The sequence below is a fragment of the Watersipora subatra genome, chromosome 9 (genome assembly GCF_963576615.1).
Source record: "Watersipora subatra chromosome 9, tzWatSuba1.1, whole genome shotgun sequence".
In the NCBI taxonomy this organism is placed as follows: domain Eukaryota; kingdom Metazoa; phylum Bryozoa; class Gymnolaemata; order Cheilostomatida; family Watersiporidae; genus Watersipora; species Watersipora subatra.
Genome location: NC_088716.1, coordinates 4,415,682 through 4,487,770, shown reverse-complemented (window position 1 = coordinate 4,487,770; position 72,089 = coordinate 4,415,682). Strand labels below are relative to the sequence as shown.

The 72,089-nt window shown below is 35.2% G+C and overlaps 1 protein-coding gene and 1 long non-coding RNA gene across 2 annotated transcripts; one reads left to right on the top strand and one right to left on the bottom strand.

The window, feature by feature from the left end:
- Positions 1 to 20,637: 20,637 nt before the first annotated feature.
- Positions 20,638 to 24,070, bottom strand: LOC137404541 (uncharacterized). Its single transcript, XR_010979700.1, has 3 exons — positions 23,931 to 24,070; positions 23,325 to 23,706; positions 20,638 to 20,944 (listed from the first exon to the last, which is right to left on the bottom strand). It is a non-coding gene; the product is annotated as an uncharacterized lncRNA (long non-coding RNA).
- Positions 24,071 to 30,703: 6,633 nt separating this feature from the next.
- LOC137404715 (receptor-type tyrosine-protein phosphatase kappa-like) lies at positions 30,704 to 61,615 on the top strand. Its single transcript, XM_068090947.1, has 32 exons — positions 30,704 to 30,854; positions 32,675 to 32,784; positions 34,377 to 34,542; positions 35,642 to 35,724; positions 36,100 to 36,244; positions 36,571 to 36,680; positions 36,901 to 37,072; positions 37,410 to 37,486; positions 38,267 to 38,450; positions 39,990 to 40,093; positions 40,452 to 40,635; positions 40,937 to 41,042; positions 42,102 to 42,372; positions 42,685 to 42,736; positions 42,859 to 42,958; positions 43,172 to 43,254; positions 43,508 to 43,668; positions 44,918 to 45,005; positions 45,333 to 45,406; positions 46,485 to 46,521; positions 46,789 to 46,889; positions 48,664 to 48,789; positions 49,229 to 49,377; positions 57,949 to 58,039; positions 58,298 to 58,444; positions 58,819 to 58,915; positions 59,031 to 59,098; positions 59,460 to 59,582; positions 59,957 to 60,079; positions 60,385 to 60,527; positions 60,759 to 60,894; positions 61,541 to 61,615. The coding sequence occupies exons 1-32, from the start codon at positions 30,704 to 30,706 to the stop codon at positions 61,613 to 61,615; spliced, it is 3,837 nt and encodes a 1,278-aa protein (XP_067947048.1).
- The last annotated feature ends 10,474 nt before the right edge of the window (positions 61,616 to 72,089 follow it).

Sequence of the window (72,089 nt, the reverse complement as noted above, 5' to 3'; positions counted from 1 at the left end):
TGGGACATCTGGAACTCTTAGTAAGTTTTTTTAAAACATCTTTCTATCTATCAAGCATATTTTATCTTTTTTTTACCAAATATAGTTTTGAGTGAAATGATGAAGCGAACTAGTCTGAAGCATGTCTAAAATTTTCTAAATAAATAGCTAATAAATCGCATTACTTATAGTTTTTTGAAACACATATTTATAGAAAGTACTATTCAAAACATTTAATATTTAACACGGTAGAGAGCTCAAGTCATGTTATTTATTGACAAATTTAAATGAGCCGCACTTAGGGATTTCCTTGCTAGAACCATTAGTTTTGTTTATAACAAATAATTATTTACTTATCATTTCTGACAACTATTATTATAGTATTATACAGGATACTTGATAATAATTATAAAACTGTATTTTGTTTTGTCAGGAGTTGAAGCTTGATTGGTCATATTCTTTTCTGGCATTGCTCATTTACTAAGATAATATTTTATTTCACATTGTTACTCTATATCCTATATCATAATTGCAAAGTAGTCACTTTACAAAAGAAAACAAATTTCCTAAAGCATAGTAAAAAATAAACCACATGCCACAACTATTATTAGTTTGTTACAATATTTTAATGATTTAATAGCTCCGATTATTTATAACCAGAATCTGATAAAATATTCATTATAAACATACACATCATAAAAACACAACAATAATTTTTTCAACCAAATAACTTTCCTAATTAGTTGATCGACTATCATGAGCCTTGCCGGGAAAATTGGGCAAGTTTTTAGGTATGGCCAAACAATTTCACTGCGCATCTTGGGTAAGCCTCTTATAAACTTTTCTGATTAATGGGTAGCTAATTAATTAACTTATCATGTCTATGCATAACTAAAATACAGTCCTCCACTTGCGTTGAACTAATATAGAGCTTGTTTATCGCTCACACCCAGCTGTGTTTCACTTTGCAAAGACATTAATGTTTTGTTTGGAGTTTATATTTTATTATTAGTCATGCCAGGCATATTACAATACTGAGCCTTTTCAAGTAGGTTTTTGATCAAAAAGGATTTTTGTTGTCATCTAGGAGTAATAGTGCTAATGGTGGTAAGGCTTTTGTTTTTATCAATAGTAATAAAACCATAAAATATGATATTATTGATAAATATTCTTTTTCATAACACCATCAAAATCTTTCTTACAGTAGTCGGGAAATAGGCAGAAAAAATTAGTACAAGATTATTCTTCAAAACGTTTGCTGACTTTTTATGGCATTAGTTGAAGTTAACCTTTATGATGATTAATTTCATATTAGAATTTTTGTTCTATTCCTTGCAGTTTAAAAGTTATAATTCATTGTCAAGCATTAGGTTTTACTGAATATTTAATGATAAACTCGGAAGAAATAATAACTGATAGCAAAAGAGTTAATGGTAACAAAAACGAAGGGGAGTTCTCAAACTCTGTTGTTTTTAAGTGCTCGTAATTTTTCTGCACCTACATACAACTATAATATTACAAGAAAATAATTCTAATCAGGGCGTTTGGACTGTACCATGTATGTCTATAATGTTGTAAAGTGTACCTTTTTACAGAACCTCAATTTAAAGCTAACCAACCAACTCTAACACCAATAAACTCATCTTGTGTAAGTTTCTCCAAAGTAGAGCCTGAGTATCCTGGTGGGACCATCACTCAGTATCAGGTAGTTCAATTATGTCATTTTAAATATGGTAGTTCCATTGCATCTGTATTTTACGTGTTAAAAAGCTAATTCTCATAATGTTTGTTTAGTTAGAATATAATCATATCATTTAAAAATAATGCTCTTTGGTATGCGCAGTGATATCTCATTTTCAAAAACTAATAATAAATAAAATTTTGCTCTTTTACAGTACAGATGCGATGGGGGTAGTTGGAATAACTTTGGAAACTCAAACCCTATAAGTATATGTGGATATCTATCATATACTACTACAGAGTGTCAACTCAGAGCTAGTAATGCTGCAGGATGGGGATTTTCAAATGAGTTTACAGCTACAACTCTTTGTACAGGTACAAAATAACTACAAAAGATAAACGTTTTATTTTTTTCAAATGTTAGAAAAAAAACTGAGAATTTAGTGCTTGGTCAGATCATTTTTATGTAGATCTTAAAAATTTACATAGAGCGAAAGGAAATTTGCAAAATTATGCTCACCAAGGTAAGAAATATTGGTAGAAGAAAACTACTAAAGTTAAAAGCACCACTCTAATAGCGTCATTGTGCAAAAGCTCAAGAAAAGACTACTCTACACTCACCAAATTGATCCGCATTTATCAGCATAATCTCTTGTTCGTGTGACCTCTGAAAACTTTATAGCAGATTTAAGAGAGATAGAACATTTCAGACAATACCAAATAAACAAAATAGTGAATAAACAACAGTAATAGCCTTTTCAGCAATGGTAAATCTGATTGAATGACATAATGACAAAGAGTTATTGGTTTTCCTTTCAGAAAACAACTAGTTAAGATATTATGTATAGGCTGAGAACCTTGCAGTAACAACAAACATCAAATTTTTAAAAATAAAACAGGTTAGTATTTCAATTTCATGAATAATATTTATATAATTATTAGTGTGATTGCAGGCTTCCTTAACAAATTCCTTAAACATTTTTGTTTCTTTTTATTTCCTGGTTACCGCTCTAAAATGTTTTTTGCATAAGTTTTAAAAACTTGTTAAAATTCTTGGCTAACAAACTTTTGTGCAGCCCTTATTATAATACCCCTAGCTTCTTTCTAAAGAGTTTTATATTTTATTAGAACATTAAACTCTTTTACTACCGTAAGTTGATGTATCGGCAATTGTGGTAATAGAAGTACTGACAGTAAACTGATGAATTCGTTAATCAATAAGGTTTCACTTTTCTTTTCATTACGAAGCCTACACATTAGGTAGATTAATAAGATTTTGTCTCCAACAAAACAATCTGGTTTCCAAGCACATGCAATCAATCAATTATCTTTTTGCTAAGCCATTAAATTGTAATTATTTTTGAAAACGTGAAAACCACATCACCATCGTTATGGCAATAAGAAATTCACCGCATTTGTTTAATGTAAAGGAAGCGTCAGAAAATTTGCGAAAACAAAACTCACTAAACAGTTTTATACTTATCTTGTAGAAAATTTTGTACTAAATACAGCGCACTTTACAGTAAAATATTCTGTATTGATTCTTGAGATATTGCGTAAATACTAGTGGTATATTATTTTTTTTTGAAAATCCATTTGAATGAATTTGGTCAGACTAATGAATTTAGCGCAGTAGTAAAAGAAGCAAGCCCAATTTGATAAAGTTCCGTTCACTGCCATAATTTCTATTTGATTTATTTTAAAAGATGTAAAGCGCACAATAAAACAGTCTAAATCATGCGCTCAGAATTGTTTTTTATCATGAAGAATTTCCTAAATACTTCAAACATTTCTATAAAATCCAAAACTATACTTGTCTGTGTTTGAGTTTATTAGTTTGCCCTCATTCAAGCCCTTTAATTGATTATTCAAGTTTTTCTAACATAATGTACTATATGAGGTGTGGAACTTATCTAATGCTAGCTTTACTGTTTTTATATTTGCTTAATTAGCTCTATCTTACTACATCAAAAGGCTATTTGACAAAATTGTCACTATAACATATTATTTACAATTTTAATCTCATATCTCTGAATAATGATAAGTATATATATTTTGCAAGTTTATACACGTTTAGCATTATTTCATTTCAGATAGAATGTTTTTGTGTCTACACATGTTTGAATGAAAGATGTATTGTCACATAAAATATTGTTTTTTCATGACAGATTAGCTCTGTTTTATTTGTAATTTTTAACAACCTTGAAGAATCATTGCCATTCTCCCAAAGACTCAGAGCAGTGGTAGAGCCTATTTTTTGAGATATTTGTTGCCAGAGCGTAACAAAAAGTGATAATTGCGGCTGTTTGTTTGCACAATATAATATTATATAAAATATGCAAACATTTAAAAATCTCTTACTTTTAGCTCAGCTATCAAATGTAGCAATTTTTTAGAAAACTAAACAATCTTTGAGCATTTTATAAACTTTGCTCAGCGATGACCTAAAAACACATGAATTTTAAAAACATTGCAAAAGATAGTTCTGCCATTAATTGTTTTGCATTTATTCATGTAGCTCCTGAACTACCTGGAGCAATTACCTTCTCACCTACAAAGACTCAGAATAGTGGTAGACAAAGATGGGAGTACACTGTATCTTGGCAGGTAAAAATTAGCTACGAAACTTTAGCGGGCATAAAAATTTTAAAGTGTTGTAAGGAAGTCTAGTTAGTAACATTGTTTAAGTTACTTTTTAAATTTTTTGGGCCATTTAATTTAGATACATGCACATAAGCTAACCGGTCGACTCGGGCCTGTGACCGGTTAGCTCGGCTATTTCGCGCTGGCCCCATCATCTCTGCTTTTCTTTGATTCTTGATATACAATTGTTTGAAAATTTTATTTGTTTTCTTGTTCGTATGTATGAAATTGTATGCACTATGTATTTGATAAAATAAATCACTCACACTCACTCACACATGTTCTTCTACCGAAACAATAGAGTTTTAAAAATAAATAAATATGCATCTTTTGTCAAAATGTACATGCTAAACAAAGGTTGTAAGTTCATTTTGGAATAAGATTTCACGACCTTTAGTTAAATTAAATAAACATGTAATTATTTTCAATGACTGTGGTCGTTCAACTTATGTAGTCTCACAAATGAACTATTCCAATGGGCGCCATAGTCATAACCTAATTTTAGCAACCGTCCAAAGCCAACTGCGGGGATGAGTTGAACTATCGCTACAAACTAAATGGAGGCTCACTAACAGTTAAACAGAAAACAAGGTCTGCGGTATTCTATGTTGATGGAGTAGAGAAGTATGAGTTTGATGTCAGTGCTGAAAACAGCAAAGGTTCATCTGGGTTCAGAAGTAAAAGTGGAACATCTGGAGCCCTGAGTAAGTTTAGTAACTAGAGTATCTCTTTAGACCGAATATAAGAATACATGTAACAAGGATTTTCAGAACAGAGTTTCAATAGCCATGCGCAACATATCTACACTTTCACTGCTTTAGTGACTTAGTGTTTATTACAGTCATCTGAAACCGCTACAAAATGATGTTAACATTTTTGGGAAATTTAACATTGAAACTCTTTAGCTTATTTTGTGCAATGTGATTTTCTAAAAAAAGCAAGCCTGAAGCTCTGTGTAATATGATTACCAGACTAAAACTGTTAGCACAGCTTAAATCTCTTTTTAGTTTTGATATGCCTCACATATTAGCAATGAATAGCTAGTTGCAGTATTTGTGTAAGTGTTGGTAAACACTGATGCAGATTTGGCGTTTGCTCTCAAACTAACATCTACCTCAGGTGTCTAAACTGCAATTTTTTAAACTGCAAGTTTGTTGTTGGACTATTTTAAGAAAGTTAATTATTAACCGATTGCAATAAATACTGCCAGGGTAGGTAAATGCAAAACAGGTTTTTGAAAAGCTTTTCAACAACTGTTGATATAGAAAAATCTTCATAAAAATGTTCATTTTAGGCTCAAACACCTTTTTAAAATTCATAGTAGCTCATTGACCTTTGCATTGAAATTATAAAGTCATAATCAATAGAACTTCATACAAAAAGTTATGATTCTAAAAAACTAGTTCATTTCTAAGCTGTAAATGAGGTAGCTATAACTGAAACCAATAAAACTAAAAAAGCAATCTGCTAGTCAAAAATTGATCAAAGATGTATTTTTTTCTATAGTTATTTTTGATTAAAAGTGAAAAGATTTGTTTGAGCATAGGCTTGAGGACTTATGCACATCTTTCTCCAATGTCATCTTCGATTTTTTATATTTTATTAATTATTAATTAATATCTATCTTTAAATAATTGAGGAAATTGTAGGCTGAGTACTGCTAATATGAAATTATAAGCTGCAAAGTGAGCAAATATCATTTTCAATATACTCACAATCATTTACATTTTTAAGCTACAACTAGTAAAAACATGTTGTTGGCGCACAACGCAATCAGTTGGATCTCTACTCACTAATATCTCTACTTTATACGCTATATATTATCTACAGATCCCCAGTTTAAAGCTAATCAGCCAAATCTCACTGCAACAAGTCAATCATGTGTAAGTCTAACCAGAGTAGAGCCAGAATATCCTGGTGGCACCATTACTCAGTACCAGGTAAACTAACTACACTATTTTAACTCAAATAGATTAGTTGCAATCAAAGTTTAGATATTAAACACAAGCTCCTAACAGTCTTTTGTATGTACAAATACATTAGTTTTAAACTAAACTCATTTTTGTTACTTTTATGTTATATTTGCAGTACAAATGTGATGGTGGCAGCTGGATAAATGCTGAAGAGACAGACTCTATAAGTATATGTGGATATCAACCATATACTGTTGCAAAGTGTCAATTTAGAGCTAGGAATGATGCAGGGTGGGGGACTTCCAATAATGTTACCGCTACAACTTTATGTGCAGGCAAGTAATATAAAGTGAATTTAGGTATTTGTAATTTTTGTCAATTTTTAATAAAATTGAGAGCAGTTCTAAAAATTTTGAGTTGATGTATTCCGTAACAAAGCAATTTCTTTAAAACTGTGTGCCAAGATTCATTGTGGAGGTAAAATTTAGTAAATATTCATTCAATATTTACTAAATAATACATAAATTTAGCTCATAGTTACTGTAACAGTGTATTAAAAGGTTAATAGGTTGACTATAGTAAAGTTGTAATTTTAGTAAGTATTTTTGAGTGAGTTTGACTGACAATAAACTGATGCAGTATATAAAAAGGTGTGGTCACAGGCCTTCTTAAAACCAACAATGAACCTTGTACAACTTGAACCATAAGCTTACTGATTGTGCCTTAGCACCCTGATGGACAAACCACAGGCGTTTACTTAATGTAAATCTCTAAATAGATATATTTTCTAATAAGTTTTTGTCCTAATTTATTTATTTAAATTCCCAGTAGCACATACTGTAAAGAATGCTGCAGACTTACTCAGTTATGATCTAGAATGCAAGGAATGCTGCAAAAAATGTGAAAAAAATGTAAATAGTTACGTGTGTTTTATTTAAAAAACTTCCTTTTAGTAGCATAGCTAACATGACAACTACTTTGCTATCTTAATAAGATATATTCCCTATATCACTCCCTATATACATGTATGTATTTTCTCTCTGTACGGTATAACGGAGCTTTTAAAAAAACATATTAACAAAGATAATTAATATAATCGCTAACACATTGGCTTAGTTACAGCCAAACAAAGAAAGTATTAGCGATATAAACATACAATGAAGACAAAAAATGAACAAAAAGTAATGCAAAATATATGAGAGAGATTATATGCAGATAAATAAGAATATAATGTCAGAAAAAGTTTGAGGCCCGGCATCCACCACACACATTTCATTTAGTTCTAATAGAAATAGTTCCACAGAACATGTTTAGCGTGAGAAAAATATTTTGCAGTGTTTTGATGTGAGCAATTTACATAAAATATAGATGGTGCATTTTAAAAAGACTGTATTTATTTTCTTTTGAAATCATGAAAAACAAGTCTTTAAAAATTTTAATAGAAAATGTGCCAAGCAAATGAGCTAAAAAAATCTGCTCTTTTTTGGTAAAAACATGTCAAAGGTAATGTAGAATTTTGAAAAAAACTGTAACCAAGTTTGTTTTAACCAACCTGTAATCTGTAACAAAGATTTCAATGGTCCCGTTTTACAAATCTTTCTTTAGTAAATTGAATAGCACAGTTTTCACAATTTCAAGATGCTCAAAATATATCTCTTTTGATTCCAGCCTGGTAATAAATAAACAATCTAGGTTGGTTCAACAGTTTCAATGATTAAATAATTTAACAGGTGTAGAATTTCATCACACGCTTTTAAGAGACAGAAATTATGTATGAACAGGATAACTCACACTCATCACAAACTGTTACTATTGATGACAAAAAAGGTCTAGTTTACAATAATTTATATGTAAGTTGAATTTATCTGCTTGTTAGTCAAATAGTCTGCCAAAAGGTAAGTTGAAAAAATTAACTGACAGTCGTTCATGATATACATGTATATAATATATTTATTGAATATGCTTATCTTACATAAACATCACAGCAAAACTCCCTAAAAACTATTAATCATTTAAAAACTATTATAATACGAGTAAAACCTGGTTAACTTCCTATTACTAAGTCTGCAGAATAAATGTAACAATTATTACTTGAATTCTACGAAATGTTAGCTTTATCTAAAGACAACAAGCATCACTGTAAGACTGCAAGTGCAGATTTTAAAAAATGAAAAAAAAAATTTGCTTTACTCACGAATAACACAAAGCAATTGTGAAGGATTATAAGAAAACTATTTTTCAAATTCGTATGTACATGATGTACATGGAAGCCATAATATTAATAGGTTTCTATTTGGCAAAATCTGATGAAGCTTTATTTATGTACTCAGAGGAATTTAGTATAAAAGAAACATAGACATTTCGGAGTAGCGACACTCAGTCAGTCAGTCTAGTGATGTGGTTAGGATAATTCTGAATTGTTTAGTTTGTACACTGTCTCATTTAGAGAAGCTCTGGTCTATTCACATTAAAACTATCAGCTTATTAAAAATGCTTCAGAAGTATTCGAGAAAATTTGAGCCATGAAAGTTTGAAGTTCTCTATGTTGAATCATTAAAACACTAGGACATCAATTTTTATTTCACATTTGTTGGTCTAAGAAAACCCTAAAGTGCCATAGTTACAACCATAAAAGTATAGAAGCTTATTTACTTCCACTTCGGCAATTAGTTTTTAATCAAATCTTAGTAAACTCTCTCCCTAAACTCGTAAATGAAGAGGTTATGAGCTATTATTGTGGTGAATATGTGGTTAGGATAAATATCATTGATGCTGCAAATAAAGTTAAATTTGAATCAATATCTGAAAGTAATGAAAAATAACTTTTGCAGAAGGATCAGTGAGTATGAGTACATACAGGTGCAAAAGAACTAAAACCATCCGAATACAAATGCTGTAATAGAAGTAATTGTTGTTATTGTTACTAGTATTGTTATTAGGGATTGTAGTTTTCAGTGGTTTGACTTGATTCATAGTAATTCAGGATCTTAGCTAAAATGAATGAGTTGTCACATAATTGAGATTATCTCACTACTGGAGAATCTATTCATATACTATGTTCAGTACCTTGAAGTTTAGATATTTTACCGTTTCAAAATACATGGTAACACCTATATCAGCAAGGTATGCGGTTAGTTTGTTGCATGAGGTTTTTGAAGTATAAATGATTATTGATATCGTAAAGGTTTTGCGTGACCTTCACTTTTCTTCACTAGTACAAGACTCGGTGCATTAGTTTATACAAATACTTTCTGCTTACTTCATAAGTTGTACAATACTGCTCAAGTAACAGGCAATGAACAGGCCCAGAACTGCCCTGCCCATCTACACAAATGTTCGAGCCTATATAGCTAGTGAGCTCCGCCTCCGTTCTACTTGGCTAGTCTCGACATGGCCTGGCTCGGCTTGGCCCGGCCTGGCTCGGCCCGGCCCAGTTTTGACTCGGCACGGCTCTGGCTTGGCTTGGCTTGGCTTGGCTTTGGGCTTGGCTTGGCTTGGCTTGGCTGGGCTTTGCTAAATGTAAGGGGATGCCATCCACCACACACTCCCCTCCATTGGCGACTAAGTTGTCCAATATATGTCTTGAGGGAGCACCAGTTGTGCCAGGGCCTCATGTTGGCGGGCTCCATAGCGAAGGCGCTCCACATCCTCGAGCAGTAGGTGGTGCTCCGGCCCTCCAAGTGTCCTAGCCGTATGACCGTCTGCATCGTCTCAGCTGCCCTCATCCATTCTTGGACGTCTTTTGCCAATAACTGGACCTGGCTGTGCTGCGTCTGCAGGATGGTCTGGTTAGCTGGAGTCTGTCCCACTATCTCGGCCAGCATGTGTGACCCGGCGAGATCCAAGGCCGTCTGGCTCCTCCTGATCGAGGCTGGGCCGGCCCGAGCTGGGGGGCACAGCTGAGTCCTCGCCTGCTGGACTTCTCTTTGCAGGCTATGCCGCCTCCTTCCTCTACTAATGGGAGTCTAGGCAGCCATCGTCAGAAATCCCTGCCTGTCCTCCTGACAGAACTGCTCCCAGGAGTCTTGGTCGACCAGATACACCACCGGCTCTACTCCTCCCTGTCGGTAAGTAGCGTGGTGTAATAGCGATTGGTCTCTCAATACGCGCTGCCAGTCACAGGAGCACACAAACACGGCTTTGTGCTGTAGAACATGAAAGTGGCTCCGCCGGGTGCTGGTGGTAAACTGGCAGATCCGGCAACTATCGTTATTTACCTTTTCCTCTGCTCGTGAGACCGTTCGGGAAGACAGGTTTTTGATAGTCCTTACTATTGTCTTCTTCTGCTGCCTGGTTTCCTCTGGCTCCGGCTCTCTTACGGGCGTGCTTTCTCTAATGATAAGAAAGGCGGAGAAGAGGACAACTATGGTGAGAGAAGGCTGACTCGTCCCCTCTTAATGCGCACAGCAGCCCCCGGCACTCCGTTTCCACCTCTTCTGGCATGGCCTTGTTGATCAGTTCATCCACTCTCTCTTTGATTAGGGTTGCATCTAACAACGCCTCTGCTCATTCTTCGGTACTTTCTAATACAGCAAAGTCCATTTTTTGTGTTTTATTCAACTTTATGTCGTCCCCCTTGAAGGCCACCATGCTTGCCGGTGTTGGACTCTCCATTCCTTCTCCAGCTTCTTTCAAGCTAATTGTGACCAAAGTCAGTAAGTCCTGTAGTGATGTGTTGCCTACTCTATCCATCTTTTCCAGCGCTCTGATGTTGTCCAGAGAAAACGAGTGTTTTAAAAGGCAAGCCTTAGTTATGTCCGTGAGAATCATTTTACAACTTTCCCACACGACTTACGGACCATTTTTCGGCAATTCCATAGAATAACATACACCATCACCGTACTGATCCGGCTTCCTCGTTGTCTAGGCTGGCCTCAGATTGTGCTGGACCAGAGTTGATTGGATTGCAGGTTGATGGGATCTGGTGTTGTGGTCTCTTTGGTCTCCACCAGGTTTGCTTCAAGTTCTCCTGGTACTTTTTCTCGTGTGGCCGGATTGATTCCTTCGGAACTCGGAAGGCGTCTTTGCCTTTTTCCTTTCTCCGGTCTGGCCGGATTTTTTTCTTGAGTTATCTCCTGCCCTCGTTTTTCTGCAGATTCTAGTAGCATTTTTTTCTAGCTAGGGGTAGAATTATGGAAACAGGGTCTATTTTGACCTCTTCCTGCATCCTCTCCGGCCTTCCGGGTCAAGTTCCTTTCATGTTAGGAACCCTCCTTGGCTATAAAGTTGACGGGGCTTGCCTCAACCTTTTGGGCAAGCATGATAAGGTCTCAGCCTTCCTTTGCTTTGAATATAAGACTTGCCCTGTTGTTCCTCCAGTTATGTGTGGTTCCCCCAGGCCTTCAGGAGCTGGCATCGTCCCACAAACTTTGCCTGCAGCTTGGGATTTTCTCCCCGTCTCTGGCGTTTATTTGTGAGCCATACCCAGTCGCCTAGGATGTCCAGCAGTTGCTCCTTCCGGTCTTCCTGTTTCACCTCCATCTGACTTTGTCAGAGAGCCTTGTGCACCATCTGCGGCCTCCGCGGCATCTTAAGGCCATGCTCATAGGCAGGAAAGAACTCGGTCGATGGTAGGTGGCTCTCCAGCTGATCCGGCAACCTCAGCTTCCGTCCAAACATCAACCTGTAGGCTGTCTCTCCGGTTGTGGAGGGGAGATGCCTCGGTATGCCTTCACCAGCTGGGGAAGCTGCAGGTGCCACTCGTCCTGTCCCTGGGCCAGGTGTTGTGCCCTCAAGGAATCTCCAAGTCTACAATTGCTCCGTTCAATGATTCCGTTGGCCTGTGGGTGATAAGGAGTTGTATGGATTTTTTCAGCTTTCAAGAGTTGGCACAATTCGGCAATCAGTTGGCTCTCAAACTGCACCCCTGGTCCATGTGAATCTGCTTGGGTAACTCCAGGTAGCAGAAAACCCGCTCATCCAGTGCGTTTGCAACCACCGGGGCTGTGGCATCAAATAATGCCAGTGGCCACTTTCTGCCAGGGTTGTCCGGCGTATAGCCTTTTTTTCCGGACGTTTTTGTCCTTCCATGCTGTGCAGCCTGGCACACCTCACAACTATTCATGAGTCGTCTGAATATGGCCGTCAGTCCAAGATAGTACCAAGTCAGCTGGAGGCGGCTTATCGTTCTTCTCACTCCAGAGTAAGCCAGGGTGTGCGTTTGCCATACCGTGGTCTCACACATGGCCAGGGGGCAGATGGTGCACCATCTGGCGTGGCCCTGCGGGACCACGCGTGCTTTCAGCACATGGTCCTGTCCTATGCGCAGAGAGCCTTGCATGTGATGCAGGATACCCAGCTCTCTGCTCCCGACTTCCAGGTTTTCCGATGGCACCTATTCTTCTGTGGCAATGGCACGATACATAATGGCCACTGGTCCTTGTCTGGTGGCCTGTGTCCTTGCCAGCTCGCCCTTTGGTCTTGCTATTCCTGGTGTGACCGGTAGCCCCTTGGAGGAACCTCTGGTACCCAGGTTCAATCCCGTCACTGTTGAGGCGGGAGTCCCATGCGAGTTGCCGGCCAGCCCTCCCGGGTTTGCGACGTTGCCAAGGGTCGATCCCGCCTTGTCGAGAGCCGGAGTCCCATCCAGGCAACCGGTCAGTACCCTCGTGGCTAAAGGCCTTTGTTCCCTTGCCAACTCCTTCAGTGAGGGGCCCGCGTCCCTCTGCTCAATGACCCGCAATGATGGCAGTCCTCGCAGGATTGCTTGCTCAACCCATGTGCATTCCCATGGCGAGTCCCTGACTGATGCTCCAGGACAGAGCAGAACTCAGTCAGGATATCTAGCCACCGGGCTACCTGGTTCGAGGGTTCCCTCCTTCTGCATAGCCCTCGGAGTGACGATTGGTTCGTCCGTAGGAGGAACTTTTGGCCATACAAATACGACCGTTTGTGCTTAATTGCCTTTTCCACCACAAGCAGCTACCATCGAGTGACACAGTAATTGCGTTCCAAGGAGGTGAGGGTCTTGCTGTAGTTGGCAATGAACATCTCACAGCCTTCCTGTACTTGGGACAGTATGGCTCCCATTCCACATCCATTAGAGTTTGTGTCCAGAATGTACTGCTTCTTGGGATCTGGGTAGCCCAAGATCGGGGCGGTGCTGATACTATCCTTTAGCGCATTGAAGGCGATCTGTTTCCCTTCCGTCCATTTCCAGGTCTCCCCTTTTGCAGTCAGTCGGTACAAGGGATGCGCTATAGTGGCAAACTCCAGGATATGTTGTCGGGAGTAGCCGACCGTCCCAAGGAGTCCTTGGAGTTTTTTCACTCCACACGAGCTCGGCCATTCTGCGACTCCTTTCACTTTGTCGGGGTCTGTAAAGACTCTGTTCTGGCTCACTATGTAGCCTAGGTAGAGAACCTGAGGTTGCAATAGTTCGCACTTGGAGGGCTTTAACTTCAGTCTCGCTTTGTGGAGTCTCTGGAAGACTTTCTCCAGTTGATGCAGTTGCGTATCGAAGTCCGGGGCGATGACTATAATATCATCTAGACATAGTAGCAGCGTTCTCTAGTGGAGCCTGTGTAAAATACATTCCATGATTCAATGGAAGGTGGTGGGGCGGAAGTCAATCTGAAAAGCCACACTTTCCGTTTCTATAATCTTTACCGTGTCGAGTAAGCCGACTTCTCCTGCGACTTTGCATTCAGGAGTACCCGCCAGTACCCGCTCACCAGGTCAAGCGTGCTGAAACAGCACAGCCGGACAAGGGGTCCAGGCTGTGTTCGATCGTGGGTAGAGAGCAGGCATCCACCTAGGTGACGGCGTTTAGACGCTGGTCATCGATGCAGAAGCGTCACTTCTCATCCTTCTTCCGGACCAACACCATGGGGAAGCTCCAAGCTTATTTGGCAGACTCAATAAGCCCCTGCTTGAGCGGATCCTGGACTTTCCTTCTGGCATCGGCATCCTTTTCCGGTCTGAATCTGTTGGGAGGGAGTGTTGCCGGATCGGCTGGGTTTCCTCTTTAAGTGAAATGGAATATTCCACCTCGGTGGTCCTTCCTATGTCGTTGTCACCCGTACTGAGCACGGTGGCATATCGACTCGGCGAGAATGTGAACTTCGCCGTTTGACCCATCCCCTCTCAGTTTGGCCGGGCTGCCTGGGACAACTCGTCAAGGTGAGCCGGCACTCCATTGATTGAAATCGGATCTCCATAACACAGTAAGGGACCGTCCTCTTTGACCCGCAGGGTTTCCACTCTCGTATAAGTGCTGATAGTGGCCCTGGACCGAAAAGTCAATGATCACTCCATAACACTCATGCAGCGGGTGATGACCTCTCCCTTGGGTTCTGATTCAAGCTACTTGCTTTCACAGGTCTGTCGGGCAATCCTACGATCAGCCCCATGGGGGTGTAATTTTGCGAGGTGATGCAGCAATGCATTGCCATCTCTGTCCAGGCAGAAACGACTACCCCCCCTTATCACATGTACCTTGCTCTGTAGCAGCCGCCCGTGTTGATTCATGCAGACTAGCTGTCCACCACCCACTCGGACTACCGATTTCTCAGAATTTGTGAGAGCAGTGATGGGCCATGAAGAATGGCATTTTGAGTATGGCATCCTCGCTTAGACGGCTAACCACAAGACATCCTCTGAATTTATATCCCTCAGGCGGATGGCCAGACGGATTATCTCGTAGAAAGGGAGCCGTGTTCCATCAGCCAATAGTTCATGGCTGTCACTCTCCTCGAGTTGGTCCGGTATGGCTCCTGGCAATTGGTTGAAGACCTGCTTATTGATCAGGTTTGTGGTGCATCCTGTGTCTAAAAAATACCGGATGGACCGCCCCTCCACTCTTCCTGGGAAGAAATAGCTAATGGAGTGAGGTTGGCTGAGGGCTTGCGCTTTAGTGGGGTCTTCCAAAACTTCTTCTAGGAGGTCTGTGAGCCTTCCTTTCTGCGGTGGGGCGGGGTCAGTCTTTCGGGCCATTCCACGCCTGGGGTAGACCCATGGCTTCTGTGATTGCTATCCCCAAGGCGGAGAAGGGGTCGACTCTGCAGCCTTTAACGCAAGCTTACGACCATCCGGTCCAGTTAGGGTGGTTCTTGCTGTCTGGGGTGGAGGGGATTTGGGGATCACCCTCTTTTGTTTTAGGCTACATCCCTGCCATTTGCACAACGGGCCATAGGCCGTATTCGGGACACTGGGAATCTCCAGATTAACCTCACTCAAAGACTGGTAGACTTCACAGGTCATTCCTGTGCACGAAATTTCCTTGGCCTAGTCCTTTCTGGTTGAGACCAACCATCAGCTGACACTGGATCCTGTGTAGTCCTATGGTGTTTTCGGGGTTGTTAGGTTTGACACAGCCAGTAGTCGGAGCTACTGCTGTGGCCGTTCTTCAATTCCTGAAGCCGGTTTAGTGTAGCGAGGGTAATTCTTCTACACGTTCTCCGATTGCCACATCCCCAGCAAAGGGTAGCTGAATCGCTCCTCCTATTGGTTGGAGTGTAAACCTGTTCCTGGAGCCGTTCCACCTTGTCCAGAGTGTTTGGACCAGCCGGGCTAGTCGTCCTATAAGATCGTTTTGGCCGAGCTCACCTGGTTGGAGGTTCCTCCCATCTAGAAAACCAAAGATCCGGTGGATTTACGTTCGCCTCCTTGGATCTGGAGGTAGTCATTCTTGCCCCGTACAGTGTCAGCAAGCATGGGTGAATGTACGGCCAACACATGTCGTTGCAAGGCAGGGTCCCTTAGTGAGCTGCAGAAGGTCTACATAGCCATACTGTTTTGGTGTCGATTCGGCAGGTTTCTGTACGCAATGCGTACCAACCTCTCAACCTTCATAGCATGCTCCTAAAATTTCGTATTTTTCTCTCGCCTAAGGGCATTGAGCTGGCTTAGCGCCTGCTTAGCGGATAGCTCAAATCTTGCCCAGAGGGCATTGAAGATGGCCTCCTGGTACTCGGCCCGTTCGCAGTCCTCAGCCTTTTTGCCCAGTCTTCTCGGAGGTGCAATAGGGTTGCTCCTTGTGTCCACTGGCTGGCGTCGGCTACCTCCATGAAGCAAGCAATTAAGTACTCTACATCTCCCTTTCCAGTGTACTGGGGAGTCCTAAAATGTGGTGGCGGTTCCAGATCCTTCAACATCAGTAGTACCCTTTCTAGTGCCTCGGCTAGTTGGTTGAGTCCCGGATCAGCTCATCTTGCTCTCATATTGGTCGTGTCTGGCTTTCAGTAGGTTTCTGCTCTCTTCTCAAAGCAGTGCTTCTGCTGTGTCCGTGGCTGTCGGCTTATTTCCAGGTTTTTTCCTGTAAGAAGTTCTTCTAGTAGGAGCATTCTGCCTTCTCGGGTATTTCCTGTCAGAGCCTTTAGTAGGTTTCTGCTCCTGGAGCAGTGCATCTACTGGGTCCGATACCGCAGGGTTTTCCACAGCTCTCCCTGGGTTTCTCCCTGTTGTCAGGAAGTTCTTCCAGTAGGAGCAGTGTCTCGGTTTTTTTCAGGCAGCCTTGTTTATCCAGAGTCTAGTGATCCTCCCAGTGTCCAGTGATCTTGATGCAATTCTTGCAGTGGAGTTCTTTGGATCGTCAGCGATTCCACTGCTGCCACCAGTGTGAAGGTTTTGTGCGTCCTACACTTTCCTCCACTAGTACAAGACTAGGTGCGTGAGTTTATACATATATTTTCTGCTTAGTTCATAAGTTGTACAATAATGCTTAAGTAACAGGCAATGAACAGGCCCAAAACAGCTCTGCTCTTCTACACAAATGTTTGAGCTTGTATAGCTAGTAAGCTCCGCCTCCGCTTTACATCGCTGGACCTGGCACTGCTCAGCCCGGCTTGGTCTTGAATCAACACAGCTCTGGCCGGGCTTGGCTAAATGTAAGGGAACGCCATCCGCCACAGTACTACTTTTTAGAACACGATAGTCTTCATTTCTTGTGTATGCTCCAATGTAAAGCTAATGTTACTTTGTTATGTCATCGTTAATACTCTGCATGTGCAATTTTTGAGGATTTGTCAACCAAGATATTGATAGTTTCATCTCTTTCTTTTGCAATATGTATTCTGGGCCGCTGCTTGTTTTCTCAATTGGCGTTTCCTAAAGTTTGTATACATTGTTTCATTAGCTGCCACAAATAAATTTTCTGCCTCTCTTTTTAGTGCACCTTGCCTCATACATTTTCATTTCTTCTTTGCCACATGTCTTAAGTGTATTTTAAATGTTGTTTATGCATAGACTTGCTCACCTAGCCATCATTTCAGGTTTTTTCTTGAAATTGTGTGATTACTTTTCCAATTTTTTTGGTGTCGAAATATCCCTACTTTAATTGTTACTAAAATCACAGTTAATATTGTAATTGTCATAATTAATATCAATATTACTGTTACTGTTTTCATTGCTATCACTACGGCGAATAATGCAAATTCAGCTAAAGTAAAACTAAATATTATTCTCTTGTGGTGGACCAAAACACTTACTGCTTTGAGTATTGCAATTATAGCAGGTACTTTGTTACAAAAGCTGCTGCAAAAGAGTGGCATCAGGTGTCATCAGTTTAAGACTAGTTGCAGTACTAATTGCTATAATAATATAAATGCATTGTTCTGCATACACCGATGTTTCGCATTCACAAAAAACTAAGGAATATTTGGCGATGCATGCATGAAAATGTATATTGGGTGTATAATAAATGTCTGTACTATTTAAACTCGGTAATAGATTGTTAGAAATACTCTTTAGTAATGATTGTGACATGTTTTTCAACTTTCAAATGATTTACTCTCAATTAATTTATAGTTTCTTTTTCAAACAAGGTAGAGATAAATGGTCAAAACACAAAGTATTTGAGGTTATTCTGTGAGAACAACGTGCAGAAACCATAGTTGTTTATGAGGCATGCAAACATATAATGAGTAAGTAACAGAGTTTTACTGAACTAGCTTAGAATTAAGTCTAGTTGTGAATACTGCTAACTTCTCTCGCCCATGTTGGCCTGAGCTGACATGCCATTATTTTTGACATGCCTAACCGAGCTAAAGTTGCTAGCCACCCCAATTCAAACATCACTTCAGATTTTAAGTTATTAATACTCCTACTTTGCACAACATATTGATAAAATAGAGCAAAAGTGTAACACTAAATTATTTTGAACATTTTATTTATTTATATTAATTCTGATTTAGATAGTTATTTAACATTATTGCATGAGATGCTCATTTTGCAAGCAAGCAATTGAAGTAATTGCAAGGATTGAAGATTCATAACCATTCTGACTTTGTCTATAAAATAAAAATCTAATTAACAACATAAAATGATTTGGGTTTACAAAAGACAGCTATGGCTCATCAAAAACCCCAGTACACATTAGCATAAAATACATTTTCCAAAAAATAAATTAATTTTTTGGTTTTTGAAAAATACAGATGCAAGCCTGTCTCATTTTACTGTGTATATATTTTAAGAAGTTAAACAGTACTTTTTAGTTAGTACATTTATGACACATGCACCAAGCTTTGGTTATGTTGCTATAACTCACAATTTGGGTTTTGTATTATAGAGACACCAAGCATAAATAGATATACATATACATATATAGACCACTAGTTTTTTTTCAAATGCATGATTATACAACCGCTGTATCAAAAAAATAACTAGCTAAAACCCATGGCGGATATTTTGCTCTTTCTTGATTGTTTTGAATCCGCTTTCTAACATACTATTTTTATAGTATATCTGCTGACTACCTAATTCAATCTGACGATTCAGTAGAAGGTATGCAAAACCGAAACACTTGCACTAGCAGTGTTTCATAAAAAATGTGAACTCTTTGAAAGCAAATTGGGATATCTACGTAACAGGATATAGGCAGTATACATAGCTCAAAGCTTAAATTATTATTCTATAATTGATCTTTTTAGCAAATAATGTGTAGTGAATAAATTTTAGATTTATAAAGCTAAAAACAACATTGACCTTATTATGTGCAAGGTCAAACTTTTAGGGTAAGAATTACAATAACTATGACTGATTTAAGAGAAAAAGTCGTATATTGCTTAGTCAAGCTGGTTTTTATCTGTGGTATAAATAAGCTTTAGAGCAAACATAAAACCTATAAGTTGATCAGAAGAAATATCTTACATCATATTTCTATCAGAGATTATTATTAGTTGCAAATCTTATACTAGACGATGATGAACTACTTGTAGCAGCTCATTTACATGTTTAATAACTACTGATTTATGTTTTATGACTTTTCTGACTGATAGAATAACTGAGAATTCTTTGAACTTAGCTTTGAAGATTTGCCCTTACTTTCTTAACTTTTTAAAACCATTTCTAGAGATATCGCTGTTTTGAATTTTGCATCTGTTCATTTATGTAGCTCCTGAACTACCAGGAACAATCACATTCACACCTACAAAAACTCAGAACAGTGACAGACAGAGATGGAAGTATACTGTATCCTGGCAGGTAGGAAAAGCTTATTTGTCTCAAACATGCTTAAAAATTCGACGAGTATTATAAAGAGATAGAGTTAGCCAAGTGAGATAGGTTAATTTTTAAATATAATTCAATGATTATTCATGAATAAAAAAATAAATCTTGTTGATTTAGAAAACAAATTAACATAGAATGTGCATTTTATACACCAACCGGTGCCGTTTGCAAATATATATACGCGTGTGTATATAAATATGGCAGTTTACAAAATGTAGTTATAAAACACTGTAATATATTTGTAAAATATATCTTTTGAATATGTTCTTACAGCATTTAAATAAACTAAAAAAAGCATAATCATTTTAAATATTTTCTAATATGACTTCTATATCTTCTCAAATAAACTATTTTAATGAGTGCAATAATATTAACATACTTGTATCTCCATATTTTAGCCACCAACCAAAGCCAACTGTGGGGATAAGTTGAATTATCGCTACAAACTGAATGGAGGCCCACTAACAGTTAAACAAGAGACAACTGCAGTATTTTATGTTGATGGAGTAGAGGAATATGAGTTTGATGTCAGAGCTGAAAATAGTGTTGGTTCATCAGGGTTCAGAAGTAAAAGTGGAACATCTGGAGCTCTGAGTAAGTGTAGTAACTAGAGTATCTCTTTAGACTGAATATGAGATTATACATGTAACAATGATAGGCTGAACATAATATGTTGTATGTAGATATTGGCCTACATTACTTAGTTAGAAACTTGGTGTTCATTACAGTCAACTACAACTGCTACAAAATAATCTAAATTTATGTAAGGAAAACCACATAACTGTGAAACTATCAAGCTTTTTATTTGCAACCTGCTTCCCTAAAAAATTAGCAAACATAAAGCTATGTGTAATATAGTTGCTGGATTAAAAGTACTAATACTAAAAGTAAAATAAATAAATAAAAGTAATTATTAAAAGTACTAGGCTTTTGTAAGATAGAGGTCAAATACAATTTAATAGCACTTTATTTTCTCTATCTTACGACATTCATATCGTTCACATAAACTACATATTTGACTCATTAGACTCATTTCGAAAATCCTGTTAGTTATTACCACACAATGGATATGTTAGAAACATCTCATTAGACTGTCACCACCTAAATGTTGCAATGAAGACAATGACCAACAGGTAACGCAATGTTTATGAAATAATCGCCAGAAGTCAACAAAGGTTTTCCTCTCCATAATCTTTACGATCGAATCTGTTATATTAATATGTTAATTATAGTCTGGCATGGTCATCCTTCCAATCCGTTCAAGTGTCTTTGTATCTTGCTTCCTGTATGAACAAAGGTTTTCTAATTAATTGATATCGTAACCATTCGGTTCTGGGACTCTATTGTTATTGTGAATAGTATATAAGGCTGTGTATGAGAATCATTAGCGTGCGTAAATTAGTAAGTGAGCTGTGAGAGCAATATATAATAAAGTTTGATAATAACCCACAAGCACATATCTTATTCGATACGAAGATAGTTGGTAGTCTAACAACTACACGTCGCACCCAACTATTACACTGGTGTCAGAAGAAAAAAAACGAAGGAATAAAATACAAACATTAAACTATGTCGAGCAACCGATCAAGTGTTAACGGAGCAGGAGTAGAGCCAGATGTGGATGCAGGATATATAGAGATGTCGGAGGTAGTCCAGGCAACAAACCAAAGAATGGCTCGCCTGGAGATGATGATGGAGCGGATGATGGAGCATAATGACAGCAGAGCGAACAGGAGGGATCGCGACGACGAAAGGGTAAGTGGTGACATAATGCCTGGTAGGGACAATTTTGTGCAGAGTAGTAGAGGCTCACAAAAGGATTGGGTACGATTTGGCCTTTCTTTTGAAGGTAAATCAGGAGAAGATTTTGAATCTTTCATATCAAAATTTCAGACATGCTGTTTGCTAAATGAAGTGCCAGAGACTTCATGGGTGCTAGTGTTAGGTTTGTACCTAAAGGGGCTAGCAGCAGCATATTTAAGAGAAGCTAGGGAGACGCTTGGAAATGAGGCGTCATTTTATTCAGTCAGGCGCTTGTTACGCGAAAAATTAACAGCAGTGAAGGGAGAGGAGCAAATTGCCATGGAAATCTCCTCTATTAGGCAAAAACAGGGGGAGTCAGTAAAAGAATATTATGAGCGATTTAGGATGATTGTGGCAAATAGCAGTAGTGGGGAAGAAAACCCTTTCATCCTTTTGCACTTTAGAATGGGATTCAAACCCAAGATTAGGGAAAGCATAATGGCTTTGCAAGGAAAAACGCTTGCCGAATTATTGAAAGCAGCTGTTAGCGTAGAAACAGGCTTGCAAGCAGAGCAAGCAGTGGCGCCTGCTAAAGTAGTAGCAGCTAGTTGCGTGGGAGGTAAAAACCCACCACAAAATAAACGTTTTGAGGTTAGAGAGAAGAAATGCTTTAGGTGTGGTAGCAATTTGCATTTAATAGGCCAGTGCAATAAAAGACAATTTGAGAGTTTTAGGGGTGGATACAATAGCTCAAACAGGGGTGGATTTGGTAGTGGTCGTGAGAGCCGACCAAATCGTGATGAGTATAGCACCAATAGAAGGGATTTGAACCAGAATTACCGGCCAGTGCAAAATGAGAGTAGGTTCCAAAGAAACAATTATAGGAGAGATAATTATATGCCCAGACAGACATTTGAGGAGGAAATGCCTCAATGGTTTAAACAATTTTTGGCATCAGCACCCGTTGCTAATCCGGCCTGGGGAAATAGGATGGCCAGTAACCGCCCTGTAGCATCAAATGCTATTTCTGCGCAGCTACCCCCACCTGCGTCAAGTATGAGGGAAGGAGATAGCAATGTAATTGAAAATAGTATGCCTTTTGATATCATTGCTAGTGAAGCAGTAGATACTGAACCTAGTTTGGCAGACATAGACTTTGTTGACTTTGTTTTTGTAAATGAAGAGGAGCAGGCAACTGTAGCTAGGGAAGCAGCTGCAGTTCCTAGCGCAGCTATGCATTCCAAAGAGGAAAATGTTGTGATTAATTATGCAGTTGAGGCTGATAGGGAAGCTGTAGCCGCAGTAGAACTTGAGATGGCTAAGCCAGAAGGATTTTCTATAGGGTGTACTACAAAAGCTTGTGACAATGAGCTCATTAGCGAGCAGGACTTTATTGGTATGACAACTGACTTGGACTGTACGGATGACTGCACACTTGTAGCACGCCATGATTTACCGTTGATGGAAAATAACTATAGCAGACTGACAAAGAAATTAAACATTACCATTTGGCCTGTTTTGCTGATATTGCTTGTACTCTGCTCTACGGCTAGAGCGCAAGCACCGATGCTTTGTAAGACAGTTCATGCTATGGCACAATTTAAAATCCCAGACTTGCCACCTTGCATTTTACCTGACACTGAGACTGCGCATGAACCAATTCCTTTACTATTGACGATTTTCAAGCCAAATTTTATTCAATATCGCAGCACTGCATACCATTGCAAAATAGTGAGAACACTGACTACTACACAAGCTGGCTTCTTTGGTGAAAACAAAAAACGGACAGACGATTACATTGACCAGACAGTGACTAAAGACTCATGCTATAGTATGGTGACATGGAACACGAGTCCTCATGGTGACCTAGTGAAAGTGGGGACTATTTATCAGACTGACAATTTAGTTGAACCGACTTACCATACTGGCTTCAAGTGCTGCACTGAGTATCAATTTGAAGTGACGAATTCATACATGTACGAGACGACCATATTTAAAAGACACGGAAAATCGGAGCAGATAGAAAGTCCTGTAGGCGTAGTTAGTCATTGCGAATACTTGTCAGGTTTCTGCGCATTGCGTGATGGTTCAGCTATCCTGTGGCAGCCGGAAGGGCGAGAGGAGTGTCAGTATCTCCCTCATCGCACCTTTCCCGGTAAAGTGCAAGATAGCACTTGGTTAAGTGATAGTGGGGAGCTTGTACTAACTTTTACAAAGTCCAGGGTAGTACGGCAAGATACAATATGTGGTGGGACAGTAGAGCTTTCAGATCAGGGTATGGCATGTAGCCGCGCAAATGTTTCTACAAGTAGAGAAAAGCGAGAGTTAGATGGCAGGGTCACTGATTCAGAAGTAAATGCTAAATTGCAAGCTTTAGAACTGCGTATCCAAACAAATTACAATCATCTTTTTCAAAGCTCAGTTAAAATCAATTGTCAGGCAATGCAATCATTAGTTCAATTAGTAGTTACAGCGCTTGAACGCCAGCCCACCTTAGCAGCCCGACATTTACTAAATCACACATACCTTTATGCTAAATTGACGCATAACATAATATCTGTCTACCCTTGTGAAGAAATACGGCAATATAGTATAGCTACAAGTGAAACTTGTTCAACGCGCATTCCTTTGAAGGCAATGATAGCTGGCAACTATGAATCCGTTTGGTTAGACACACACACTAATATCATTACGCATATGCCTAGTGTAGATGAATGCTCAGTGAACCAAGAAGTCCCAGTGTCATTGAATGGCAAGTTTTACTATTATCATCATTCCAGTGGTAACATGACTCTAATTACTGGTTTGCATGACATCAATTTGATTTATTTGAACTACTCAGCTAGCATACTGACAAATGACACAGTAATTCATGAACTTTTGCTTTACGGATGGAACGAGTTTCGTGATAAATTTTCATTGAATGACATGACTGGAACTTTAAGCCACCAGACCAAGATCCTTGAGCATTTAGGAATGACATCAGGTTTCAGTTCTGATCCTTTAAAACAAGCAGGAACTTTAGCAAATAACGTGGTAGAAAAAGGAACATTTTCATTTTTGAGATCTTATGGAGCTTTTGACGTCAAACAAGTTTGGATATTTGCATGCTGTATCATGGTTACGGCTCGAGCACTTTGGGGTTGTTTTCTGGCATGCACAGGCGCTAAGAATTTTGTGAGAAACCCAAAAGAAACAGCAGGAAAATATTTCTTTGGTAAACCCGGCATGGCACAAGAATCCAAGGATACCAATATTTCTGTTGAGGTACACCAGACGACTAACTCAAATAAACTAGTTACTAATGAAATGCCTGTGGAAGAAATTGTTACCGAAAGTGCTGAAATGAGACACACTGCACAGACTGAATCCTTACTAGACCACACTTTAACTGACCAACTACCAAGGGAACCGCTACCGGTCATTCCTTATGAGCAAGTCAGTAGACCAACGACTAGACACCTGACCACGAGCAGACAGTATTCTAGAAAGATTGATCAAGCTAGGGCAAGAGGTATGCATAAGGTGCATAAGGCGCCCACATTGTCTGACTTGGTTTGCAACACAGCTAGGGCTATTCATGAATCCATGATTCGAGTGTGGTTTGGTGATAAGCAAGTAAGTGGGTTGTTAGACAGTGGTGCGCAGACAAGCACCATTTGCCAATCATTATGTGATGAACTAGGTTTAAGTGCTTGGATAACGTCAACAATGAGATCTATACGAGCAGTTAGTGGTGATATAGTAAAAGGGATAGGTGAAGTGTATGTGATATTACAGTGTGAAGGCCATGAACCAGTAAATGTGACTTTACTAGTAATCCCAGAGTGCAGATACAAACTTATTTTAGGAGTAGATTGTTTAAAACAAATGGGCACTTTATGTTTGGATTACACCACAGGTAAATTAGTCATGGTGAACCTCAAAAATGCTAAGCCTAAACTCAGAAAATCTAAGGAGAGAAAATTGCAGGATAGTTGTGTAATAAGTGAAGCGCTAAAAGGGGATTATTGCAATGTGTTCGCAAATAGGAACATCATATTCCCACCTTTGAGTGATAACATGTTGTGTTTGCCAGGCCCAAAGGTTGCGAAACAATGCATTTTTGAACCTACTATGGTTGACCCAGCTTTGATGTTTGCTAAAACTCTAAGTCCATCTGATGGCATGGTTCGTTGTAGAGTAGTAAATACTTCAGAAAATTTTATTCAAGTGTTCCCAGGAACACCTATAGGTGCATTGCAAGAGTTGCCAGTGAAAAGAATACATGACGTAAACTTGAATGACAATGTGTCAAACGATGAGTCATCTGATCTAGCCAGTAAAATAGATCTGAGTAAATCGGCTCTTTCACCAGCAGAACAACAAAAATTCAAATCTTTTCTGAAAACTAAACGCCGGGCATTCGCTGAACATGACTATGACCTTGGGAGAGTATCAGGGGTTGCAGGTAGGGTCTGTGATACAGGAGATGCACAGCCTATTCGTAGAGCGCCTTATCGAGTGCCAGTGGCACATAAGCAACCATTAGATGAAGAAATTTCAAAGATGTTGGCAGCTGAAATAATTGAACCAGCGCCAGACAGTGCATGGGCATCTCCTGTTATTCTCGTTAAAAAACGTGACACACACAAAATGCGAATAGAAAATGACTATAGGAAGGTAAACGCATGCGCTCACACCATTTCATTTCCTTTGCCTCATCAAGACAGCATCAAGGAGATGTTGTCTGGCCAAGCACTTTACACAACTTTGGATTTGCAAAAAGCGTATTGGCAAATTAGTCTTGATAAAGAAGAAGACCGACAGCGATCGGCATTTGTAACTTACAATGGCACATTTCGGTACAGGGTTTTGCCATTTGGTTGGTCAAATTCACCGCAAGTTTTTCAACGCGCAATTTCAACCATTTTGGCTGGTCTCCAATGGAATACCCTGCAAGTCTTTTTAGATGATATCTTGATTTTCAGTCCAAATGATGTAGATGCTCATATAAGACGTGTTGAAGCAGTATTGGATAGGTTTATTGCTAATGGCATCAAAATTAATCCTGAAAAATCAACTTTTGCTAGAAGCGAAGTACAATATTTGGGCACGGTTTACAACAGATCTGGCAGTAAGCCAGCACCAGGCTTAATCGAAAAGATCACAAGATTTCCTGCACCACATGACTTGACGTCACTTCGCCGGGCAATAGGCATGATGAATTTCTATAAAGCATACATTCCATCCTTCTCAGAGCTAGCAAAGCCATTACTTAATTTGTTAAAAATGGACAAAAACTTTAGCTGGACAGAGGAATGCGAAAAGAGTTTTCAAACATTAAAAACCAAACTAAGTGAATTTCCTGTTCTGCGTTATCCAGATTTTAGTAAAACCTTCTTTTTACACACTGATGCAAGTGGTTTTGCTCTAGGCGCGCAGTTGTGTCAAGAGTTTGATAGTAAACTACACCCAATCGGGTACCATAGCCGAGTATTGAACAAACCAGAAAAGAACTATAGCACATATGAAAGAGAGGGTTTGGCTATAGTGGATGCTTGCAAACATTTTAGACATTTTATACTTGGACATGAAACGGTCTGCATAACGGATCATGCACCGCTACGCTGGTTGATGTCATGTGACCATAACAGTTCTAGATTGGCTAAGTTTTCACTGAAATTGCAAGAATACAACTTGAAGGTAATTTACAGACCAGGCCGTACAAACGTTGTTCCAGATGCTTTGTCGAGGGTGGAAATTAGTGATGCATGTGTGGTGGGCGCCACCACAACTCACCTATCATCGGCAAAGGAAGATATGCTCATTTTTAAAGAAATGCAGGAAAATGACCCATTTTGGTCTCAGTTAATCAATAAAATCACCTTGAATAAAGATTTTGAGACTACCTTGTCTCCCACCCAGCGTTGTCACTGGCAAAATCAACATCAAAACTATTTTGTACAAGAGGGTGTTTTATACTATTGTCCACCTGATTCTATCCGACCATTACTTTGTGTACCAGAGAAGATGCAATTTGACTTGTTGGTGACTTACCATTCAGGTTTATTCTCATGTCATGTAGGTAGGACTAGAACATACAAACGGCTGGCACAGAAATACTTCTGGTTAGGCATGTCGAGAAGCGTTGCCGACTTCATAGCTGCCTGTGTTCCATGTAATCAGCGAAAGGGGTCATTTGTTAATCCAGTGTATCCATTGCAATCAATAGAATGCGAACGCGTGTGGGGTAGAATAGCCATGGACCTTCTTGGGCCACTACCTGTCACAGAGCAGGGAAACAAATATCTGCTTGCATTCCAGTGTAGTTTCACGAAATATGTCATAGCTAGGCCAATCAGCGACAAGACTACTAAAACAGTGGCAGAAACTTTCATTGAGCATATAATACTACCTGCTGGTGTGCCAGATTCAATTTTGTCTGATGGTGGTTCTGAATTTAGCTCGAACCTCATGGCTGAATTAGCTTCCGTTCTCAATATTAAAAAGCTGACTATAACCCCTTACCACGCAGCGAGTAATGGCATGATAGAACGTTTCTTTTCTACTTATTCAGGACTAATGTCAACGGTTATCAATAAGCAACAAACTAATTGGGACCTTATGACAAAATTTGTACTGCATGCTTACAATAACACAGAACACGCTAGCACTGGTTTCACCCCAACATATTTAGCATTCGGTAGGGAAATTGACATTCCGTATGAGATTTGTGTGCCTTTGGCAATGCCACATTCCTTTTATGCAAATGACAAGGACAGTCTACAAATCATGAGGGAATCAATGGCTACAGCATGGGCAATAGCTAGGGATAATATTGAGACAGCCCAAGCAAATTACAAGTTTTATCATGATGCACATGCCAAGGGTCATCAATATCAAGTTGGTGACACAGTTTATGTTCTGGTGCCTAGATTGTCTGGGATCGGTCAGGTTAGAAAATTCACATCTATGTACCATGGGCCTTACTGTGTCACTAAGCTGCGAGGACTTAACGCGTACATTAGAGCAATGGGAACCACAGGCCATCCAACGGGCGTAGAGTTCATTACCCATCTTGAGCGTTTGAAAAAGGCTAAGTCCCCCCTAACCTTGAACACTCCAGTGCCCAAATATGTTTCAAATAAACGAGACCGTAACACAACAACTCTAGCGGACATTTCAAAAATGTCTGGAAACCCTAAACATAGTTATAACCTGAGAAGCTTTGCAAAGAAGTAAATAACCATTTAAAACATTGAAATAAAACTTACATTAAACCTTAACTGTTATTAAAACACAAAGTAATATGATGAGACTGCAATAGTAATTAAAAAGTAACGTTAAATACATGTAAAACCTCCGATTAAAACTGTAATTAAAAAAAAAAAAAAAATGTAGGCTAACTGTTGAATAGGCTAATATTAGAAAGATAGCATACTCATAAACAATGTTAGCAACTGTTTGTTAATTATGTAGATATGTGAGTAATTGTCCGTAAGTAACTGATGACAAAATAAAATAATAATAAACAAAAGTGAAATTAAATTTCAAATTCAGAAGTAGATGATAGCTCATCGATCTGGTTCAAAGGTATTACAGTATTAATAAATGGTATAGGCCTACGATTAATAATTAAATGGCCAGTGCGCCGGCGATAATAAAATTTATATAATAACATAGATATTAGTGAAATAAAAAGTAAAGAAATCAGTGGGGCAAGCCATGTCCAATAAGAACCAGTTTTTATGTTTAGTGGAAGTTTATCTGTAGCAAGTGTAGTTTTGTTGATCAAAGTCGAATTTCTAGATGAATTGAAGTATAATGGAGTGCTGAGATTATCGATGGTCAAGTCTGGATAACTGTAGTATTCTGAAACAAATATTAAGTCAATACTTGATAGCTTACTTACATAAAACATATAATGGCTGGCGGAGCTTTAGATGCCAGTTTAAAGATGAAGATTTAAATAATTAACTAGTGTCATAGCCGCGTCTTGTCTCTCTGACCTTATTTTGGCTAGCGAGTCAAGTTGAGGTTTATGCGTTATGAAAACGGTCTAAATCGAAGTTGTGTGCTCTTGCATTAGTGGTACATAGGTAATTCAAGTGTAAGGGAACACAACTACTTACCAATTTGGACATCTGCGTCGGTGAATAACTTGAGGCCCGAAGGTGCGCGAATTTGCAATGATGGGAGAAAGCTATTCCGGATGTCAACGAATTTATAATTTGCCAAATAAACGTTTAATAAATCAAAATTAACCATAGCAGTTAGATTTCTATTAGAACAGTCAATCTTAAAAATTATTGGTAAGCACAAACAGAAGGCTATGACACAGGCCATTGTAGATGTTGTGGATATAAGCGCGACAGTTTAACCTGTGAATTATTTCTGCTAAAAGACGACTTTGGGAAGGCACCAAAATATATATTGCGAATTCATCATTTTATTTTTAAATTTTGGCATATTACAAAAAGAAAAGTAAATGAATAAATAAATCAATAACTGTTAGAAAAATTCAATTAAACTCATTTAGCTAGTTGTGAGTTGTGAGGGGCATATAGATGCAAAGACAGCCAGGTCTCGGCGTTCTCAGTTCTCTTGTAGTTCATCAGGAGTTGTCTTATATGAGCTGAACTACCTATTTTAACGTCCCCATGGCGACGGATGCTCAATATGCTGAATGCCGTGCCACACAATGCCACGAATGCCTTCTGCCTGCATCACACAACAGATCCACTGATCAAGAAGCCTACCAACCAAACATTCTATTAGTTAAGTTATCCTTCATTAATACTATACAAAAAAAAAAAAAAAGGATTGTGCCTCTTTCTTACACGAGCGCAATCGTAATTCAGTGATCCCAACAACCTTTGCAAATTTGTATAATAGTAAATTGGGCTTGTTTTAGACGCAGGGTTTTCCCAATTTTTTTTATGGGGAAAGGTATATGGCAGTAAAGCTAAAACAAAAAAAAAAAAAAAAAAAGAACTAGTTTAGGTTTTAACTTCTGTAGTTTTTCTTTTTGCTTTCTGTAATTAGTTTGAGACCTGATCAGTAGTTAGGGTCTCTGTTTTTTAGTTTTCATTTTATACTTTTTGTCTTTTATTTTATGTATTATTTCCTTGTTAGTTATATCAGATTACCAAGCATTATTATTTTGATTTCAGATAATGAAGCCTCTCAATTATCAACCTAATGCTGTTCAACAAGTCCCAGAAACGAATTGCTACACAGTACAATAAATGAAATTATGCGCGAGTTTAGACATTGTGCGAAGCAAGACACAAAGGCACGAATTATCGATACAAAACATGGCAGAACATTACTTCATCCAAGATGACCAAAGATCAAATTCACCACCGCCAGACATCTCGTTTCCTTACAGAATTAACATCACTTCAAGCATCACAAGAGATATCAGCAATCACACGATTTTACCTGGAAACCTTCTTAATCGGGGAGGTGTAAGATAGAGGTCAAATACAATTTAATAGCACTTTATTTTCTCTATCTTACGACATTCATATCGTTCACATAAACTACATATTTGACTCATTAGACTCATTTCGAAAATCCTGTTAGTTATTACCACACAATGGATATGTTAGAAACATCTCATTAGACTGTCACCACCTAAATGTTGCAATGAAGACAATGACCAACAGGTAACGCAATGTTTATGAAATAATCGCCAGAAGTCAACAAAGGTTTTCCTCTCCATAATCTTTACGATCGAATCTGTTATATTAATATGTTAATTATAGTCTGGCATGGTCATCCTTCCAATCCGTTCAAGTGTCTTTGTATCTTGCTTCCTGTATGAACAAAGGTTTTCTAATTAATTGATATCGTAACCATTCGGTTCTGGGACTCTATTGTTATTGTGAATAGTATATAAGGCTGTGTATGAGAATCATTAGCGTGCGTAAATTAGTAAGTGAGCTGTGAGAGCAATATATAATAAAGTTTGATAATAACCCACAAGCACATATCTTATTCGATACGAAGATAGTTGGTAGTCTAACAACTACACGTCGCACCCAACTATTACACTTTTAATAAACTTCATCTGACTTATCTTATAGTGAATCTTCATGGAATAAATATCATTGCACGTGTAGGAACACAGTGATTCATATTTGACTTTTACTCTCAAGCAAACAATTACACAATGCATCTACTTTGTTCACTGCAAACTAATTTTAGTTTATTTGATTTCATTGCCAAAACATTTGTTATATGGAAGTGCAGAAAATATTCTAAAGGAAAATGCACCATTTACTTGCCTTTGCAATTAGTCTAGCTATAGAAAAACAAAGCATATTATCAACCATACTTTTTACATATACACTTTTAAAAACCAGCATACATGTACAATGTAGATCCATCAATAATTATGGACTATCTAATTAGAAACATTTTTCTATTTAATTTGTTAGAACAGAGCCGCCTGCTTTTGTTCTTTCTACAATTATTTTTGTGAATAAATATTAGGCAAAGTTTGTATAAGAATTGTTTTAGCAATCAAGCTATATTTGACACTCACCTCATATGAGAATCTCTAAACCACAGACTGAGAGCAGTTGATACAAATGTCCAATCTATACCATATCGGTTATTTAAAACTGCTCAATTTTAGATAGGATTGTTTTAGCTGCTAACTTTCCAAATTAATGTTCATGTGAATATTTCAAAAACAAAATTACTTTAGTTGGACAATTTTTTTCAAAATGTTTTTGTGTGCTGCTGAAGGAAATATTTTAAAAGGCAAATTATTTGATTTAGCTTTTAAACTAACCATTGAAAAAACTGGATATTATCAACTAACGTTTAGTATATATACATTTTATAAATCAGCTTACAAAGAAAGTCCAATTTTAATCATTGATTAATACATTTGAAACACAGTATACTTAATCTGTGAGAACACACTCACCAACTAGTATTCTTTCTAAACATTATTTGGTGTATCAAACAGTTGGTAAATTTTTTATAATAAATTCTTTAGCAATCAGACTATATTTGACACTCACCTGTTTGAGTTTTGTGAAATCGCAGACTAAGAACAGTTGCTTTAGATTGAAATATACACCATGGCAGCTCCATAAAACTACGCAAGTTCCTGATAGGCTAGCTTAAGCTGCCAGGAATAATCTCTATAATAGTTGCTCAGTAATAGGAGCTAAGATATAGTTTGTAAATTTTAATCTTAACTATCCATTTTTTGTTTGTTTTGTGGTCTTTAGTTGATATCTATATGCACACATTTTTTATATTTGTAGATCCACAGTTCAAATCCGTTCAACCAATTTTAACTGCTACAAGTCCTTATTGTGTACGCTTCAACAGAGTTGAACCTGAGTTTCCTGGAGGAACCATCACTCAGTATCAGGTACTCAGCTGCTTTAAACTAGACTAAGGTAAAGTTTTTTATATTCACCAACGAAGCTTCACGTAATTAAAAGTAAATGGTCAATAACACGATGTGACTACCTTATCCAAAGATACTCATAAATATGTAACCCACCAAAATTTTAAATAGGGTTTATGGTGATAATTTCATTGCATTTTAAAATAAAAAGCAAAGTTTTATTTGAATAGATCCAGTACTTGGGCAGAGTAACTGAAAATTTACCTGAAAATCTAAAATTAGACTGAAAACGATTATTTGAAAGGATTACCAGCAATGCCAAGTTTAAATAAAGAAGAGGCAAAATAATGCCTGCTTGTTATTATCAAAGGTAAGAATACTTCCACACTTCTATGTGTAAGGTTTTAGAGGATTTATTAATCATCGCCTTCATCATTTAAAAATGTCTGATGGATATATATGCATTTAAGATTCTGAGAAAGGTTTCAACATTACATTAATATGTAACATATTTGTAACTTTTTTAAATATCTTTTAGCTGTGCTAATTGCCATTAAAAGAAGTGATGTGGCAAACTGAGTAAAAAAACAAACAAGAGGAAAATTGGGATTAGTTTGCCGGTATCTAAACTGTCGCCACTGTACAAGAACTAGTCAGCTTGTGTTATTTTCTTTACCATACTACCTTGATCAGAATTTGTCTAAATTATATTTTGATGCAATTATGCTAAAAAAGTTTCGCTTGACAAAGCACCTTATGAAAGTTCTAGTTTTGGTTCAAATATCATGATTTAATTATTTATTTAAAACATTTTGGCACAACAAAATAATTTTCTTCTGATAAAATAAATTATACAATGGCACGTATTAACATAAATGTGCAATGAACATTTAATTTAATTTTTTAAATAATGCAATATATTAGCCCAGAGTTACCTTTAAACTTCACCTTCCTAATTTTAAGCCGTTTTTGTCAACAAACCAAAACTTTTTGATGAGTTTTATTAATTTTGTAGAGTTTTTTCTACTGAATGTCGTTTTCACCTTAGAACTACTTGGTGATAGGTAAAGCACTTAAAATAACGTCTTTAGAAAGTCTCGGCTGCTGTCGAAACTGCTGATTTAAAATTAAATGTTTTTTGAGATGAGGTTTTTTTGAGCTTGTCCTAATAACTTAAAAGATGAGTGATCTTGAAAACCATTTGAAATAAAATTCTAACCGTACGAGCTCGTCAATGATTGCCAGTGTAATGATAATGACAGCTCAGCAAATGTAACTATAGTTTTCATTGGTATCCTTGTAATGTTATTGCAATGCATGAGCAATGCTACACAGTCTAAAATGTTAGTATTTTACCCAAAAATTATTTTAACTTCAGGTTTCCTATGACTCTGAAGATTTACTATTAAATATCATACAGTGTTTCTCACCTTGAAGGCATTACATACAACGATTGATACATATGGACATATTTAACATTCTGCTACAGGTGTCTAATTTTGTCTTATTCAAAACTGCTCAGCGGTTTTTAAGCACTGCTTACTATAACAAAGTATTTAAATGACTGATGATATTAGGTACCATTTTACTCGGAGTCAATTGAATACTTACAGTATAAATGTAATGACGGTGATAGTAATTGGAAGGATGCTGGCGGCTCAGTAGAAATAACCATATGTGAATATCAACCATACGGCATCGCAGAGTGTGAACTCAGAGCTAAAAATACTCTTGGTTGGGGTAATTCTCAAAAGAAGAAAACTACAACTCTATGTGCAGGTGAGCAAGTTTAGGCTTAGTGGAACACATGCTTGTTTGAATTATTGTTGAAGCAATAAACATTCATAGCTCTATGCTAGGTGCCACCTCACACTGTGGTACTGGTTGCGTGTTAATCCCTGAAGTAACATTTTTATGTCTTAGTTTCTTATTTCTTATTACACAAACAAATAAAAAGGTTACTGGAATATTTCTTCTGTAAAACAGACAATATTGAATGAATCAGCAATGATACTGATTGATGGGGTTTGGGTCCTAAAAAATCAGACAAGTACACCTCCATGGGCAAAGGAAGAAATTGAAGAGTAAAAGATGTGCAAGTTTAAAAAACAGTTTTAAACTGTTTAATAAATTGATTAAAAATAATAAAATTATACATAGACTAAGTAAAGTTACCTAACTGTAGTTCCAAAAGTAAATTAAACCTAGTAAATTACTATCACTCATTTTAGCACGGAACCTATGCATTAGTTTAATTAGATCTTTCAAGGTAAAGTAGTGACAAGGCTTTTTCACAAATAATTTATCCGGTAGTTTGTTGTGTACGTAAATGCAACAGACTTGGTTTTTTTGTTGTTGTTATATCATGAATTTGTTTTAATATAAAAGACGATATGATAAGTAATTAAAGAAATGTCCACAACTTCGGTTTATATGTATATAAATATATATATATATATATATATATATACATACATATATATGTGTATATATATATATACATATATATATGTATATATATGTATATATATGTATATATATACATATATATATATAAATACATATATATATATATAGAAATATATATATATATATTTATATGCATACCTATAATATATATTACAGTTATATATCATAATTACACATTACTTACATTATAATAACATAACAAGTAATATATGCATGATACATTATAATACATGAGTGTATATTTATATACTTAAATAAACGCTAAACATGTAGCTGTATTTTGCTGACAGTTTTAAAAATACTGAAACGATTAAAATTAATAGTGGCATGAGCTTACTTCAGTGCTGTACAATTAAATTAATTTAATAACTTCACTTAAATTGAGTATTTAACAATCACTATTTGACAGCTCCTGCTTTTACTGCTACTCCTACCGCGGATGAAGATTATGACTCTGATAGAAAGAGAAGGAGAATTACTCTTACTGTCAAGGTGAGGTAACGTGCTAACCAGATAACCATTAGATGGGAGATACACCTTATGTGAAATAAAACATCCTAAAATTTTGAATTATTTTGAACTGTTTGGTGCCATAATATTCAGCTAAATGTTATTCATAATAGGGTATACATTATTCAAGCTATGTTAGTTAATATGATGGTACATTTTATTAAACTGTTTTGTTAATAGTGTATGTTTTGTTACACCCTTTGTTTTAAACTAAAACAAAGTGTGTAACAAAACATATAATTATGTACAATGTAAAGATGTACTGTGTTTGCTTTAAATTAAATGATTTTTACTGATAACTTATTTTTACAATTTCAGAATGTTCAAGCACACTGTACCTCTTTAAATTCTCTGCAGTATAAAATTCCAGAAAGGAGCTATTCTACAAAAAATGTTATCAGCAACCTCAATGCTCTGACTGACTATAATCTTACTATCAGAGCTACTAACAACAATGGCCTCAGTAGTAAATACTACATAGTTGTGAGAACAGGAGAACTTGGTAAGTAAAAATGCAAATGTTAAGCGTAATGAAGCATTTGAGTTATGTTATATGTTTGAAATCATAAACAGAGATAATTCATAACATTGAAGGTGTAGAAGGTTTGCAAAGTACCTTCATGTTCTTATCTAACATTCTCTGTACCACTGAATATTGTAGTAGTTATTTATGGGACAAATAATATGCTGACATGAACAAATCTTCAAATGTATCAAATCTTCTCTGTATGATTTAACATTGTTGTTGCTATTATTGGTACAAATACTATGTTGACACACACAGCCTGGCCTTAATTTTGGTAAAGCTTGAAAATTATTTTATTAAAGAGCCATGGAGTGTGCCAGTCATTACAGATAAATACTCTGAGAATATGACCTGTGTCATCATTGAGTGGGAGGAGCCTCTGCAACCAAATGGAGTCATTACCGAATATGAGGTGAGTCTCAAATTTTTATCAATAGTGGTTATTGAATTTTTATTAAAATGAACAAAAGCAAAATGATGCAATCAATTATTTGGCAATGGTTACTTAAACCGTTTGAAAATCTTCTTCATAAAATTCATTATTATTAATACTAAGATTTCATATAGATTCTGTTGCAATAAGTAAAAGTGTGTCATCAGTTATGATAAATGCTCAGAATATGCACTTGCAGCATAAATGTGCAAAAACTGGTGAATCACATCCAGACTGGAAAGCTACCACAAAGAACTCTTTAACAGAATGCAGATATGAATCAGGAGATCGTGTAAACTGCAGTCTACGAGCAGCCACCAAAATCGGTCCTGGTCCAACAGAAGAGATTATTGTTCATGTCACATGTGATAGTAAGAAGTTTTGTTTATCATCATGAACGTTGTTATACACAGAGGTTTTTTTTATAAAATATATGAGTATTTGATTAATGTCTTATTTTTTGATCATGGCACTCAATAGCTTCATTTGATTGTGGAACAAACTGTTTGCTAAACAAATTGTTAGTAACTCCATTTATACACTAGAGACTAGTGAGTTGATTGCCCGCTACACTAATCGTTACTTACTAAGACGGGCTTTCAAGTTAAAGTTAGGTTTACTTATTATTTTATATGTACTTGTACTGCTAAACTATGGGTTTTTTTTCAAACACTTGATTATGCCAAAATACTATTTACTTTTTACCAGAGCCGTCTTCTCCAGTCTTTGCTTTAAGTTCTAATGAAACTTCAGAGGACACAGTCACAATCAACATCTACCTGGAAGTAAGCGGTTTTAAGTATACACTGTCAGTATTTCTATCACAACAGCGATAATAGAAATCTATAGCGATTAATCAGATATAAATTATAATTGATAGTTTTTTACCTGAAGGCTAAGGTTTCTGTTTGTTATGTTTTTTTTGTGAGTTTTTTTTGAAGTCTTAATGCAAATTCATGACAAAAAATTTACAAAATAAACGATCATGTGATGTATTTAGTCAGCTATTTTTTGTTATAGCAGGCCAATGCAACATAAGATATGCTCTATTTTAGTGGAAGCTGTAACTAAGTTGTCTGTTATTGTGCATGATGACAAATGTAATATTGCATTGTTTTTATTGCTAGACTTCAATGACTTTAGTCCTTTACTACTAAATAAGGGAATGTATATACGCAATTTGCCAATTCAAGAACCTCTATATTGTATATTGACACAGCAAAAAGAGCTCTGTCTATAAGTAGGAAAATTAAAATGAGGGTATTTATATGTATGAGCATACATGGTAAAAGTTGTGGTGGAAATTGTGATCTTACGAAACTTTCTCAGCACCTGCCTTAATGGCAACTGTAATGTAATAGTGCACTTTATGTAATTTTTATTATTACACGCTGAATGACTTTTTAGTTGGCTTCGACGTCGTCTCTTTTACAAATACCACCTATTATAAAGATTTATCACTTTTCAAATTTTTGTGTGCCGTTTTAACGTTGTTAAATAATTTATGACAGCCACTACTTTAATAATTTTGTCAGGAATCTACTCACAAATGCCAATATATCCAGTCCTACTTAATCAACATCACCGAGGCTAAAGAACACCTGTTGTTCTCTGTCAGCAATGCCTCTGCTGGTAGTATCCTAGTGCCAGGTGCTCTCCCATTCACAAACTACTCTGTTTCTATCACAGCAACTAACAATGCTAACATGAGCAGTCAAACAGAGAGGTTTATCATCACTGCTGAAACCAGTAAGTGCAACTATACTAATAATATTTTAGTTTACTGATAAACCATTATTTCTTTCCAATTTTCTAAAACTGTTGGACGTAGATAAATCTTTTTAGGTGGTGAAATTACAGGCTGACTTTGCGATCAATAAAAAAAAATCTGTCTGTTAGTTTAACAACTTTAATCAAGTATTAGTTTTATAGAATTAAGCAGTGATAAAGACAAATCCTATGAAAATCAATATCAAAAGAACCAAATCCAATATAGAGACAACATGACAGTGTGACTGGATAACCGCTTTACACATGCAATCTTTTGCACATAGTTTTTTTATTTTATGTAGCCATTAGTTATCAGGATAAATAGTGGTTTCAAGAACAGTATATAATCTACGATTACAACCAATAACAGCCAAAGTTGTTACATTAAAATCAAATATAGATTGAATGTAAATATTGTAAAAGGAAACTAATTAAATGTTATCCTACTTTTACCAAAAAAACATTTCAAATAGTTTGTGTCAAATACAAACATTATGAGCAAAGCTTTATTCCTATAAAATTTCTCACTGTAATCGCAGTTTACATTTTTTTGTAAATATCTTTACTTTTAAGGAAGATGAAATCTGAACTAAAAATTGATAGGTAGACCAATTTTGAAAAAAATTAACACTAAAATAGCTATCAGGATACTGAATTATTATTTAAAAGTTTTACCGATCTTCTATAGATGATGAACAGTAAATAGAATGCACTAAGGCATATTGTTATATGTAAAATATAACTGATTCTTTGAACAACCACATTTACTCATAAAATATTTTTCGGCTAATTATGAATAGCTAACATATCTTTGACTAAGCAGCACTGTTTATTGAATCTATAGTTTTTCGAGTTCTAGTTATCTACAGTGATATTGACTGAACTGGAAATTTTTTTAACCCAAGCACATTTGCGCTGTTGTTGTGTTTATTTTTTGACACTCTTTTTTCACTTTGGTGGCTCAAAAACCCATTAGATTAATAAGTTATAAAATACACAAATTGTTATCAAATTGCTTATTTTACATCAGTTTTTGTTTGGGACATTGTACTTCCTCAAAAATTAGTACAACTTTTGCATTTATAGAAACAAATACCCAGTTACATTTAACCCGAAGGTTGCAAGACACATAGATGCTTATAAGAGTGATTTTACAATGGGGCTGCGGACATACACGTGTAACAAACAAGATATTCAAGAAGGTTAAACTTATGCCTAAATAAAACAGTTTGGAAGACACTGAACTGATACTATCAATGATAGTTTCAACTGTTCTTTACATAAAACCTTTCATACTTAAATACTATTAAAATAAACACCCACTTCCTCCTTGTTAATTAGAAAAAACAAGCTTTGCACAATAAAAATTAAAAGTTAATTGCTCATTAATTATTATCAGTCAGTAGTTTCGGAATAGAGCGTTAAATGCTGCCTCTACTGTGTAACTATACAGTGTTATTTTTTATTTTCTAAACAAACAAAAATAAATGACATAAATGCAATGATGTATATTTATAGAGGCACCAGAGGTACCAATCACTATGCTAGTATCCAATGCAAGTTGTGTTACGGTTAACTTGTATAAACCAGAGATTCCCAATGGAGTGATTCAGAGTTACATGGTAAGAAAGGTTAAACTGTATATTAAAAATATGATGAAAAATTGACTGTGTAGGTAACAATGCATAATATTCATGCTCTGTTGTAAGTTGTTTAGAATTATGTAAATTATGTTATTCTTACTCATTTAAAAATAACTTTATATCATACTTTTCTTTGAGATCTTTGGTAGTTCTCATATAAAGATCTTTAGTAGTTGTTATATGAAGATCTTTAGCTTTTTCAAGCAATGGTTGCATGCTTCTTTGATACTAAGAATAACTGTAATATTTTATGCCATGGAAGTTAATTATCTAACAAAAAATTGGCGGCTACTAGCTTTCATTCTTACATTTTGTCTTTGCAAATTATGTGTTGTAGGTAAGTTGCACTCACTCAGAGTTGATTGCAATTAATACTGAACTTCAATCTGATATGAATGAAACTGCTAAAATAAGCTTCTGTGGGATTCCTTCGGCCACCCTTGTTAAATGCAGTACTTCAGCAACTAACTTAAAAGGACAAGGAATGGTATCAGAAAACCGAGTCTACTCCCAGCTAACAGGTTAGTGCTCCTAGAGTACTCCAAACTTGAGTCACAAACAACTATGAGAAACTTTGTTGAATTCACATGGTTCATGACTCCTATAAACTTTGCCTACATAGATTGATATATGATAGAAGTTTAAACACGTCTTTTACAAACCTACCATGTGTTGACTGAATCGAAAAGTTGTGACAAATTTATTTTGCCTGAACTCTAGAATCATTGACTTTTATTTTGAATTAAGAACCATTAACACAGCTACATGTAGGTGCAGTTGCTATACCCAATAGCTGCATTTCTAGTTTTACAATTTTTGCAGTTATTAACTCTCAAGGGTCCAATATGGAGCTAGTTAAAGGAGCCAGTAAGGGAATTTCTGTGAAAGTCAAAATAAAGAAAATCAGCATAGAACACGGTACTATTGGGTAGGTTGTGTCTGAAGTATTATTTGCTCTATCTTGCAGAATTAGCTGTCACAACTTAATTTGGAATCTAAAGCAGTCTTTTGTACCCAATAACTGCATACAGTATTTGTCAACTTATTTTTACATGTATTTTTTCTTGTTGGAAACCACACTGAAGTAAGGGCATGAAGCACCAATATATTTTAGCCTTTTTTGAATTTTCCATAGCAACCCCTTTTGTTTTAATCTGCTTTAAAAAATAAACTCGGAACTAACAGAAAATGAGAAGCCTTAAAATGGAGAATAAATTTAAGAACTAACTCTTCCTGATTTGATTTAGTTAAAATAAAGCTGATTGTTGTGAACCATTGGCCAAAATCATAAATATGTATAAACCGTGAGTCATTTTGGTAAATTCCTATGCTAAATGAATTGAAAAAATCTGGCTTGTCATAATGCAAACTTGAAAGTTTCAATAAATAACACTTTTTTTACAGTTTAAGTGCCCATGCTGACAATAAGTGGATAATCTTGAATGAACTGCACACACACACACACACACACACGCACGCACGCACGCACGCACGCGCTCGCACACACTCACACACATCTTAAATTTTTACTATTATAAAAGTCACATATGTTTGGCGGCTGTTTGTTTGAATACAGGATTACAAAATAGAATAAATGTTTTATTTTAGTGAGACTCAAACTTGTTACATTTAGGGTAGCAGTCCAAAAGTCAAACAGTAACTCTAATAAACCTTCCTTCAGCATTTGAAAATAATTGGGCAAATACCTGTTCTCTGTTCATCGTTGACATAGCTAACAATATTTTACTGTATTTCTCTCGGCGTCTTTGTGCTCATAAAAACTAGAGAATGAATCAGTTTATTTTAGAGCATTAGTCAACTGCTACAGTAGCAAGTGAAACTTTACAAATGTAGCTGTTATATTTTTTTTTATATTGATCATTGATTGGAAGCAAGAATGCATTCTTTAGTCTCACAATAATAGGACGTTGTAATGCATATTTATGATTTCAAGCTACTTACAAGACTTAGCCTTAATTAATTTTAGGTCATACCTTGTGATGTTAACTAAACAGCCTAAAAGTCGAAGAAAGAGAGACACAGAGAATTGTGGGTGCACCAAGGAGTCAGCAGGCGACAGATACAGAGAGTCAGCTGAGTGTTACTGCTACACTACTGCTGAACTATCTGCTGATAAAATTAGAGACAAATACATATTTCTGATTGGGGATGAAAAGAACTATGGAGAGTTTAACAATGGAGAGCTTGAAAAGGAAGCAGAATACCTGATATACATAGCTGTCAAGGTAGAGACTGAGGTGAGTTAAATGTAAGTTTGATAATGAACTTTTACCAATACTGTGAATAAGAACCAGTGTTCTATTACGTACATTCACTTTCTGTTTTGGCATAGATAATTTCAACCTACACCTTTTTGTTGATAATTACAAATAGTTGGTTCATAAAATTTGCATTTCTATAGGAATGGGATGTAACAGGCTAAATGAAACCACTAAAAGTCGAACACGGTATTTTATGCATTTCATTATTTTGGAAATGTAAATTCTTCATTGCTACTAAAAACCTATATTTGAAAACATTTTGAAACTAATTGCAACCTTTTATTTTAGGAAGGACTTGACCCACTTATAGAGCTTCATCCTGACTACATCACTGCAATAGGTTAGTAACATTGGTAAACATTGTGTATCTGTGTACAAATAATTCTCAAATTGTTTAATTATTTAGTTACAATCAAAGTTTATGAACAGCTTCAATGTCAGTTAATTCTACTAATTTTCTAGCTCCTAAAGGTGACCGCTCAGGTGGAGTCATAGCAGGAGCAGTAGTAGGTGGTCTTGCTTTAGCAGCTCTGGTCATTATCTTACTCTACATACTGTGGAGGTGAGTAACTAAAAAGACATACTTAGAGTAAATTGGCTACAATTTGTTTCAACCATGCCAATGAGCTGTTTTAATAAAACAACGGTTGTTTCTCTAAAGCTATGACTCTTGCATGTGTATTTATCAGCCGCTTAAATGTATAGAAAAACTTCCATTAGGCCGATTGTGTTAGACAAGCGTTACCATAGCTTTTTCTATTTGTTTTTTTTTAAGAATCAGGAACAAGTCACTTGAAAAGACAGACGGGGTAATGGAATTTTCAACTGATGTCATAGACACAGGTAGTGAAAACCATGGTAAGGAGATGTAGTTAACATAGAAATTGGTAAACCATTTTAATTTCAATAAATTAGATAAATACAGACATTCTAGTTACGTGTAAGTTTAATGTAATTATAAACAGAGACATCATAACAATTTTCTACAATGTTAGAAACACAAACAATTTAACAAACCTAAAAAATTTATTGAGTGCCGACATCTTTTCATTTTGCAAGACTGATATTGATTGAAAACTTGCTCATGTCAAACAAGTATGTGATGTTTCAGCAAGCAGAACTCGTGAGGTCACTGCCAGGCTTTCAGCGCAATTTGAAGAAACAACTTACAGTAATATGGAAGAGCTGAAGCCTAGTTCAGAGGCAATACCAGTTCACAAACTTGGATGGTACACAAAGACCAACAAATCAGCCATCAGAGATCAATATGACGTGAGATCTATAATAATACTATGTACATCTCATTAAAACAAATAATTTAATAACAAAATTTATGAAACAATAATTTAATGTCAAACTCATAATGCTAATGTAATTAAATTTGTGATGCCATAAAACTGACTGATAGAAAAATGTCATTGTGACCACTAAATGGAGCAAATCGTTCTACTACAGAGCATTGATTTTTATATTGCTTTTCAAAGAACTATGTTTCCCACTCAAAACTGCTCAGTCATACCAAAACATAAATTTTCTATGAAAATATTTTGGCAAAATGCTTAGCTATATATGTATTTTTACAAAATAGATTCATGCCTGTCGCTGGTAGCAAAAAGCATATTTTCAAAACTGTTCTATCTTGGCTGGTGTAAAATTTTATAATGTTTGAAATGCATGTTTGTTAAAAATATAATCAGATTGTCTTAATGCAATCACGGTTAGTACAGTAGACCTTTTGTAATATGTACTGCAACTATAGCTATATTATACTTTCACAAAGCAGTTAGTAATATACCATACAAACTATTACATATGCATAAGTTTTATTATGAGGGCAGAATTTTTGCACTAAACCTAGGAGTCAATAAAAAGAGATAAAACTAATTATCCAACAAGTTCTCGAAGTCTTCATCCAATTTCTTATAGTAAATACCGAGGCACCTTCATCCCATTGATACTTCTGCTCAAATGTTTATATGTCCTTTGCTTATATATATTGTCGTGAAGCTCATCACGCATACAACTAACAACTTATCCTATGAGTCAGCTATTGGTGATTGTAGATATACCTAAGCCTTTGACATAAAAGCTTCAAAGCCATTTTGGCACACCTGCACTCACCGTAGACATATCAACACGCCTACTCCAAAGTACTTCTCATACTACATAATTAACCACAGTACCCTTTCCTAGTAAAGAGTTTTTTTAACTTCCACTTTTGCCCTCAAACGTTTTACCGTATCGTTTTGGATGCTTATTGCAAGCTGGAATGTAGAGAATAAACTGGTATTTGAAATTGACGTTTTCTATTGTAATATTATGCTGTAAAGTTTTCTTGTCTTTTATTATTATAAATGTTTTCTTCAATATAATATGCTATGTTAGTGTGTTAGGTTGATGGTCTGGTTTTTAATTTGACTGATTTTTTTGATGTTTTTGACGAAACGTTTTTTATTATTCACAAATCAAAAAGTTCACCACAACATTGAGAATGTTTCAATGTTTTTTTGCTTGGTTTTAGACACTCAAACGACAAGCCTCACCTAAAATGGACGTTGCCCTTGAGCCTCAAAACAAAGGAAAATGCCGATACAAAAACTTATATCCCGGTGAGTCTGTGAGACGATGGTTTCCTTGATGGGTTATCTTTATTGTGGAACAGTGTTTTATTTCTGTAATTATTTACCATACAAAGATTTCTGCTATCACTAGCTAATTAATTGCAACAAGAAAATCTCAATATAACCCAGCCAGCTATAGCGTGCTTTTACTAGTTGATATATATTTCAGTTGGTGTGCAATTTTAAAGCACTCTTAATAACCTTGACTTGTTCAGTCAGTATTATCTGCGTGATAATGAAGTGAAAGTAAAGCCTGAAAAGCTTTGCAAAAAATCAATATTTCTATCATAGTTATTGCAACTGCATCTATTTCAGCTGATGCCCACAGAGTGAAACTTTGTGGAACTCTTAAAGGAAAGAGTGATTTCATTAATGCTTCTTTCTTGAAGGTAAAAGAAACCTATTTTAATGTTACTATAATGATCATCAAATTTTATGACTTGCTACTCATTACTAAACCAACAAAGTTTTATTAACTCTGTTTATCATCAGTTAAATGTAGAGTTCATAGTTTAGATTTCAAGATTTGAATTTATCTGGCTAGTCAATGTTTTAAAGCAATTAAATTATAATGGCTTCAATTAAAAGTTGCTTTCTCGTGGCTGTCATTGAATTAAATGTAAGCAAAACAAGCATGATTTGCAGATATATCTAAAGTATGTTTTATTTTATTAGTTATTACTATTTCAACATTTACGATAAAATTCCCCAATATGCAAAATGTTATGATACTACGAAAAAAAGTTGAAAAATAGTTCGTATTTAAAGTGACTCAAAAACTATTGCTTCTTCAACTGCACATATATATACTAGAATAGCCAAAAAATATGTTTTTCGTTTTTGTGAAAATATTGAGTATATTTCATGTTTTTGCTAATCTGTTTCATAGTGTTGCCATTAGCTAATTTTATTTTTAAATAACGGCAGAGGTTCCTTCATGGCACGAGTAAAGTAGCCCAACATCTAAAAAAACTCCTTTTTGTGGATATGTTTTAGGAAATGTTGAATGCAACAGTTTTTGGTGCTTTATCTATTGTACTTGCTATTTAACCTTTACTCTCTTTAAAAACAATGATTGGACACCAACCTTTTTTAATTTTTCTGGCATCTGCATCACAAATTAAGACATGATTGCAAGCTCCCTCTTTTGATTTTTTCAACTGCCGATTTTAAATAAATTTGTAGCAATTATTAAAAAAAGCTAGTCACTACTTTTGTGAAGCCAGTTCACTAGATGTGATTTTTGTATTTAGTACTTCATATAAATCTTATAAGGTTCTAGTATTTATGGTCGCCTTTTTGAAAAGAATTCTAAATTGAGAGGTATATGTTTATTACCAAAGTTCTAGCGAACTACTAATGTGTGTATTATAACTTTTACGAGTATTTCACATTAGTCTAATTGCTATAATATTGTATACTAATTGCATTTCACAATCACACATAATACCGCTTACAATGTTGTAGGGGTATTCAAGGGATAACCAGTACATAGCTGCGCAAGGTGGGTAACTAGTGCCATCATGATATGTGGTTGTTGCTGATTAATTTTTATTGAATATTGGTTACTATTACTAGATATTAATCTTTATTACATAAAAAGTTCACTAAAATGTTTAGCGATGTTCTCATCAAGTCATTTTACAACTACTTGTAGCAAATAACAAACTTTTATTTGTTATTTGTACAGATGGACGTCAATGTCAAAGAAGCCTATTACCCAATATGATTGAATATCGCAAACTTACATAATCTCTACTATCTTATTCAGGCCCTTTTACAAATGAAACAGTAGCAGACTTTTGGTTGATGATCTGGGAGCAGAGGCCAAGTGCTATTGTCATGGTTACAAGAGCCATTGAAAACACTAAGGTAGTGTTATCAGTATTTTTTCAAGTCGGTAGACATGCACTTAACTTCACTTAACCTAATGAATGAAAGTAAATAAGATCCTTGGCATTTGATTTTACTTCATTCCAGGATTGGCATTATAGATCGAATATGTTGTATGGTGGAGTATACAAGGCTTTAATATGTTGTATAGTGAGGTATATAAGGCTTTAATATGTTGTATAGTGGAGTATACAAGGCTTTAATATGTTGTATAGTGGGGTATATAAGGCTTTAATATGCTGTATAGTGGAGTATACAAGGCTTTAATATGTTGTATAGTGGGGTATATAAGGCTTTAATATGTTGTATAAGGGAGTATACAAGGCTTTAATATGTTGTATGGTGGAGTATATAAGGCTTTAATATGTTGTATGGTGGAGTATATAAGGCTTTAATATGTTGTATGGTGGAGTATATAAGGCTTTAATATGTTGTATAACGGGTATATAAGGCTTTAATTTGTTGTATAGAGAGTGTATAAGGCTTTAATATGTTGTATAATGGGTTATAAAAGGCTTTAATATGGGGGTATATAAGGCTTAAATATGTTGTATATTGGGATACATAAGGTTTTAATATGCTGTATAATAGGTATATAAGACTTTAATATGTTGTATAGTGGGGTATATAAAGCTTTAATATGTTGTATAGTGGAGTATATAAGGCTTTAATATGTTGTATAGTGGGGTATATAAGGCTTTAATATGTTGTATAGAGGGGTATATAAGGCTTTAATATGTTGTATAATAGGGTATATAAGGCTTTAATATGTTGTATAGTGGGGTATATAAGGCTTTAATATGTTGTATAGTGGAGTATATAAGGCTTTGATATGTTGTATTGTGGGGTATATAAGGCTTTAATATGTTGTATAGTGGGTATATAAGGCTTTAATATGTTGTATAGTGGGGTATATAAGGCTTTAATATGTTGTATAGTGGGTAAATAAGGCTTTAATATTTTGTATAGTGGGGTATATAAGGCTTTTAATGTATTCTACTGAACTAAACATTAATTTTTGCCACTGCCTAAATAAAGTTTTATCACTCATCTTTCTCTGGCTTTATATGTACTATAGTTTTTAGCTGACCTCATTAAACCTTTTTTAACCTAATGTAACTGTACAATAAAACCCAAGCGAGGCTGTTTTTGAAAATGGCTTTTTGCATACTTGAACAATTACTGGCCATTAAAAAGAAAAATTAAACTTTATTCGGCGACTTGGGAGTGACGTAATTTGAACTGTTACATGTAGTTGGTAGATCCAAAAGAAGACAAAAAACGTTTCAGTAGGCCTACTAATTACGTTACCATACATTTGAAAAATTTAATACACATTGAAATGGATTATTGTTAGCAGGCTAATGGAAGTTGTCTGGTTCCTGATTGTCAGTTCGAAGAGATTGTAATTCCGACTTTGCTGCCAGGTTTATAGAGAAAATGTAACCACTTTCACATAAAGAATGCTAAATGGGAAAATGGCCGTTGTTTATCTTTCAGTCGCTTTGAGAAGGTTTTCAGCGAACAGCATATCGGCATATTTGTTATTTCAATCATAGTTTAATTTCAAGCATAAATCTGTTGAAATTATATGGTGAAATAAGATTTGTATGCTAAAACAGACAGCCATCATGTTCTACTACGTAAAACAAAATAGTCAAGTATTAGGTACAGCGTAGCCCAAGGGCGCACCGTATACCAAAGGTAGAATCTGTCAGCACTCGTTAAGTGAACTCAATTTTTTTTCTTTCAGACTAAATGTATGCAGTACTGGCCGCTAGAAGTAGGAGTTGCCAAAGTATTTGGTGAATTTTATGTTTCTCTAAAGAGTGTGAATTTGTATGCTGAATTCTCAATGAGTCATCTAGAGGTTACTAAGGTGAGTTTTATCCGGTAATTATTAAGTATGAAGTCTTATAGTCTAATATTTGACTGAATATGCAAAACTTTAATTTGTCCTGTCTGTACATTTGTGAGTGTTATGCTATACTTTGTTCTTTGAGACACCGGAATAGTTCAATATAGTAATAATTTTTAAAGCATTATACAATGATGTGATCAAATATTCATTTGCAAATAGTTTTCTGTCTAGTAATCAGGAAAAACAATTTATGTTATTACGAAGCACTTGTTTGCAGAATGATATGATATTCTTATATCTAAGTAGAACCGTATTCTTAGTAAATTAAATTCAAGTATTATTTTTTCTTTTAGTAAACTACTGTTTTATAGTAAGTAACAAAATTGATAATAAAAATACCTCTTTCTGTTGTGCAAACAAAACCCTTTTCTACTAAAGCCATTTTTTTCCATATTAGAATAGAGAAAAGAGAACCATCACTCACTTCAACTACTTGTCATGGCCTGATCACGGTGTTCCTGATATTGAGATGTTTGTTTCATTTCACCGGCTCATAACTGCTAGGATTAGTAACAGTGAAACACAGCCTTTGCTTGTCCACTGCAGGTAAGATTTTATTCATGAGGAGATGCACAGCATCTATGTTAACATCAAAATGCAGTGTAGTGCTTTGCAACTATCAGTAACATTTTGAAGTAAACAAAACCTTAAGAAATTTTTAACCTATAGTCTCTAATTAGTCTTATGCAAGTCGTTTTAAGCATTTTGGTTTATTTATTTGTTTGTATAAGAATTCTCGATAATTCGAAATGTTTTTTAGTAAGCAAAAATAATGACTTTGTTGTTCTAATAAATAAAACCTTCCCAAATGGTTGGTGTTAAATGTACCAATAACATATACAGTAGAACCTAAATTCTCAATCACTTTGATTCTTGACAAACTTGGTTTTCGACCAGAAAAATTGAGATTTGTTTGTGTCGGATCTCAATTATAGATTTGGTTCTTGACCAAACCGGAGCATGCGCTTTAGAATGAACTGTTCGTAACAGCTCAGAAAACAGTCTGGAAACATTTTTAAACAAAGGAAGAAGCAAGCTACGCTTAATAAATTTTTTTCATAAAAAGAAACCATCTGGGACGACATCCCTCTACTAAAGATACTTGCTAGAAAGACAACTCATTTAGTCAAGCTACCCTAAATTGTTTCGGAGAAAGATTCTGCTTCAAAGATATGTGTGTGTGCGTGCGTGTGTGCGTGTGTGTGTGCCTGCGTGCCTGTGCGTGTGTTTGCGTGTGTGCATGCATGTGTGTATTTTATTTCATCAGTATTGGAAATATAACATTAGGCAAAAAAGATATAGTTATCTTATTGATTAAATCAAACAAAAAAATTGAAACCTTAGTTTCTACTCGTTGAGGCATGATGAGGCCCAAATGCCCAGTAGAACTGCAGCTAGTCCAGGCGCTGGGCATACAGGAATTGGTGAACCCAAACAGCAGTTCTAAACTAATCTTGGCTTAACCAATGGCTTTTAACAATACATCTAAAACTAGTAGATGCAGTTGTTTTGCGTAAGTCTATTGTAAGACTGTTTTATTGTGAGGGTACTCTGTGTTCGATTGTTTTTTGACAAGTAGCAATATAAAATAATGGTAAAGGTAGGTTGATTTTTAAAAATCTGGTGTTACATCGTAAGTCTTTTTTGGTTTCATCATCACTTGAATAAAATTTTGAATAAGCTATCAAAAGAAATTTATAGTAGTGAAGTTTATCAACAGGCAACAAAGACAGCTGAACAAACAGGAACCAAGATGAAGTTAGTTGTGGTTTATTAAATATTACCCTAGGACACTTAAGTATTCGCGGCATCTAACTTTCGCGTTTTCGCGGAGTCATCATCACGCGAAAAATTCATGCGCGAAACTAAACTATCATAACGAACTAGCGAAAATTCGAAATTAAATAGCTATGTTCTACACAGGCCTGTATTCACTGGTTGCAAGTTGGGGGCTAATGTTAGACGACTAGTTATGAAAATCTGGGTGTGGAGAAGGAGGGGGGGTGCTGTAAGCTCCCAACAGGTTTCTCTTATGTAGGGCCTCAGCCGGGCCTCTCACGTGAAGTTTTAAAAAATTTTATTGGCAAGTATCAACATTTTTCTATTTTTTGAGATTTGCTTTGTTTTAGCTGATGTGACTGACAAAACGTTTTAAAATTAAAACAGGCAAAACTTGTATGCAGTTAAAAAGCTCAGAAAGAAGACATCTTTTTCTTTTAAGCGTTTTAACAAAGATCATTTTTGCCGATTTTATTTCAAGTTCATTAAGTAGGATATGGGCAAGCAGATGTTTGCTAAAACTTGATATTTTGCAAACCTTTATAAAAGTCGTTAACAAGAATATTTTGCCGCTGATGAAAATAATAATGACGCCTAAGAACTACTAAAAGTTGATGTTTGTATCTATGGCTTCGAATAAAGTGATATTCTACAGCGATAAAAACCTTTCTATAGCCGTTGGACTATGAAATTCCTAAAAAGTTGGGGCGTCTTAGCCGGCCAGCTGTCCAAGGGAATACGGCCCTGTAGTTCATTGATATCCACAACAAAATCGTGATATTAGAAATGCAGATAATTTTGTGTGTGATTGAGCTCATTGGGAAATTTCTAGTAAATTCGTTAATACACCGAATGAGCAGTATGGCAAAGCAAATTAAGATAACAAGTTTTTTTGGAAAAGCCAAGAAAAACGAAGAAGATGATGATATCAGTTTAGTCACCGAATTTGTAACTGATGAGGATGAAAGTCTGGTAGGTGAAGTCATACAATTAAATAATACTTATTGTAGTGATGAATTTTACTGCCAACCAAAAACGATAACAACCCTCACCAGGTCCAACCATGTTATACAGTTCTGGTTGTGATGTTGGTTGTTATCTATTTTCTTTTTTATGAGACATGTACTGTATTGATTTTTTTTAAATTTGAAATATTGTGAACTCAAAACGTGCCATGGCCATCGCTTGCTATAAATACTTGAGATCTAATATTGGTACCATATCGGTCACGACGGAAAGGACCGAGACGTCATTGATAGTCCAAGAAACAAATGGCAGCAAGCGATCACGTTGAATTATCGATTTCTGCCATACATTTATACCTGCGGGTTACAAATACAAACTAGTCGCAAATATAAAAACTTTTTTTACTAGAGGACCGGACCTGAGGAAACTAATTTGTTTGTTCCACTGTATTTATTTTCACATCACTATATTTTCGCACTCATCAGAGCTGCGAAATTAAGTTGCAGCAAAATTTTACTCTGTGTGCTACTCACGAAACTAAATACTAGCGAAATATAAGTGTCCCAGGGTATGTGTCATACACGTTTTTGTGATATTAGCATTTTTTAATTAACAAAATTGAGCATTTCTCCATGACTCCAGACAGCAACTAATTTTTGAGTTAATAAACGCATTGTATATTAGTTTCATAATACTTCGGCGTAAAAACTTAGAACATTTACTATTCAGGCCTGACATAGATCCTATCTGCTTATTCAGCTTTTTGATGTGTATATCCCATATCAGGTGATTGTCCAAATGAATTCCTAAGAACCTGATTGAAAATGTCTCCTTCAACTCCGAACCAAATAATTTTATCATTTTTAATTGAATTTTCTTTTGATGATTTCTCATTACATTATACATTGTTTTGTTCATGTTTATAGTTAATTTGTGTGTATTACACCGTTGTTCAATTTTTTAAAGTTTATTTCTGACTATACCAATGTCATTATGCAATTTGTTGGACTCAAAAAATAATTTCGTATTGTCAGCATATATAATAGGTTTTAAATAATTAGTAGATAACACAAGATCATTAATATATATTAGGAATAAGGTTGGACTCGGGATAGAACCTTGATGAACACCTAATTTTATACTTGAAAAGCTAGATTTATAATTTTCTATGCAGGTTACCCGTTTTGTATATTCCAAATACTTTTTTATCCAGTCAACAGAATTTGATGAATAATGCATATATTTTAATTTGCGAATGAGTATATTGCGGTTAATAGTGTCAAAAGCTTTACTAAAATTACAAAAATCAAAAAATATTCTTAGTACTGCTCTGCCATGGGTCATTGCCAATAAAACTTTATTTGTGAGCTTAATTAACGCTTGGCTAGTCTTTCAATCTTTTCTGAAACCAAATTGTTGCGTCGTAAGAAAACTGTTATTTTCTAAATATTTGCATATTATGGCATTGAAAACTTTCTAAAAACTTTTACTAAAAACTGGAAATGTAGATATTGGTCTATAATTTGATAAAAGCTTTGGTGAACCCTTTTTAAACAAAGCTTTAACTTTTGCTTTCTTAACCCTCTCGGTGCCATAAACGCATTTATGCGTTTTCTTGGGACAACTGCCGTAGACGCATTATGGCGGCTTTTACAGCAATTGCGTAGTTACCTGATTTTATTTTTCATTGACAACATAACCCACGGTTTTCAAGACTTTTATAAAATTGACATTGTTGTGCAAAGATTTTTCTATCCTTCACTATAAAATCAGCCTAAAACAGCGAAGCAATTTTAAACGTTTGTTTGAGAATTTTTGATCTAAAAACAAACATTTTTTGTGTGAGTTTGTTACCTACCACGCGCGATTTGGAAAACAGGTAATTAGTTATGTTGATGACATTATAGCCTTTTACATTTAGATTTTTGTGATTATACTAACAATTAAAGTAGCAACACAGTCTCTGATAGTGGTGAAAGTTATAATTTTGTATGAGTAAGGAACACTGTGGAGGATTGTTTCAGCTTCGGATCGATTGTAGCTTCACATAGCTTTATCATCGCACAAAGTATAGATTGAATTTTTGCATAACAATATTAGTTGAAATGTTGGAAAAATGAAATATGTAACAAAAATGTTCTAGATAAAGATTGAACTTGAAAAAAATACTGTATACCTATCATGAAGCAATATAGACAATTTTTTGGTAAATTGGCTAGCAGTAGGCCAATAGCCGAATTTGTACGTGGTTGGCAGTGAAAGAGTTAAAGGTTATCAGCAAATATATTTAACTAGCTGCATTACCCGCCTACAGTAACAGATTCACGGGCAGCATAAAGTTTATTGAGAGTTGGCTTTCATACTGTAAAACAACTCCAAATATGCAGTTACATCTGCCTCTCTCCTCTCCCTCTCTCCCTCTTTCCCCTCTCTCCGTCTCTCCCCTCTCTCTCTCTCCCCTCTCCCTCTCTTCCCTCTCCCTCTCTCCCTCCCTCTTCCCCATGTCCCTCTCTCTCTCCCCCTCCCTCTCTCCCTCTTTCTCTCCCTCTTTCTCTCCCTCTCTCTCTCTCCCCCCTCTCCTCCTTGCTCTCCCTCTCTCTCCCCTTCTCTCCCTCCCTCTCTCTCCCTCTCTCTCTCCCTCTCCCCCCCCCCCCCTTTCTCTCTCCCTCTCTCTTCCCTCTCCCTCTCTCTCCCCTTCTCTCCCTCTTTCTCCCTCTCCCCCTCTCCCTCTCTCCCCCTCTCTCTCTCTCTCCCTTTCTCCCCCCTCCTCTCTCTCCCTTTCTCTCCCTCTCTCCCCCTCTCTCTCTCCCTTAGTTCAACGCAACACTTGCGGATAGACAACATTTTTGGTTTTTCTGTTGGGCGTATGAAGAAACAGTTTTCGGCGTGTGCCTACTTTTGAGCAGGCGACGTATAGCTGGTCATGGCTGATGCAGGGTGACAGTAAGTCGATAGCAGCTGCTCTCTTTCTTTTCACAATAGCGTATCGCAACCCTCGGAGTACTCGTGAATGTTCTGTAATAGTAAGTTACAGTAGGCCTACTCGTAGCTGGAAAAAAAACTAGTAACTCGGCTGCTGAAGGAAATGAACATGACCCACTATCACGAACAGCGGCAAATCCAACGTTATTAAGTAGTGAAGATGTGGCAATTCATATACAATACAAAATCGTATAAGAAAGACTTACCTTTTTGATGTGGAAATTTAGTAGGTGAGAAATGTGTTTTTCCAGTGGCTCCAAGAAACAAACGTTTACGTGACCTTCTCGGTACACGTTGGCAGTAAATATTAATTGCATGTAAATAACTAATTGTTAATTTATTTTATTTAATAAATAGTACATTTGTATAGCTGTATAGACACCTTTGTATAGGCCACAGAACTCAGGAAGGCGCTTTTTAACACGGCAGAAAATTTGCTGTTTAAAAAGCCTGCTAACCGGGGATTTCGGTTAATGCGCTCGAGCGGTGAAAGAAAAACAACAGAATCGCCACGCCTTTATATAAGCCGCTTGGCTCAAATCGTCAGAGAAAAGTAGCGGCTAATAGTCCATATTGCGAAATTACAATATTTAGTATTCATATTAGTTCGGTTGGCTTCGTTCGACCAAATAGAAAAAGAAAGACCGCTCTATAATTTATTTACTGTTACTACACATATTAATTCAGTTCGCTTCGTACGACCGAAATTCATACGACAATAAAAGGAAAGACCGCTCTATAAGGAGGACACTCAATCAAACAGACAGACAACGATTGCCGTTTATATAGTAAATAGAGAACAGCGTTTTTCTAGTGGTTGCAAGAAACAAATGTTCACATGACCTTCTCGGTACACGTTGGCAGTAAATATTAATTAGATGTAATTTACTACTCATTAATTTATTTAAAGAGTAGTAAATTTTATTTAATTTACTACTAATTTAATTTTACTACTTACACATATTAATTAAGTTTGCTTCGTACGATCGAATCTGTTACAATCTTGCCACAATCAATACTCATAGAGGATCTATTCTTCAGCCCTGAACCCTTGTATATAGTACATATCAATCAATTTATCTTTGTATAAGCTATCCTGCATTACTTATTTGAAGTCATCCTCTCATGTGAAGTTTCTTTTAACTTTTACACAAATAATCTCAAACTAAATATGAATTGTTCGCTACTATCTTGCATTCAGAATTCTTCTACAGTTTCCGTTTTATTGGATAATATGCCTGCAAATAGAGGTTTTTTGTTATTTTGTTATCAGCAAAATAAAATATTACTAACTAACTTACGATCGAATCGAAAAAAAAGACAGCCATATAATTTATTTATACTGCTCATATTTGGGAGTTATCGGTGACTCAATATATCGAGAAGACAACTCATACTATTAGCATATCAGTATTTATCGTCCATCCCTATAATGAATAGCAGGTTACGTATTATAATAGAGGCGTGTACTAACCGGAGATTCTCGTTAACGCGCCCTAGCGGTGAAAAAAACCACAGAATAGACACGCCCTTATATAAAAGTAGCGGCTAATAGTCGGAAAAGTACGGTACTCTATAAAGCGGACAGACAGATACACAACGATTGCCGTTTATATAGTAGATTTTAAGCTGGTATTGATAATATAAGCTAAAGGATAAGCTAAAGCAGGTGCTGTAATTTTCACCAGCTTTGCTGGAATTGAATAGGGCTTTATTTGCATTCAGTTTATGTAACCAATCCTTATCATAATCCTCACCAACACTGCTAAACTAAAACAACAGGTCTGTTGGTAGCTGGTAAAAATTTTCCACATTGTCCTGAAAGCCTGGTGTGTAAAGTAAACATGTCATTCCTGTTTATATTTTCTTTTTACACAAATTTTGATGTAACCGATCTGTTGTACTTATTGCTGTTTCGTTATCGATTATTGCAAGCTTTGGTAATGTATATTAACCTAGAATGTTTTCGATGTTTTAAGAGCAAAAAATTCCAATTGTTTACTTTTTGTTTTATGTTTTCATCTTCATAGATAGTACTGATTAAAAGTTACATATTTTAGTTCTAATGTGAATAATTATTTTGGATATCGAACCAATTGGTTTTTGAACAACTTGCTGGAACGGATTATGCTTGAGAACCGAGGTTCCACTGTAGTAAAGTAATCTTTTTTGTTTTAAAAAAGGACTAAATTCCTTCGGAAACTATGAAAAAGTTAGATATGTTATTTACTTTGACAATTTACTGATTCATTGAATTTTTCAGTATCTGTGGCAATAAAAGCAGCAATGCATTTAGGCCTTAGCATAACAAGAGTTACATTTAGATTGTAAACTTATAAAATAAGGACAATAAAAACCTTTTGAATATGCTTATTTTTCCAATTGCAAACCTTTAAAATACCTCGGAATTTCTGCAAGAAAAACCAAGTTCAACCATACTTAGCTTTTAGTTTTACCAATAGTTGCCTCATAAAAGGTTTTTTGTCATTTGATCAGTGGTCAAAGTAAGGATAGGATAACCAGACCGGCACATTCAAAATTTTTTATTTCCGCATTACTTAAATGCATTACAGGAAAAAAGATTAACGAAGTCTATATTAGCGAAGATCAGTTTTGCTGACCGCATTCTTTAGTATAAGGAACTATCTGGCTTTGCATAAACTCACCAAAGTTATGCAGTCATGCCTTTAATCGTATTATGTTTCAGTAAGTCGTTATATACTGCATTATAGTAAACTGTGATGTGGTTTCATGAAGTATCCCATTATGTTTCTGCGTACAACTTAATGGACTCTAAATCTCTGATCTTGTTATCATATTCAAAACTATCAAACAAAAGACATTATTTGGAAGGTTATTAATGGATAATAAAATATTGCTTTTTAGTGTTCTGACCTCATAGGCTTCATTAATTTAGATCAAAAGGTTACCGACTAGGCCAATCATCTACTGCTAATCTTGCAGACTAAAATTTACCATAAACCGACAGTTTTCCGATATATTAAAAATGTTTCTTATTGTAAAAAGTTATTAGTTTACTCTGTTAAAAGTATGCGGTCATCTATTTAAATTGCAACTCAAGAATCTACATTCATATTCATTAATAGCACTTGTAGTTAATAAAAGCATTTGTCTATAATTGTCATTGAAACATCTTACCTTAAAATTAGAAGTAATCTTGAACGATGCTGTTCTAAATTTTAGTATTTTATCGAAACTGGAATGCAATCATAAACACAGTTAAATTAAATGACCTTGTTTTAACAGGCCATTTAAAACTAACCAATACAGGTAATTAGAAGTAGTCCACAGTTCCGTGTTTATGTCTTCCACCACGTAACACATTAAAATATGGCATCAATGAAAAACCGCTATCCACATGCGTTTTAGTGCTGGTGTTGGGAGAACTGGAACTTACGTTGCTCTCGACTACCTACTTGACCAGGCTGCAGCAGAAGGAGTTGTGGATGCTTTTGAGTGTGTGAGTGAAATGAGAACAAGAAGGCCTGGTATGTAAAAAGCTTCTTAACAACAAAAATGAAAATAGGCAACATACGACATACATACATGTCCTAGTAACTACGTATATTTTACACAACAGATCAGAAGATTCTAGATGGGACCATTGCTTCCATTATTGACAAAGGATTGAGTTGATAGAATAAGTATGTAGCCTTGGTTATCTATCTAGTTGTCTTCAAAGATGCAGTCATTCATTATTCATATCTAAAAACTTCAGGAACAATATGAACTGCTACATGATGCTCTCTATGAGTCACTATCAACTGCGAGGTTTAACTGCCAACCAACAGACATAGAAGCTAAAATGGCAAAGCACGTGGAACAACCAGGAAGTGATATTGACCTCATCTCAGCTGAGTTCAAGGTTTGTAAATTTTTGCAGAGACAGTATTTGGAGCTGGGGTTAAAACTTTAGATTCACATGAAACTACTGAGAAGGCACCAATAATGGTTATACCTTGCCATGAACATGTAATGTATGTGAAACTTCTCTTAAACATAAATTAGGAAAAGTCTGTCAACAGTTGATCCAAATTTGCAGAAAAATAAGAATGATACTACAACGATTATATTATTTCATAATTCGCTTTGACAAATTCCGTTGAGACAAACTGTTTTCCTAATATTGTAATATTCCTGTAAAACAAGGCAGGTTTTACCACACCAGAAAACAAGCTTAAAGCTCAAATACAACACTATTTCTGAGCACTGTTACAATTCATTATGTTTATATTACAGCATGCAAAGGAAAGAACTGGTTGTGTTGAACACTCTTTTCTTCCAGGAAAGGACCCTGCAAATCACGATAAGAATCGATTCCATGAGATACTCCCATGTATGTATCTGTCACACCTTCACTAGCAAAAGAATGTTTCACAACACTTGCGAGCAAACATGCTGTTTCAGAATTGTTTTCTTTGGTCTATTGCAAACTTTTCTAATTGTTTTAGCTGAGAGCTCCATGCCATTCCTCACAGATGGAGCAAATGGAAACTACATCAATGCTGTATTTGTTGATGTGAGTACATCGGTTAAGTGCATCTTGAATCAGGGGTTTTTGGGCAGTACTGGTAATTACAATTCAACTCAGGTATCAGTTTTTAACTAAACTATACAGGATTTGCTAAAATTTATACTAACTTCTGTTTCTTTCGCACAATTTGCATAACAGGAGAATGTAAGAATGCTGAAAAAGCTGAATCCTTAAAGTTCTCAAATTTTTCCTAGCACATATATAAATGTCTCTTAATTAACCTTTTAGTGCCAGTTCCTTACATCTTCACTTCTTTTTAGCATGGCGATTATTGTGGCAGTCCAGGAGTTAATACCACAATTGTTAAGGTAAAAATATTTTTTCAGCTTACAATCTATTATTTTAGGGGTACCGAGATAAAAAAGCGTGGATAGCCACTCAGCTACCACTAGCCAACACTCTTGCTGACTTCTGGCAGTTGATGATTGAAAAAGACACTTCAATCATTGTACAACTTGAGCCCAGCCCGGTGAGTGTGACAATATCAAGCCTACTGGCTCCTCTAAATCAATAAATTCAGTTTAAAGGAAATTATGCTTGAACGGCGGGTGAACAATTTTATTTTTTTCTTGTGTAAGCGTAATAATGTTGCTTACTTAGCACCGGCCATATTGTCATGCAGCTCTGAGCCATGGGACAAAACTTGCAAGTTGCTTTTGTTGTTTAGCACAAAATATATGGCAATTTGTTATTTATGAGTACATATTATTTACAAACGTGTAAAACAAGTTATTTACAAATTACAGTGCATTACTTGCATTTGTATTCATAAAACCATTGTAAGTGAACGCTTATGCACAGTTTTATATCAGTTTAAAATTATTTTAGTATCTTCATTTCTAGATTGATTTCTATCCAATGAAAGATTCAACTTCTCTTGAAATCAATGATTTTGTGATAAGAAGAGAAAACACAACTGAAGGAAGTGCAGTCAACCTAGTTGATCTCTGTCTTAAAACAAAACAGGTGCTTACTTATTCAATTTCACTCTGTCATGCGTAATGCATGTTCTGCCTACTGCTGCTCATATTTGGTATTTTGTGTTTTTAGTTTTCATCAGAACCAAATTTAATGCTATAACTGGATTAAAAAATAGGTTGTTTTTTGGTTCCTTTTAAGTAATCACCGAGTTATAGTGCATTAGCAGTCTACTGAAAAAAAATAATTTTGAAAAGATAGCCAATGAACAATTTAGAATTTTAAAACAAAGACAAGTGTTAGTCTGAAATGGTTGACATTATGCTGGTTGAGGTGCATTGATTGATTGATAGACCAGCATGCAAGTCCGAGTGATCATACTAAACGAAAGAAGCTCAGAGTCTCTTCCTACGCCTGATGCGATTATCTCCTTGCAAGAGACAACTGCAAGAGTGCAGCAAGAGATGATGTGTAAGACAATGTGTGCCACCTGCTTGTAAGTATTTTTGCATGAAAAATTTCTTTTGAAAGTTTCAATTTTTCAATTATAATATTTGAGACAACATATAATTTTATTTATTTCTTAGCTTTCAATGATTTATGATTTTCCATTGCAAAATATATTATACATTTTATGTTTTTACTCTTTGCATTGATGCTGGCAACTCATCGTATGTTATACACAAAAGTATTCCAGTGGCTGATACAAATATTTTGCCTCTATCAGGGATGGTAGCACCAAGTGTGGACTTTTTATCTGCGCCCACAACGCTATAGAGCAACTAAAGACAGAGCAGCTGGTTGATGTCTACACCCCAACTGTTATGGCTCAGCTAAGACGACCTCAGTTCATCTCTAACATTGTTAGTAACTTACTACATATTTGGTTTTTGCTAGTGTATGTTCTTTTTTCCTGCATTTGCAACATTCCACTTTTCAAATTTTTCTTAATCATTCATATGTTCAAAATTCATAGACTGGTCTCTTGCTCATAAAAACACAACTACATGTATGTTCTACAGTAATTTTTCATGCTTAATAGAAATCAGCTTCCCTAGAAAATAAATAAAATCTCCTAAATAAAAAATTTCTTAAGTATATTTATTAGCTATATTTTGGCAAAAAACTAACTTAAGCAGCTTTCTAAACATAATCTACTTATTTCCTATATAATAATAAAGTAAGTTAAGGTTTGTCTGATGTATTATTTTAACATCAGTTTGGTGCACTTGCATCATTCTCACTTTGAATAGTCTTTTGCACAATAATCTGCCCTACATCATCATTTTAATTAACTCTCTAAATTACAAGTTTGCTCATAAAAAAATATATGTTTGTATCTTAGCCCTACATTTACTGTTTCAACTATTCTATGTAAAGTTGTCAACCCATACTTTGTACACACCTAAAAGTTTTACTGTCTTTACGTGGCTAAGAAATAATATTATTAGCTTGTTTAATTTTGCTGAATTCATGACTAAAATGAATTGCTATCAATATCTTTTACAGGACCAGTATGAGTTTCTATATAGAGTGCTCATTGATTATCTCCACGCCTTTGGAGAGTATTCTAACTTCAGATAATATTTTGATGCTGGTGGATGGAATGAGACAGTACTTCAACATCGTCAATAATATAAAATATTTCTGTGTGTCCTTTCATTGTTCAAGCTTCATGATCTGTTCATAGCTATTGATCCTTCCCAATTGATGCAAATGAGCGCAAAGTTTGAATATTTTATTTTAAATGTTTTAAAACCAACACAGCTTAATATGTAACACAAATTGTACCGGGACATGTTATATTTTTATATGCTTATTTCTATTAAGTGACATCACTAAAATTTTCCCAAAATCATTGTGTGCTTTGTTGGTACTAATTCAATTCAAACTATGTTATGCTTAGCATAGAGCCGGCTCTTTATCATATTCTAAAACATAATAAATTTTTTGAGCTATAACAAAAAAACTTGATGATGAGTTTCAAAAGGTTCTACTCAAGCCCAACTACATTTATGATATTAGGCTGAATTGGTCCGCCATATGTATTCTAGATTTACAGGGACAGAAAAATTAATTTCAGTGAATATTTGCCTCCCTCCAAAAAGCTGGCTAGAGTAAAACCCTACCAAGTCTCCTTGTGCATCTATAGAGCGTCATGAAGTTGGACAAAGCTGCTTTTTCATACAATCCTAAACTTTCTGCAGAAATTTTTGAACTCAGAACATTCTCTTTATCAACTGCCCTGGTTTGAGAAGACTAGAAGTTTAATTATACAAAGCATTCACTTCCCTGTATATTACTTGCCAAGATGCTTCGATCAAAAAGATTTTTAACAGCCCATACTGGTTGTTTATTAAATGACAGCAGCATTGATCAAGACAAGTTGCAACAAACTACAGAACATGTTGAGAGTCAAACTAATTTGATGTCTTAGATTATAAGGATGTCAACATCATATGATTAGCATGTGTCTACCATAAATGTCAAGTTTAAAACAATATTGCATTTTTTTCTTTGTCTCTCTAATTAAACAGTAGACGAATTAGTCCTATTTCATTTTTCATCGAATTAGGAACTACGGAAAGTTTATTCCCACACTCTGTCATGAAAATACACCTCACATTCCTTTTTTGATGATAATAATTTATCAAACGTAAAACAATGCATGCTACGTAGCTAGATGACTTCATGCTTTTAAATGGTTTACACAGAGATCAATGAGAAAATCATGAAAATACGTTAATGTAACAAAACTTTTGTATAAAACTAATTAATCATGATTTGACTATCATGCATTTAGCAGCACATAATTTTTATGGAAATGAGTTTTTGTATTATTGTATGTATTGTCAATTATATTTAATTTGAAGGACTTTTTTGCATTTGAAAATAGTGAAGAAAATAAATGGGACAAACACGATTTCTGAATCTTTTGATAGTGACTAAAATTATTAAAGAGAAACTGAGGTCTGTAAATGATTTTGGCAACATTTTATCAATTATAAAAAGGCAAGCAAGTTTGAAGTTAGCTAATAGTAATAGTTTGTTGGTTTGTTTTTTTTAACATTAATTCACGACACGACAAAATGTTAGAAAAAGTAATGAGCAATAAGGAATAGCACTACTATTGGTAGGATTATCATAGTGTTGAAGAGTAATCATGTAATAGAAGATATTTTTTCCCAATGAATTCAGCATATTCATACTAAGTAGTTACCAATCATCCTTAAACCCATCCAGTTTTCATTAAAAGTTCATATCTAGTAAAATGTATTGTCGCGCTTGATGCCTAACTAGGATCTGTGCAAAATGATTTAGATCAGGGGTGTTCAAACTTTTTGCAAAGCAGCCAAGATTTGGTGTGTTAAAAATAAAGAGGACCAACTTTGGGGGGACATTTTTTTTACATATAACAGCAATTAATTTGAATAAATTTTGTTGAGCAAATCAGTGTTTCACATTTGCTTTTTTATTTTAATTTCAGCTACCTTAAGGGTGTGTTTTGGTTCGTTTAAAACATACATATTAAAATTGAATTGACAATATACAGTCAAACATGGATAACTCGGCCACGGATAGCTCGAAAACATGGTTAATTCGAACGGTTTCTTTGGTCCGTTCCCACGTAATGATAAAGTGCTATAGATAACTCGAACTCAACACTGTTAATTCGAACTGTTTTTTGCCCAACGGCTACCGAAACGGTTGTTATCGCTTTAGAAAATCACTTTATTCAAAGCCACAGAGGTAAACCTCATCTTTTCGTAATTCATAAGCGTTGTTATTACCACAATCGGCAAAATAATTTTGTCAACGACTTTTCTAAAGGCTTGGTAAAATTTGATTTATACTGCTATACGATTAATAGCACGGGCTTGCCGGGTCACGTGCGCAAGGATTTTCGCCACGCACATACAAAACAAAAACAGCATGTTGTTTTGTATGTGCGTGGCGAAAATCCTTGAGCGCGTGACCCGGCTAGCCTGTGACGAATAGTTTTCCGACGTTGATTCCGTGTTGAATCAACGTCGGAATGTTGAATGTTTAAAACGTCTTAAAAATTTTTTTTATTAAACGTATACGTGTCTTAGCTAAAAAACCTATTCATCGTTTGACCTAAACACAGAATACGTGTGTACATTCAATAAGTATCCATTCAAAAAGCGTGAGTGATATACAATGTACCGTTTAACCTCGTAAAACTTTTAATTGAACTGCCTCGGAGTGTTGCTCTTAACGAATCCCAGGTAAAGTAAGGGATTTTTCTTTGGTAACTTTTTCTTGAAGTTGCATAAACTTCAAGAAAAATTGGCAAAATTGATCGTGGGTAAAACGCTCAAAAGAAAAAGATGTCTTTTCTTTTGAGCATTTCAACAACGATCAAGTTTTTCCAATGTCAATCCAAAAAAACGTCCTGGCAATAACATCACCTCAAACAACAAACCAATCTCAAGTGATAGAAAAATCTCTATACTTTTTTATGAAAACGTTTTAAACTTTACATTAGAAGCACTTAATTTGAAACAAGCTGTTTGTGCTTTTGATTTATATTATAGTTTGTATATGTACATGTATCTACTAATAAATAAGTAAATATATGGACTTGTGACAGTGCTCTGATAACTTGAATGCTCTGATAATTCGAACACTTTTGCTCGGTCCCTTGAAGTTCGAGTTATCCATGTTTGACTGTAATTGAAGTTAAATATTTACTTACTTTCATTATTTAACAATTTACCACAGTGTTACGTGCCAGGTAAAATTGGTCAAACTCTTGCTGCTTTTCAGGACAGATATGTTTACTATTATCATTACATAGTACATGTATTTGATAATTGAAACTTTCGGTAAAAGGTTTGTGATGCTTTGTGATCAGCACTGCTACCTCGTAACTAGCCTTTGTAGCATCCGCATTTGACTCTCGAACGCTTGTAAAGTATTGCTGCTGTGAGATTAAACTAGCTTCAAGATATTTCAGTTTAACTCAGCGCTCATTACCTGTAATCTTGTCATATATGTGAGCATTTTTTGTTCGGTAATTTCTCTTCACATTGAACTCTTTAAAACAGCCATTGTCTCTGTAGAAATAAACCAGACACAGTCGATACGTATTTCAGTAAACATATAGTCCAATTACCACCCATCCTTGACCTGTCGGCCCTCAAAGTCAACTTTTTTCTTGTTGTTGATTGCTGCCAATTTAAAAAAATGGGTGTCCATTCTGTCAATTATTCATATACTAACCCTTTGAACCCTGGCCGTTTTGGTCAATTATACGTGTCGGTAACCCTGAAAAATCTGTCCAACGATCCAAAGTTTTCAAATTTTTATTATATTTATCTAAACGTGCTCTTACTACACATAGATTTGGTAAAATACTTGTCAAAAGGTTGAGCAACTCACAGAAAATGTCTTCAAACAGAAAAAAAACAGTACTTCACCATTAGGCATGCTAAAAATATTAAAGTTTGTACAAATTTAAGAAAATTGTCAAAACATTTACTGTAGCATCATATTCATTTACAATTGGTTTAACTTCAATTGATGACTGAAAATTTGCTGGAAAGTTATAGTTAGTGTCGTAAAAATCTTTATTTGCATCACAATCATTTATGACCTACCAAAAGCGCGTCAAATTCATTTTTTATGATATTGCTCTAATAAAAGTTGTTATTAAGACAAAGGAATTGGGTGAAGATATTTTAAACCGATAATGAAAGTGAAATTTTTGCTCTAAAAGTTTGTGCAAGAATTAATTTGATTGGTTCACACGGTTACTAAGAAGTAAAAGATGAAGCAGTTACTTAGTCACTAACAGCTTTTGTAAACAAAGCAATGTGAACGCCGGAAAACCGGCCATTAGGGATAGGAGCATTTAGAACATCCAGGTAACAGTGCTGCTGCCTAATGTATTAATTCTGCACCGGGCCAAACGTTAATAATTTTATGCCGGAGGTGGCAGCGCATATGAAAGTTGAGCTCGGGCCAAATTTTTCCCCCGGGCCAGATTCTAGACATGTCTGATTTAGATCAAGTTGGTTATATCAATACTAGCCTACACTTTTGTACATTGTTTGTGTAGATATAAAAGGGACAGTTTAAAATTCCTACTAGGACTACAGGGTCTAGCCTTACATGCTAAATATTAAAGTTTAGAAGGTAATATCTAGCAGGTACGGAATGCAACAGTTGGTATATTTTGGTTTTGGTAAATTGTTTGAAATTGATTCATACTTATTTATGTCTGATTTTTAACGGACCATTTAATCAACACATAGGCGTTTAGATTAACCCCAATTAACTTCAATATAGGTCAATATATCTCAATAGCCAATCATATCAATATTTCATAGCTATCCAAAAAATATTGTCAGGACTGCTCTCAGTCTAACCATTTATTTGTGTGTTCCACGCTACCAAAAATGTTAACCATAGCATAAAATTCATTCTTCACCTCGTTATTTTAGTCATATCTGTTACTTAGGCACATTTTATTTGACCTATTGATGTTATTTTGAGACCTAGTTGGAAGTTGTAGTTGTATTTTTCTGTCAGGTGGTTAATCTGATTGTTTTATTTAATTGTCTAGGAACTATCTAGTTCATGTTGATAAATAATATATAGCAAAAATCTCGGGAGCTAGTCATGGCACCACAGGTGTCTCTGCTCCTTCTCGTCAAAGTTTATTTATACTTTTTCATAGCCACTTGTTGAGGAAGTTCTGTAAGAGTATTGGCTATTAAGCAGCATTTGTAATTTCTGCTACTTTTACTAATGTTTTTTTAGAACTAGCATATGTAAACAACGAATTCACCAAGTAGTACAAGAATGTTAGTTACTCTCACTCATCTGGATTAAAAACAAATTTTTCTAGCGGCCACTTGTATGAATTATATCAGTTGAAGAGTAAATGAAAGACATGCGTCGTTATTGAAGCGCACTGCTAACAAATTTGGACAATGTATCTAATAATCTAATGTATTCCAATTGATAGACTCGCGGACTCAGCAGGAATTTCCATACACCCATAGCTGACCATACTTATACAATTTATATATATATATTTTGTCCCATAAATGGTTTAAGTAAACATCACAAATTACAAAAAATTACTAATCAAGCACACAGATTATGTAAGTTGATTTTATTTGATCATTCTCAAGAATGTATGAATTTAGTTTTAATTGCTTGATAGTAAAATTTACTTGAAAAATGTCACATCTGTGCAATGTTTCAGTCAAAAAACTCTTGTGTATATTCTAGTGTTAGAAAATGTATCAATTTATGATCGAATATTAGTTTAATGATATTGGGAAGCATCAATATTTAAAACGAAGCAGTACATTCAAGCTTTTGGAGAAAAAAATACCCTTTTGATTAACCTAAAAATGCTTTTAAGCTCAGCGTCACACGGTTTATATCTAAGTTATATTTAGAAAAGGAAGGAGTTTTTTCATTTTCATAACTTACATTGTTAGGTGTGACCTGGTCTGAGGTTCTGAAAATACGTGATGTTTTTTAAGACAAACACATGATATTGTTGACACCACTCATCCTATATTAGATAGTAAGTTTAGTTGGTCTCATTATTTTATTTGCATTATAATAATATTTCAAATAGTGCACTACTAGAACAAACATTTGAATATTGATGCTAAAACTACTATATAAGAATGATAGTTATTTTAAAAGCACTCCAGTTTTAAATCAAAATCTTGAAGTGGTCCTACTTGAAATTATAACAAGCTAAATAAACATATTGTGCTGCCAGGGTAATTCCTGAAAATTGGTTAAACCGAAGGTACATGAATTAGCAATATTTGAAGCTAAATGTAACATCCAGTTAAACAAACACTTGATCTTCTGATTAATACTGAGAAAAATAATTCTTTGCAGAATGAAAACTGAAAAATCATATTAATATTACAAAGGTCATAAAGTAAGACTGCTGACTAGATATCCCTTCAATGACAGTTTGATAAAGCATGGTTATTATAGCTTTAGTTTTATATGCTTGTTTCAATAGAGTGTAAATTGGCCTGCAAAATTGCCGCTATGCGGAGTAGTGCAAATTCAGATTATCTGGTAATGAACCTTACCCTGCTGACAGGGCATTTAATGGAAAGACAGATGGCTTCTTGCTCACAGTGCTGACCAACAGGTAAACTGGTAAACTATAAATATAAGTTCTAAACGCAGCATTGACAGCATAATTCTGTATAACAGACCTTACCCATTTGGTAAGTTTTTGAATCTTTTGCAGTTGTTATACTTCAAAATGTGTATTATGATGCAACAAAATACATTTATTTAGTTCAATAAGTAAAACCTAATAATGGTTATGTAAACATTATCTAGTGAGTATTCATTAGTTTAACAAGAGTTATATTTACATGTATTACCAACCGTTTACACTGATGACTGCAAATGATGTGTGTGTGTGTGCGTGCGTGCGCTTTTGTCTGAAATTAGAGAGCCATAATTGATGACTTCTATTTCAACTATTATCACAGTTAGATACTATGGCTAATAAATTTATTAGCTAAAGATAAAGCATTTTTTATAATTGAAGCATGTAGACTTGTTCTGAACGCATGTGTCACTAACAAAAAGTACCTTATTTGTAAATGGATAAAATTATTGTCACTTTCCAATTTCAATAATACTGCTGAGATTACATATACAACCTACCAGGTCAACATAATTTTATCTTTAATTATTACGGCAATAACAAAGTTTTAACTCCAATTTTTTTAGCTAATGTTATTTATCAACAAAGACGTGCACCATTGCACTGAGTTTATGTACAGTATATTTGCTATCAAATTATTTACATGTACAACATAGTTTGAAACACTAATCAACTATAATTCAGTATAACAATAATCTGTATAACTATAAAAATATATCGAGAGCCAACAATATGTGGAGACAAAAAAATACTTAGTACCATGCTTCTCTTATTAAGTGGGAAGTTTAAACGATGTTGATTTGTAAGAATGTAGGTAGATTTGTTTAGGTAATGAATCACATAAACAAATAAAACTAAAAAACACCAAAAACGGTTATCCAGTCCAGTTGAATCAGAACTCAAGTAACGTTGCTGTCAACCTCTTGAGCGAAGCGTGCTGACGCAAAGGTGAGCATTTTCTATATTTTCTACCAACCGTTTACACTGATGGCAGCAAATGATGTGTGTGTGTGCGTGCCTGCGTGCGTGCGTGTGTTTTTGTGTGAAACTAGAGTGTCATAATTGATGACCTCCATTTCAACTACAAAACTATCCCAGTTATATGCTGTGGCTTATAACTTTTCTGGCTAAAGATAAGGCAATTTTTTATAACTCAAGCATGTGGAATTGTTCTGAACGTATATATATGTCACTAACAAAAAATACCATATTTTACATGGATAAAACTATTGTCACTCTCTAATCTCAATAATACTGCTGAGATTACATATACAATCTACCAGGCAGAATAATTTTGTCTTTAACTATTACGGCAGTAACAAGTTTTAACTCAAATTTTGTAGGCTAGTGGCCAAGCAGGTATTTATTAACTTAGACGTGCACCCTTGCACTGAGTTAATGTGCAGTATATTTACTACAAAATTATACAAATGTACAATATATTATAAAACGCTAATGAAATAAAATTCAGTATAACACTAATCTGTATAACTATAAATAGATATCGAGAGTCAACAATATGTCGAAAACAAAGATACATAGTACAATGCTTCTTTTATTATTATGCCTAAACAATGTTGATTTGTAAAAATGTAGGTTTCACATTATCAAAGAAATGTAAAAAACACCAAACAACTTTTATCCAGTCTAGTTGCATCAGAGCACAAATAGTGTTGCTGTCAACCACTTGAGCAAAGCCGGCTGATGCAAAGGTGAGCTTTTGTTAAAAATAATCCATTTGAAGATTAGAGCAATCTTAGCAATGACAATATCAAGTGTTTGAAGTCAAAAACAGAATTGATGATCAAGTAAAATTGTTGATGCATAAAAAGTTATGGAATAGAGTCTGCTTTATTAGTATTATTATCAGCCTCTATAGGTGAAACTAGCAAACATTGTAGATTCTTCCACAAGTGGTCTGTATAGGGTTAACAGCAAGTTTTACTTCTCAAGCACATAAGTATAACAACGGAAAAAACTACTGGACAATATTAAAAAAATCAGCTTGGCCATTGTATATGAGTGGCGTGAAGGCATTCATTTTCACATTCATGTCAGCTTAGGTGCAGCTGGGCAACTGAGTTTTTCATCTAAGTTATGTGTTTTTATATTTTTGGCTGACTTTGCTCTCGCTTTACTAAAAAATCATGAGTACCACAAACCAATTTGTTACAAACATTTTTTTTGCCAAATTTGTCTAGCTTCTTAAAACCTGTTTCACAAACCCCAGCATGTAGATTAAATGATTGAAAGCAAAATGAAATTCCAACCTCATGGCTAAAGATTGAGTAAAAAACTCAACATTTTTTTGAGCAAAGATGGTACACCCATCACATTTCAAAATGCAGTGTTTTGATAGCAAGGGAATCAATTCATGTTCTTTGCAAATGAAATACAATTACTTGAAATAATCTTTCGTACAATTTTGAGGTTACTTATTTATCAGTTTGCTACATGCATAAGTCAATATTGCGCAACATTTTCTTAAATGATTCGTAGGTGTGACGATTTTATTCCGTTTTAAATTTATGATTCTTAGACAACTAAAATTTTTTCTTTGAAGTCTTTAGAAAAATCAACCGAAACAGTGACGCCGAAACAGTGACGCCGAAACTTGAAAACCTGAGAACAAACGGTATAGCATGGAAATGTAACGCAAACATCATGTTATATGACTCATAGATGCAAAAACATTGTTGGATTCTTTGCACGCTTCTTAATTGTGATTGCATATCTGAAATTTTTAGCAACAAAGCATTTTAGAGTAAATCATTTGGTCATGTCTTCTAATAAAATTACAAGTGATGAATTATCTTCTACTGTAAAATCTAAAAAAAATGCAGGTGTGGAAACTCTCTACCAGTTAGGTGTCAAAAGTTGCGTCATTGTTCAGAGTGTGGTATCTACAAACGTATGTTTAGTTACATTGCTAAAGCATCAAATTTTGTAAGAGCACATCAATATTTAAACCACAGTTCTGAGTTGTTTTCAAACCAGAATAACTATACATATTGTGTCTGTAACTATGCAAAAAACCGACAAACAAGCTTGCTACACATGAAATGTCCCAACAAAGATTTTGATTATATGCGGTGTCTGATAGAAAATTATGATAAAAGCTTTTTGTCATTTAGAAGCTGACAAAAACAATTCAGACTGGAACATAATAAACTGTGATACAAATATCTAAACATTTATTGCAACTGTTGAAAAGGAACAAAAAGAGGAATATGAATACACTAATAGGAAAGTATCTTATGTGTGGATGGTGCTGACGTCTTGTAGGTGATTGCACTGCTGAATCCAAAACTGATGCAGGAATCAAAATACATCAAGGGTCAAGAAATAAAATGTGATCATCACTAACATGGATTGCTGATTCGAGCAATTTCTTTAGACCGGCCATTATTTTTTATAAAATTATGTCAACTTTTAAAATTGCTAATTTTAATAGTTTAATAAATTAATTCAAAAACCATGACGTCACTAAAACAGAAATTATAAGTTGAAGGTTGACTATTATCTTTTTCTAGATCTGTAAATTGTTACTCACTATTACTGAAATAATAGCCATTGCTGTTTTGTCATCATCAAGCAATGAGATGAAACCTTTCAGACTGTTAAGAGAACAAATCTTAACAATTGAATTACTTATTCAAACTTGTAAGCCTTAGAGCAAATAATAACTAACCCAACAATTTTTTAAGCATTTTCATAATTTTTCAATTAGCTTGCAGTTCGATCTAAAAAAAAATAAATTAGATGATCTAATTTTTTATACTATAGTAATTAGAGAATAAAAAAGGAGGTAAAGTTTTGCAGTGAATTCAGTACTACTACTGCACTGTTAGCATTCAATGTGAT

What these genes read in the sequence shown, in the direction of transcription:
- LOC137404715 (XM_068090947.1), top strand. Translation starts at nt 30,704, where the DNA reads ATGGCAGAACATTACTTCATCCAAGATGACCAAAGATCAAATTCACCA. An exon ending in AAACCTTCTTAATCGGGGAG is followed by an intron (nt 30,855 to 32,674) that starts GTGTAAGATAGA and finishes TTATATTTGTAG; the next exon opens with ATCCACAGTTCAAATCCGTT. An exon ending in ATTCCATGAGATACTCCCAT is followed by an intron (nt 58,916 to 59,030) that starts GTATGTATCTGT and finishes TAATTGTTTTAG; the next exon opens with CTGAGAGCTCCATGCCATTC.